Genomic DNA, 72,089 nt, shown 5'->3' on the forward strand with positions numbered 1-72,089 from the left:
TGCCAAATGGCTATTTCTAACAGCATCCTTAAGGTTATGTAAATATCCAGAGAACCACCATTCTTTAAGATAAACATATAAGAAAAAAACATAATTTACTAGGAAACATATAATAAAATATTTATAAAAAAACAACAGAGGAGACTGATTTAGTAAATTAACATAATTCTATGTGCAGATATTTCTCAACATAAATTTAAAGTTGAATGACAGTGCAAGCCACGAAAAATATACATTTGTTCAATAATAAAGTGTATTTTACTATGACCAATATTTCTTTCATACTAAATAGTAAATGAACAAAATTCTGAGTTTTAGACACAGTAGTGACAGGAATTGTAACTCAAAGAAACCATTGATTGAGCCTAGATAAACTCAGGAAGAAAGTTGCAGACATGTATTATCCTAATCTAATATACTCTAAAGTCATAGACAATCTGAGACACTGTTTAAAACCATTGTCTCAGCATCACTTCCTCAAATATCTTTTCTTTTTCTTTGCAAAATTTTTCTTATTTTTGTATACATGCCCCTAAAACACAGGGTATTAATTAGCTGTAATTGTCCCTAAATCATAAATAAATCTCAATTAAATGCCAAGAAAGACACTGTTCTCTGACAATTCCTACTTTCAACTAAGAATCAGGGTGGTGAAAATAACTAAGAGGGTAAAATGTAAATTATTAGCTTAGTTTATTATTCTAGGTTGACTACTTTTAATTTTGCTCTTTAAATCCGGGATCTATAAATTTAACTACTGTTATTGGTGAATTTATATTCTACTCTCTACAAAAGAAATTTTAATAGGATGCATTGTTTTCCTAAAACATAATCCTAAATTAAGCTGTGGTCTAGAATGTTTCATCATTTCTAACATTCAAAGCCAGGGAGGACCCAGGAGAATTTAACTTGGTGGGAGTGGAATTGAATGCTAAATTTGACCCACCACATCATAATTTTGTTAAATTATCTTCTTCCTCTACTAAAGTAGAAACAATAATTGGAATCAAGTCTTTATCAAAGAAAATATAAATATACTACAGAGAATATAAGATGAATAGTTTTATAGTGAAGTGAAAGCCTCATGACCTCCATTGATTTCTCAAATAGAGTGTGAAAATGGAAGCTTTTATTTTTTGGACTTTTTTATTGTATTTCCTTTTATTTACACTTCTAATGTTATCCCCTTTCCCCTACCGAACCACCCTGATATTTTTCCATTGTTTAATTACATCAATTATGGTTTTTTTGAGACTGGGTCGGCCTGTGTAACTATGGTTAACATGGAACTTACTATAGAGACCATGCTGGTCTCAAACTCATAGATATCTGTGTGCATCTACCTTCTAAGTCCTGTGCTTACAAACATAAAGCAACTGGCTAAATTAGTCACTCAGAAAATATCATTTTACTCAACAGTTCTTAAGGCCTGCTATTCATGACCCTCACACATAGTTTTGATACCAATAATAAGCATCAGTGAACCCATAAGCTGGGGAAGACCCTGTGTTTCTGTCTCTAGATATTGTCTTCTGCTTTCCTGTGATGAGCTGACCTATCCCAGACTTCATTATCATTCTTTTTGTATCCCTTTCTCTGTAAAACACAAACTCTCCATTAAAATTGTGTAGTATATAAGTGTAATATTTCATAACATTGGAAGAGACGCTCCCCCAGTTCCTCATACTAAAACACTGAGAGCTACACCTTGTTCACACTGCTAACCCCACCATCAGGTCTTCAGAGATAAGCATTATAAGGGCTCCTCTGGGATTTTAATATGTGCTTCTGTACCATAAAATAAGCCCTGCTGGCCTATATTTGGCTTGGATTTTGAGGAAAATCATACTGTGTGTAGCAATAAGAATTTAGTCATTCCTCTCAAAATGAAGCTTTCTTGAAGGTCAGATCTTCCTAACTGGTCCATAAAGCTATACTGGGAGAGTGAGACCACATGCCTTCCTGGTTAGTAATTCTAAGTAGCTAGATACGCATACGTCAGAGCTTTAAACTTATGTGAGTGGAATGCCTCTTGCAACAAAGGCATGAACATGTGTTCTTTATTATATATTCACCAAGTTTTGACGTTGAGAGGGATGAGTGGATCCTCAGTATGATTCATGGCAATATAGGCAAACATCCTATTACAAACACTGGGCATGACGTACATTTTATAATGTTTCACATTAAATTTCTGTTATTATAAATTACATCTTGACCTCTGTTCTCCCCAAACTCCTCTTCTCCCAGTCACTAGCCCCTTCTATCCTCCATTTTCTTTTAGAAAGAGCAGGACTTCCATAGATATTAATCAAATACAGAGTATATCTTGCTGCAGTAATATAAGAACGTCCCTCCATATTGATGTTGGGCAAGACAAACCATGAGAAAAGGGTCCTCAAATTAGGCAAAACAGTTAGAGACAGCCACTGTTAGAGTCCTGTAAGAAGACCAATATACACAACTGTAGCATAATCAGAGGGCCTAGGATCAACAATACAAGTATCCTAGTCGTTGGTTAGGTCTCTCTGAGCTGCTACAAGCCCTGGTTAGTTGATTCTATTGTTTTCTTGTGGTGGCCTTGATCCCTCTAGATTCTATAATCCTTCCTCCATCTCTTCTGCAGAATTCTCCAGATCAGCCTAATGTTTGGTTGTGGAGCCCTGCACCTGCTTCCTTCAGTTCTGGATGAAGCGCCGGTGATGGTAATTGAGCTAGGTAACACCGTGAGTATAGCAGAATATCAATAGAAATCAATTCCTCATTCTTTTAATTTTTTTGCCAATCATATTTGTTTCTTCAAAAGGTCTCTATGCTATTCAGCCTCTGAGTCCTGGTACTCAACTGCAGTGTCTCAATCCATGGTTTCAAGTTGGACCAGTCAGTTGTCCACTCCCAATGATTCTCCGCCAGCTTTGTGCTATCTCACCTTATAGGCAAGACAGATTATAGATTGAAGGTTTTGTGGTCAACTTACTTAGCCAGGGAAATATAAATAAAAATGATCTCTGAGATTCTATCTTGCATCTGTCAGAAAAGCTAGGATCAAAAACACTAGTCGCAGGTCATGCTGGCAAGCATCTGGAGCAAGGAGACCACTCCTCCATTGCTAATGGAAGTGCAAATGTGTGCATCAATATGGTGATGTCTCAGAGCAGAGCGAACTGGTTTATCTCAAAACCCAACTCTACCACTCGTGGGTATATGCTCAAAGAATGTTCCGTCCTACCCCAAGAACACTTGCTAATCTATGTTTATAGAACTTTATTTGTACGAGCTAGAGACTGGGAACAATCTTGATGTATCTCAACGGAGGAATGGATAAAGAAACGTACTGTAGTTACACAGTGGGTTATATTATTACTCAGCTGTTCAAAAATAACATTATAAGATGCAGACAAATTGAGGGAACTAGAAAAAAGACCATCCTGAATGAGGTAACCAAGATCCAGAAAGACAAAAGACTGGACATTAACTGTAATGTATCTGATAATCTTGCTATAGTAAACAGATGTAGAGAAGTTAAATATCAAGGAGGATAGGAATCTCCCTGGGAAGGCGAAATAGAACAGACTTTTCAGGTTGGCTGGGTAGAGATAAGAACTGGAGGAATCATGATGAAGAAGGACGGAGGTAGAGAGTCCTTGGGGAGAAAACTGAAATTGGGGACATCTGGGGGATGAGCTGGGAAACCAGCATAACGGAAATTCCCAGGAGTCTAAGAGGCTGACCTCTAGCTAACACTCCTACTAATTAGGGATAAGGAGGCTGAACTAAGCCATCTCCTGTAATTAGGCAAGCCAGTCAGATACAAAGTCTTCAACCTAAAATTCATATTGTTTTTAACTGATTATCCATGTCTTCAAAATGGCTCATATTTGCAGTAACTGTATTCTTTTACTCAATTTCATTTCTTTTTGATTTGTCTTAAATCTTCCCTGGGGTTGTAGATATTTATTTTTCCTTGTTTTTGATAAACTAATTTCAGGGAATGCTATAATTTTATTTTTGCTATTTTTCCTGTTATTTCAATGAATTTCAAGACTTTCTTATTCCTGCTGTTATTTGATAATATTAATAACTCACCCCGAAGAAAAACACAGCAATCAGGTATTCTAGGTGGCTGCGCTTATACTAGATCACTATACTATGTCTGATAAAAGCAGACATTGTCATGCTTTTATGAGTTCCAAATACTTCACTTTAGATTTCTTTCTTATGTATCGATTTTCTTCATACTGATTTTTTAGGAATGGATAATGTTAAATTTAATTATGTCAAATCTAAAACTTTTACATATATAAGTTTTATTTATTGTACGTATTATTTAAGGAAATATGCCTTAATGTGACTGAGTGTTTCTCCTAGTAAATTGCATATTTTTAGATATACATGCTGAGCTAGAGTACAAGGCTAATAATGTCTGCCTAGCAACGATTCAGCCATTTTACATCCCCACAACCTCTCCTACTAATGTATACATAAATTATACACTTTACACTTAATTCTGCACTATATCTGTGAGTTTTCGGGTTTGGGGGAGATTTAACTTCTCATGCATATTGAATCAGAATATTACTCTCCTTTCAAAGGAGGATGGAGGTACAGATGGATCTAAAGCTACATATGAGTGACTGTGGCCCAGGAACATGAATTGAGCTTAACTCAAATTTGATGTTTCAACAGGATAGTTAGTTTCATAGAGTTTTTTTCCTCAGTAATAGGACAAAGAAAATGAGAATCTATAAAGATTCTTTAAAAGGAAAGTAGAAAGTGCATAAGTAGGTGGACGAAAGCAAAGATGGGTTGCTGGAAATTTTTGCTATAGGCTTAAGATGCAATATGATGGTATCATTGGTTCTGTGGGCAGTGGAGAAATGGGATTTATGGTTTTACTAAGACAGAAGGTTTTGTCAGTTAGTCAAACACTGTTGTAACTGTCACAGAGGTAGGCAATCAATGAATATTCAGGTTGCTAAAATTAGCTCATGATAAATATAATAATGCTCCGGTTAAACCACTTAAAAGTAATCAGGCTCTGGACTGGCATTATTCTAACCCTCAACAATCATTAAAGTCCTGATCAGTGACTGAACCTTGAAGAAGTGTCATTGGAAGGTTCAGGGTCTTCTCTTTCCTGAAACTTTCTAAGTGGACCTTAAACAAATAATGCTCAGGTGAGGAACATTTAAAGTCTGAGAAATATCTAAAGAAATGTTCAACATTCCTAGTCCTTAGGAAAATGCAAATCAAAACAATACTGAGATTCCACCTCATACTAGTCAGAATGGCTAATCAAAAACTCAGGTGAAAACAGATGCTGGTGAGGATGTGGAGAAAGAGGAACACTCCTCCATTGTTGGTGGGATTGCAAGCTGGTATAACCACTCTAGAAATCAGTCTGGAGGTTCCTAGGAAATTAGATATTGAAACTGGGGTTGTAACCTGAGGACCCAGCTATACCAGTCATGGGCATATACCCAAATGATGCTCCAACATATAACAAAGACACATGTTCCACTATGTTCATAGCAGCCTTATTTATAAAAGCAAGAAGCTGGAAAGAGTCCAGATGCCCTTCAGCAGAGGAACAGATACAGAAGATGTGGTACATCTACACAATGGAGTACTACTCCGCTATCAGAAACAATGACTTCATGAAATTCGTAGGCAAACAGATGGTCTAGAAAATACCATCCTGAATGAGGTAACCCAATCACAAAAAAACACACATGGTATGCACTCGCTAATAAGTGAATATTAGCCCTAAAACTTGAATTACCCAAGATACAATCCACAGACCACATCAAGCTCAAAAGAAGGATGACCAAAGTGTGGATGCTTCAGTCCTTCTTAAAAGGGGGAACAAAAATATTCATAAGAGGAGATATGGAGACTAAATTAGGAGCAGAGCCTGAAGGAATGGCCATTCAGAGCCTGTCCCACCTGGGAATCCAGATCATATATATACAGCCAAACTTTGACAATATCAATGAAGCCAAGAAATGCACGCTGACAAGAGCCTGATATAGCTGTCTCCTGAGAGGCTCAGCCAGAGTGAGACAAATATAGGCGAATGCTAGCAGCAAACCATTGAACTGAGAATGGGATTCCCCATTAGAGGTACTAGAGAAAGGATTGAAGGATCTGAAGGGGCCTGTAAGCCCCTGAGAGCAACAATACCAACCAACCAGGGCTCCCAGGGACTAAACCACTATCCAGAGAGTACATAGACAGACCCATGGCTCCAGCTTCATATGTAGCAGAGAATGGTCTTTTTGGGCACCAATGGGAGGAAAAGCCCTTGGTCCTGCGAAGGCTGGACCCCCCCCCACCCAGTGTAGGGGAATGTCAGGGCAGGGAGGAGGGAAGGAGGGAGTGGTTTGGGAAGGGGAACACCCTAAGTGAAGAATGGGGAGAGAGAAGGGATGGGGGCTTATGAACAGGAAACCAAGAAACATTTAAAAGGTAAATAAAAAATATCCAATTAAAAATGACATTTATTAAAATACCATCATCTTTTAATTCATTAATATGAATGTGTAGCTTTGTGTTTTCATTTAAAGCTTTGCTTTTGTTTCTCTTGATATTTCATTTCATCTTGTCCCTGTACAGAAAACATCTCAGTTGCTGAAGAAAATTTATAAGTTTTGATGTTCAATGAGAGTTCCTCCAATGTCTGTCTCTTTTGACCATGCTGATAATTCTTGTAAGTTTGCACTTTTTAAGCTTTCAGTTCTTCTGTAGCATAGCAATTTTCATGTCTCCACCTTCTGTGGAATTTTCTTTGGATTCCTTACAATATTACAATTTGGATAGACTTGACATACACAAGCACAAACTAGTTAGGTGTTCCAATAAACATCTTTCTTGTTAGTCGACACTTGGATTCTCTCCCAAATCTGTTCATAGGTTCCCTAACATCCAAGGTGATAGTATTAGTAGGTGGGCTTCTGCTTGGTTATGGCTGTTTTCCCTTTCTTTAGAAGAAGAAAGCAGGACATCATTTAAAGGCACAACCAAAAAGTTGTGTATATGGAGTTGGAGACATCTGTAACTCCAGCTCCAGGCGATCTGCTGCTGTCCTTTGATGACATTGGCAGTGGTAATGAATAAGGGCAAACATTCACACATATAAGGTAAAATAATGTTTGAAAACTGTAAAAGACGTTTGTTTATAAATTAGTTTACCAAGCAGCAGGTCTACAGGCAGCATGATCTTGACATTTCCAGGATCAATAACTGTAAGTATTAAATTTGTTGGTTATAAGCTTCCCAGTTTAGTATTTTTGATATGATACACCAGTGATTTGAGCCATATAGTAGCTGAGTGTCGTTCATATTCTTAGTACCTATTTCTGTTGTCTTATTTATTAGCTAATCTTCTCAGGAGAAGACTAAACAAGTGCAGTTGTAATATTCATCTTGGTTTAGCACTCCATGTTAACACATAACAAATCTATCAGTACACATTAGCAGTGTGTTGCTTGCATTTATCATTCAATCATATTCTTTAATAGATCCACTTGTATTATTTCTTGTGGCATTTTTCTTACCGTTTCTACTGTTGGAAGCAATTGCTTAGTCTTGTCTTTTGTAAAGTTCATATGCATTGACATTCATTGTCTCGTTACTATCTTTACTCTTAACAAATGAAATAAAAGAGTCAGAATAGCTCATCTTTGCTAGTGATGATTGATGACAACTATATTTTGGGGAGGGAATAAAGCAACTACTAACTTATTTATGTGAATTTAAACCGCCCATCTTCGTATAGCATGACTTGTGTAGTTGATTTTCTCTTATTTTGTTTTTGTGTTTTGCTTGATTTAAATATTTGCTCTTAAATTTAATAAATTATTCTGTAATATTTAATTATCTAGTCTCTTTTTGCAGTTATTCTTCTGTTACTTTATTTTTGGTTGTGTATTGGCTTTATCTGTATGTGCAGTGTGTGCTGAGTATATTTTTAGTTTGAATATGTGTGTACACGTGCATTGGGTGAGTACATACATGGACCTGCACATGAGTATCGTGGTAGAATAAATGTATTTCCTCAATTGCTCTACACATTATTTTTAAGACATGGTCATTCAATGAACTTTATGCACATCCATATGAATATACTGATTGAAGGATAAGCTATATGGGCCCACTTCTTCCCTGTGCCAATGTTATAGGCATGTACCACTGAATCTTGTTTTATGTTTGTTCTGTTCTCTAATCGTAAATCCTCATGCTTGAAACTTTTCTTTCAGTGAAGATTACGCCACTGAATGGACGCATCAGTGTTATTTATTACCCTAGTGGTGGATACTGATGTGTTTAATTTTTATTTTGTAGTTTTAAATAAATTTTTCATTAACATTCATGTGTGGGTTTTTAGTATATTCATAACCTTCAATTCATTTCAGTAAACATCAATAATCATGATTGTGGATCACAGTTTGAACATGCTTTTACTGATTGAACCACATCCTCAAAACCTTGTATTGTGTAATTTTACTTTTAGCTTTTATTACTTATCTATCTTTTAACATTACTATTCCAATTCAACCAAAAAATGTAACTTCTAATATTGACTGATAAAACAAAGTAAGGTCAGGTACTTTAAAATTATTAGATATAAATAAAGACTCATTTGGAGATATTCAAGATCACTTCTATTAGGGAATTGAAAACGAAAACAATGCAGTGAGATTGTTCTCCCTACCCAATTTTATTGTCCAAACCCATACTATTGCCAACAGCAAGTGCACTGGAGAGAGTAACACAGCAGGAATCCTCTATTGCAGCTGTTGATGTACTATCTGGATTAGCCACATCAAAGAGCAGTTTGGCATTAACTCATACAGCTAAATGCTTTTATTCAGTGATCCACAATCATGATTCTTGGAGTTTACCAAAATGAATTGAAGGTTATGAATATGATAAAATCTCATACATGGAAGTTAATGAAAGCTTTATTACAAAATAAAACTTAAAGACATCCACATTCACCAAAAGAGTAATAGATAACACTGATATCAAAGCAGAGTGATACTCATTGAAAGAAAATAACCTTTCCATGCCACACAAAGGCATGGATGAAGTATAGACACAGATGAGTTATATTAAAGAAGCCAACCTCAAATTTACTCTCTAAAATTTGCAAAATTACTCTGCATGGTCGGGCAGCGAAGAGCTTGAAAAAGCAAAAGTAGCTGAGTGTTTGGTAACCCCATAAGAAGAACACAATATCAACCAACCAGACCCCCAGAGTTCCCAGGGACTAAACCGCCATCCCAAGTGTACACAGGGGTGGCCTTGGGCTCCATCTGCCTAAATACCAGGGGATGGCCTTGTTGAGCATCAGTGGGAGGAGGGTCCTTGAAGGCTTGATGCCCTAGGGTAGGGTAATGTCAGGGAGGAGAGGTGGGAGGGAGTGGGTGGCTGGTGAAGGAGGATCCTCATGCAAGCAGGGTGGGGAGAGTGGGATATCAGGTTTCTGGAGGGGAACCATGAAATAGGATAACATTTAAAATGCAAATAAGAAATGTAAAAAAAAGTATGTGTAATGAGGTCCAGATGCCCTGAACTAGACTGATAACTAATTGCAATGAACATTTGCAAGTAAAATGTTTGGGCAAAAGAATATATATACTGTGTGACATACTGGGACACACTGCAACTCTACGGCAAGATTATTTCTCTTCTGGTGAGGAGGTTGCAAGAGTGGAGGGTGGATATAGAAAGATGGGAAGATGAGTGGGGTTGGATGCATGATGTGAAATTAACAAAGAATTAAGAAAATTTAAAATAAAATCCAAAGTTCTTTAGAACTAGTGGTGAGGAAAGAAGAATTAATTAGCATTTTACAGGTCTTTCAGGACAGTGAAATGCCCTAAATTTGGGTATATGAAATTATACAATTACAGAAAATGAAAGTTTCATGATAGAGTCTAAACTATGGTGGAGCCTTCATGCTTTAGTATAAATGGGTCAATACTAATTAATCGATTATAGCTGGTTCTCAGGCCAGTGGAAGAAGGCAGTAAAAGGGAAAGCTGTGTCAATGTGAAATAGGGGAAACATTCTATTTTCTACACAATATTTCTAAACTGTAAAGCTGATCCAAAATAAAGAATATATAAACCACAAAAACCATCAATCAATCCCAGACTCTAGAGGATGAAGCAGAAGAACAGGCAACTTGATAACATTTTGAAGCCCCATAAGTAATAAAACTGTCTGAAAACATGAAAGAAAACAAAAGGTAAAGCAAAATAAGCATCATCATCAACAACAACAACAAAAACAAGAAAACACAGTAGCAACAAAGTAATTATTTAGCAAGGATAAGCCCATGGGAAGATTCTTTTCTAAAGGAAACTTGGAACCAGATTTAAGTTGACAATAGAGATAACATAGCCAGATCTAGTGTGCTCCTACCTTAGTGGACTGTTAGAGTTATATACATTTAATTGTACAGTTTGTTCTTTCCTTGGCCAAGGGATATGTCTCAAACATCTTCTCTTAAAGAGTGAAGAGCAATGGCCAGTTTCTCTTATCAGTCACCAAAACTAGACAGTGCCTGTTCCAAAGCCAGGTTGTTTCTGTGTCTATGTGTCCCCCATTAGAGGCAATATTTTGCCTACAGCTTGCGGTATTGTTCAGGACTTAAGTTGTAATTTTAAAAGTGTGCAGTTACACTTGATAGGAAATCTTTGTATCCTATAATTTCCATTAAGTTATACAATGTGTACATGCACATAACCACCATCACATATACAGTTCTACTATCTCACAGTTTCTTTCTGCCCTGTATTAACTATATATATTTCTATGAATTTAAATTTTAAATGGTTATTTCAAAGAGATAATGTGTTTTGTATGACTCTCATGCTCAGTATAGTGTTTATGATCTCTGCCACTAAAATTTTATACTATATCGAATCATCCTTCACACTTATTCATAAATTCAGATGCAACTTATTTTTTTATGCAACCACCTACTTCTGAATATTTGTTTTAAATTTATTATTAGGAATAAATATTGTTATGAACGTTTATTTAGAAGTCCTTGTCTGATACATTCTTACAAGTTTTCACAGGAATTCTTGAGATATATGATTCTGGTCTTAAGTTTATCTTCATTAAATATATGATTCATTCTTAATCTAAATTAAAATGTTCTTATTAAATTCCTGTTAATAAGGAGTGTTGAGATGGTTGAGAGCTGGTAAAAACACTTCCTTTAAGAGTAGGCTTACCTGACAAAAAATACAGGAACCCACATACTGTTCTCTGATCTCCACACATGTATACACATGTATGCAAATCCCAGCTTCTGGATCTCTCACATACATCATTAATAAAATTATTAGCTATACTAATGGTATAATAATTAATATTTTATTATCAATTATGTTAACAAACATTGTATTATAATATAAATTAACCAGTATGTTAATGATTATAATGTATTGATAATGATATTATATTGATAGTTATATTGTCATTATATAATTATGATTATAATAATAAATATTTTCAATAACTTCCAAACAATAATAAAAGGTCTAGATTCCCATACCTGGTGCATGCTTTTTCTTATGCAGTACAAGTAAGCATGGATAACTTTTCTTCAGAGTGACTCTACTTTAGAGAAGTCTTTTATATTTAAAAAAATTGAGCAGTAAGCACACAGTCTCTTTCTCGTGTCAGTTGAGTTTCTTGTATTAGTAGTACTCTCTTTCCTCAGTGTATTAGTTGTTGTTGATCAACGGATTTTGGTGAGACAGAAGATGTAGTGTATAATTTGCAGCACGGCTTGGTCCTTGTTAGAGACACACTCATTCCTTAGAGAGCTCTCACCTTTAATACCTTTTCATTTGTTTCCACACATTTTTCCAGTGTTCAAGTACATGTCTTTCTTTAAACAATGCTTTCAGTGTGATGTCTACAGTTCTAGAAAAGTCTTTGTTGTTATTTTTTTACCTCTTCCTTTGTGGATAATGCCTCTGTTCTGTCTGTGGTGCATCCTCAATTCTAACAATTCCTCTTGATGGATCTCAACCATGTTTCTCCTACAGTTTCACTGAATTTTTGCAGAGTACATCCTTTTGGATAAATTATGTAGTCCCAACTTTGGCTGCAAACTGTTATTCCAAACATATTTAATATATGACAAATACATTCACTGCGTTCATGTTTCTATATTTCAATATGACTTACCATTTCATTTATTTGCTCTTGCAATTTTTATGTGTATAACAGTGTTGACTTCATGTTGGTATGTGTAGCATATATATATATATATATATAATTATATATATATCTGTGTGTGTGTTTGTGTGTGTGTGTGTGTGTGTGTGTGTGTGTGTGTGTGTTTGGCACAGCAGAGGCCAGAAAAGGAAATTACTTACTCCTAAACGGAAGTCAGAGAAGCAGTGATCGAACCCTCTCCCAGAGCGTCAAATACTTTTAACCACTGAGGTATTTCTCCAGCACTTAGTCTAAATATTTGATATTTGACTTTTTTCTTTCCTCTTTCTTTTTTTTTTTCTCTTTTTAATTGAATTTTTTATTTACATTTCAAATGTTATCCCCTTTCCCCCACCCAACCACCCAGCCTGTCCAGGCTCCCTGCCCTGATACTCCCCTACAGTGGGATGTGGTGTGTTGGGGGGTCCAGCCTTGGCAGGACCAAGGGCTTCTCCTCCCTCTGGTGCACAAGGCCATCATCTGCTACATATGCAGCTGGAGCCAACAGGAACCCTGTTCTCTGTTCACCTCTATACTTGTCATGCTTTGGAGACAGCTATATCAACCTCTTGTTAGCATGCACTTCTTGGCATCAGCAATATTGTCTGGGTTTGGTGGCTGTATGTACATGGACTGGATTCCACAGAGGAGCAGGCTCTGAAAGGCCATTCCTTCCTTCAGACTCTGCTCCAAACTTTGTCTCCATATTTCCTCCTATGAATATTTTGTTCCCCCTTTTAAGAAGGAGTGAATCATCTGCACATTAGTTGTTATTCTTCTTGAGTTTCATGTGGTCTGTGGATGGTATCTTTGCTTTTGGCTTTTGCTTTTCACTTCAGTGCATACCATCCTTATTTTTTAACCTCACGCAGGATAATATTTTCTTTTTTTTTTTTTTTTTATTAACTTGAGTATTTCTTATATACATTTCGAGTGTTATTCCCTTTCCCGGTTTCCGGGCAAACATCCCCCTCCCCCCTCCCCTTCCTTATGGGTGTTCCCCTCCCAACCCTCCCCCCATTGCCGCCCTCCCCCCATAGACTAGTTCACTGTGGGTTCAGTCTTAGCAGGACCCAGGGCTTCCCCTTCCACTGGTGCTCTTACTAGGATATTCATTGCTACCTATGGGGTCAGAGTCCAGGGTCAGTCCATGTATAGTCTTTAGGTAGTGGCTTAGTCCCTGGAAGCTCTGGTTGCTTGGCATTGTTGTACTTTTGGGGTCTCGAGCCCCTTCATGCTCTTCCAGTTCTTTCTCTGATTCCTTCAATAGGGGACCTATTCTCAGTTCAGTGGTTTGCTGCTGGCATTCGCCTCTATATTTGCTGTATTCTGGCTGTGTCTCTCAGGAGCGATCTACATCCGGCTCCTGTCGGTCTGCACTTCTTTGCTTCATCCATCTTGTCTAATTGGGTGGCTGTATATGTATGGGCCACATGTGGGGCAGGCTCTGAATGGGTGTTCCTTCAGTCTCTGTTTTAATCTTTGCCTCTCCCTTCCCTGCCAAGGGTATTCTTTTTCCTCATTTAAAGAAGGAGTGAAGCATTCACATTTTGATCATCCGTCTTGAGTTTCGTTTGTTCTAGGGATCTAGGGTAATTCAAGCATTTGGGCTAATAGCCACTTATCAATGAGTGCATACCATGTATGTCTTTCTGTGATTGGGTTAGCTCACTCAGGATGATATTTTCCAGTTCCAACCATTTGCCTACGAATTTCATAAACTCGTTGTTTTTGATAGCTGAGTAATATTCCATTGTGTAGATGTACCACATTTTCTGTATCCATTCCTCTGTTGAAGGGCATCTGGGTTCTTTCCAGCTTCTGGCTATTATAAATAAGGCTGCGATGAACATAGTGGAGCACGTGTCTCTTTTATATGTTGAGGCATCTTTTGGGTATATGCCCAAGAGAGGTATAGCTGGATCATCAGGCAGTTCAATGTCCAATTTTCTGAGGAACCTCCAGACTGATTTCCAGAATGGTTTTACCAGTCTGCAATCCCACCAACAATGGAGGAGTGTTCCTCTTTCTCCACATCCTCGCCAGCATCTGCTGTCACCTGAGTTTTTGATCTTAGCCAATCGCACTGGTGTGAGGTGAAATCTCAGGGTTGTTTTGATTTGCATTTCCCTTATGACTAAAGATGTTGAACATTTCTTTAGGTGTTTCTCAGCCATTCGGCATTCCTCAGCTGTGAATTCTTTGTTTAGCTCTGAACCCCATTTTTTAATAGGGTTATTTGTTTCCCTGCGGTCTAACTTCTTGAGTTCTTTGTATATTTTGGAAATAAGGCCTCTATCTGTTGTAGGATTGGTAAAGATCTTTTCCCAATCTGTTGGTTGCCGTTTTGTCCTAACCACAGTGTCCTTTGCCTTACAGAAGCTTTGCAGTTTTATGAGATCCCATTTGTCGATTCTTGATCTTAGAGCATAAGCCATTGGTGTTTTGTTCAGGAAATTTTTTCCAGTGCCCATGTGTTCCAGATGCTTCCCTAGTTTTTCTTCTATTAGTTTGAGTGTGTCTGGTTTGATGTGGAGGTCCTTGATCCACTTGGACTTAAGCTTTGTACAGGGTGATAAGGATGGATCGATCTGCATTCTTCTACATGTTGCCCTCCAGTTGAACCAGCACCATTTGCTGAAAATGCTATCTTTTTTCCATTGGATGGTTTTGGCTCCTTTGTCAAAAATCAAGTGACCATAGGTGTGTGGGTTCATTTCTGGGTCTTCAATTCTATTCCATTGGTCTATCTGTCTGTCTCTGTACCAATACCATGCAGTTTTTATCACTATTGCTCTGTAATACTGCTTGAGTTCAGGGATAGTGATTCCCCCTGAAGTCCTTTTATTGTTGAGGATAGCTTTAGCTATCCTGGGTTTTTTGTTATTCCAGATGAATTTGCAAATTGTTCTGTCTAACTCTTTGAAGAATTGGATTGGTATTTTGATGGGGATTGCATTGAATCTGTAGATTGCTTTTGGTAAAATGGCCATTTTAACCATATTAATCCTGCCAATCCATGAGCATGGGAGATCTTTCCATCTTCTGAGGTCTTCTTCAATTTCTTTCCTCAGTGTCTTGAAGTTCTTATTGTACAGATCTTTTACTTGCTTGGTTAAAGTCACACCGAGGTACTTTATATTATTTGGGTCTATTATGAAGGGTGTCGTTTCCCTAATTTCTTTCTCGGCTTGTTTCTCTTTTGTATAGAGGAAGGCAACTGATTTATTTGAGTTAATTTTATACCCAGCCACTTTGCTGAAGTTGTTTATCAGCTTTAGTAGTTCTCTGGTGGAACTTTTGGGATCAATAAATATACTATCATGTCATCTGCAAATAGTGATATTTTGACCTCTTCTTTTCCGATCTGTATCCCTTTGATCTCCTTTTGTTGTCTGATTGCTCTGGCTAGAACTTCAAGAACTATATTGAATAAGTAGGGAGAGAGTGGGCAGCCTTGTCTAGTCCCTGATTTTAGTGGGATTGCTTCAAGTTTCTCTCCGTTTAGTTTAATGTTAGCAACTGGTTTGCTGTATATGGCTTTTACTATGTTTAGGTATGGGCCTTGAATTCCTATTCTTTCCAGGACTTTTATCATGAAGGGGTGTTGAATTTTGTCAAATGCTTTCTCAGCATCTAATGAAATGATCATGTGGTTCTGTTCTTTCAGTTTGTTTATATAATGGATCACGTTGATGGTTTTCCGTATATTAAACCATCCCTGCATGCCTGGGATGAAGCCTACTTGATCATGGTGGATGATTGTTTTGATGTGCTCTTGAATTCGGTTTGCCAGAATTTTATTGAGTATTTTTGCGTCGATATTCATAAGGGAAATTGGTCTGAAGTTCTCTTTCTTTGTTGTGTCTTTGTGTGGTTTAGGTATAAGAGTAATTGTGGCTTCGTAGAAGGAATTCGGTAGGGCTCCATCTGTTTCAATTTTGTGGAATAGTTTGGATAATATTGGTATGAGGTCTTCTATGAAGGTTTGATAGAATTCTGCACTAAACCCGTCTGGACCTGGGCTCTTTTTGGTTGGGAGACCTTTAATGACTGCTTCTATTTCCTTAGGAGTTATGGGGTTGTTTAACTGGTTTATCTGTTCCTGATTTAACTTCGATACCTGGTATCTGTCTAGGAAATTGTCCATTTCCTGAAGATTTTCAAATTTTGTTGAATATAGGTTTTTATAGTAAGATCTGATGATTTTTTGAATTTCCTCCGAATCTGTAGTTATGTCTCCCTTTTCATTTCTGATTTTGTTAATTTGTATACACTCTCTGTGTCCTCTCGTTAGTCTGGCTAAGGGTTTATCTATCTTGTTGATTTTCTCAAAGAACCAACTTTTGGTTCTGTTGATTCTTTCTATGGTCCTTTTTGTTTCTACTTGGTTGATTTCAGCTCTGAGTTTGATTATTTCCTGCCTTCTACTCCTCCTGGGTGTATTTGCTTCTTTTTGTTCTAGAGCTTTTAGGTGTGCTGTCAAGCTGCTGACATATGCTCTTTCCTGTTTCTTTCTGCAGGCACTCAGCGCTATGAGTTTTCCTCTTAGCACAGCTTTCATTGTGTCCCATAAGTTTGAGTATGTTGTATCTTCATTTTCATTAAATTCTAAAAAGTTTTTAATTTCTTTCTTTATTTCTTCCTTGACCAGGTTATCATTGAGTAGAGCATTGTTCAATTTCCACGTATATGTGGGCATTCTTCCCTTATTGTTATTGAAGACCAGTTTTAGGCCGTGGTGGTCCGATAGCACGCATGGGATTATTTCTATCTTTCTGTACCTGTTGAGGCCCGTTTTTGACCAATTATATGGTCAATTTTGGAGAAAGTACCATGAGGAGCTGAGAAGAAGGTATATCCTTTTGCTTTAGGATAGAATGTTCTATAAATATCCGTTAAGTCCATTTGGCTCATGACTTCTCTTAGTCTGTCTACATCACTGTTTAATTTCTGTTTCCATGATCTGTCCATTGATGAGAGTGGGGTGTTGAAATCTCCCACTATTATTGTGTGAGGTCCAATGTGTGTTTTGAGCTTTAGTAAGGTTTCTTTTACATATGTAGGTGCCCTTGTATTTGGGGCATAGATATTTAGGATTGAGAGTTCATCTTGGTTGATTTTTCCTTTGATGAATATGAAGTGTCCTTCCTTATCTTTTTTGATGACTTTTAGTTGGAAATTGATTTTATTTGATATTAGAATGGCTACTCCAGCTTGCTTCTTCTGACCATTTGCTTGGAAAGTTGTTTTCCAGCCTTTCACTCTGAGGTAGTGTCTGTCTTTGTCTCTGAGGTGTGTTTCCTGTAGGCAGCAGAATGCAGGGTCCTCGTTGCGTATCCAGTTTGTTAATCTATGTCTTTTTATTGGGGAGTTGAGGCCATTGATATTGAGAGAAATTAAGGAATAGTGATTATTGCTTCCCGTTATATTCATATTTGATGTGAGGTTATGTTTGTGTGCTTTCATTCTCTTTGTTTTGTTGCCAAGACGATTAGTTTCTTGCTTCTTCTAGGGTATAGCTTGCCTCCTTATGTTGGGCTTTACCATTTATTATCCTTTGTAGTGCTGGATTTGTAGAAAGATATTGTGTAAATTTGGTTTTGTCATGGAATATCTTGGTTTCTCCATCAATGTTAATTGAGAGTTTTGCTGGATACAGTAATCTGGGCTGGCATTTGTGTTCTCTTAGGGTCTGTATAACATCAGTCCAGGATCTTCTGGCCTTCATAGTTTCTGGCGAGAAGTCTGGTGTGATTCTGATAGGTCTCCCTTTATATGTTACTTGACCTTTTTCCCTTACTGCTTTTAATATTCTTTCTTTATTTTGTGCGTTTGGTGTTTTGACAATTATGTGACGGGAGGTGTTTCTTTTCTGGTCCAATCTATTTGGAGTTCTGTAGGCTTCCTGTATGTCTATGGGTATCTCTTTTTTTAGGTTAGGGAAGTTTTCTTCTATGATTTTGTTGAAGATATTTACTGGTCCTTTGAGCTGGGAGTCTTCACTCTCTTCTATACCTATTATCCTTAGGTTTGATCTTCTCATTGAGTCCTGGATTTCCTGTATGTTTTGGACCAGTAGCTTTTTCCGCTTTACATTATCTTTGACAGTTGAGTCAATGATTTCTATGGAATCTTCTGCTCCTGAGATTCTCTCTTCCATCTCTTGTATTCTGTTGGTGAAGCTTGTATCTACAGCTCCTTGTCTCTTCTTTTGGTTTTCTATATCCAGGGTTGTTTCCATGTGTTCTTTCTTGATTGCTTCTATTTCCATTTTTAATTCCTTCAACTGTTTGATTGTGTTTTCCTGGAATTCTTTCAGGGATTTTTGCGATTCCTCTCTGTAGGCTTTTACTTGTTTATTAATGTTTTCCTGTGCTTCCCTAAGTGTGTTCAGGTCTTTCCTGAAGTCCTCCAGCATCATGATCAAATATGATTTTGAAACTAGATCTTGCTTTTCTGGTGTGTTTGGATATTCCATGTTTGTTTTGGTGGGAGAATTGGGCTCCGATGATGGCATGTAGTCTTGGTTTCTGTTGCTTGGGTTCCTGTGCTTGCCTCTCGCCATCAGATTATCTCTAGTGTTACTTTGTTCTGCTATTTCTGACAGTGGCTAGACTGTCCTATAAGCCTGTGTGTCAGGAGTGCTGTATACCTGTTTTCCTCTCTTTCAGTCAGTTATGGGGACAGAGTGTTCTGCTTTCGGGCGTGTAGTTTTTCCTCTCTACAGGTCTTCAGCTGTTCCTGTGGGCCTGTGTCTTGAGTTCACCAGGCAGCTTTCTTGCAGCAGAAAATTTGGTCTTACCTGTGGTCCCGAGGCTCAGGTTTGCTCGTGGGGTGCTGTCCAGGGGCTCTCTGCAGCGGCAGCAACCAGGAAGACCTGTGCCGCCCCTTCCGGGAGCTTCAGTGCACCAGGGTTCCAGATGGTCTTTGGCTTTTTCCTCTGGCGTCCGAGATGTGTGTGCAGGGAGCAGTCTCTTCTGGTTTCCCAGGCTTGTCTGCCTCTCTGAAGGTTTAGCTCTCCCTCCCACGGGATATGGGTGCAGAGAACTGTTTATCCGGTCTGTTTCCTTCAGGGTCCGGCGGTGTCTCCGGCAGGGGTCCTGCCGCTCCTGGGCCCTCCCCCACGGGAGCCCAGAGGCCTTATACAGTTTCCTCTTGGGCCAGGGATGTGGGCAGGGGTGAGCAGTGTTGGTGGTCTCTTCCGCTCTGCAGCCTCAGGAGTGCCCACCTGACCAGGCGGTTGGGTCTCTCTCTCACCGGGTCTGGGAGCAGAGAGCTGCTGCGGGCCGGGATCCGCGGGTGTGGGACTTCCGGTAAACACAGAACGTGCCCGGTTCTAGAGAAATTCTGCTTCCGTGTGTCCCAAGCTCACCAGGCAGCTTTCTTGCAGCAGAAAATTTGGTCTTACCTGTGGTCCCGAGGCTCAAGTTCGCTCGTGGGGTGCTGCCCAGGGGCTCTCTGCAGCGGCAGCAACCAGGAAGACCTGTGCCGCCCCTTCCGGGAACTTCAGTGCACCAGGGTTCCAGATGGTCTTTGGCTTTTTCCTCTGGCGTCCGAGATGTGTGTGCAGGGAGCAGTCTCTTCTGGTTTCCCAGGCTTGTCTGCCTCTCTGAAGGTTTAGCTCTCCCTCGCACGGGATTTGGGTGCTGAGAACTGTTTATCCGGTCTGTTTCCTTCAGGGTCCGGCGGTGTCTCCGGCAGGGGTCCTGCCGCTCCTGGGCCCTCCCCCACGGGAGCCCAGAGGCCTTATACAGTTTCCTCTTGGGCCAGGGATGTGGGCAGGGGTGAGCAGTGTTGGTGGTCTCTTCCGCTCTGCAGCCTCAGGAGTGCCCACCTGACCAGGCGGTTGGGTCTCTCTCTCACCGGGTCTGGGAGCAGAGAGCTGCTGCGGGCCGGGATCCGCGGGTGTGGGACCTTCTTTCCTCTTTCTTATTTATATTTTTATTATTTTATTCCTTTATGGATTACATACTGAGTGCAGTATCCCCTCTCTCATCCATCCCGAGGTCTCTTGCCCCTTACCTAGAAACCCCTCCTACATTTCCCTTCAGAAAAGCGGCAAGAATTAAAAGCTTATCAACCAAAAACTGGAGGAGCAGAATCCAGGGGCTTAATGGCTCAGAGACCTAAGACAGAACCAAACACCCAGGGAAAAAAAGGTAAAGAAATGACTTTTAATTCTGATAGGTCTGCCTTTATATGTTACTTGACCTTTTTCCCTTACTGCTTTTAATATTCTTTCTTTGTTTTGTGCATTTGGTGTTTTAACTATTATGTGACAGGAGGAGTTTCTTTTCTGGTCCAATCTATGTGGAGTTCTGTAGGCTTCTTGTATGTTTATGTGCATCTCCTTTAGGTTAGGGAAGTTTTCTTCTATGATTTTGTTGAAGATATTTAATGGTCCTTTGAGTTGGGAGTCTTCACTCTCTTCTATACCTATTATCCTTAGGTTTGATCTTCTTGTTGTGTCCTGGATTTCCTGTATGTTTTGTGCCAGTATCTTTTTCTGTTTTACATTATCTTTGACAGTTGTGTTGATGATTTCTATGGAATCTTCTGCTCCTGAAATTCTCTCTTCTATCTCTTGCATTCTGTTGGTGATGCTTGTATCTACGGCTTCCTGTCTCTTCCTTTGGTTTTCTATATCCAGGGTTGTCTCTCTTTGTACTTTCCTTATTGTTTCTATTTCCATTTTTAATTCCTTCAACTGTTTGATTGTGTTTTCCTGTAATTCTCTCAGGGATTTTTGCATTTCCTCTTTTTAGGCTTCTGCTTGTTTATTTGTGTTTTCCTGCATTTCTCTAAGGGAGTTCTTTATGTCTTTCTTGAAGTTCTTCATCATCATGATCAAATGTGATTTTAAATCTAGATCTTGCTTTTCTGATGTGTTTGGATATTCAGTGTTTCCTTTGATGGGAGAATTGGGCTCCGGTGATGCCATGTAGTCTTGGTTTCTGTTGCTTGGGTTCCTGTGCTTGCCTCCCGCCATCAGGTTGTCTCTGGTGTTACCTTGTTCTGGTATTTCTGACAGTGGCTACACCGTCCTATAGGTCTGTGTGTCAGGAGTGCTGTAGACCTGTTTTCCTGTTTTCTTTCAGCCAGTTATGGGAACAGAGTGTTCTGCTTTCGGGCGTGTAGTCTTTCCTGTCTTCTGGTCTTCACATGTTCCTGCGGGCCTGTGTCCTGAGTCCACCAGGAAGGTCACATGGAGCAGAAAAGTTGGTCTTGCTCTGGTCTCGGGCCTGGGGAAAAAAAAAGAAATGATTTTTAAGTATATTCTGCTATACTGGTAGACAAGAACCTTGCACAAGCAGAAGTACTTGCCATGCAATGCTCAAAAAATCACACATATTGTTACTTTTATTTTGAGGATAATTCTTCAACTTGTATTTGTGTAGTGGCGCTCTATTTAAAAATGCGATTTAGCATGATATTTAGTGATGTTTTCCTCTATGATAGTTTTTTTCTGTCTCATCTCTGAATAGCAGTGATTATTACCTCAAATCTAGAGTTACTGACACACACACATGCTGCTTTCAAGAACATTTTAATTCTGTTTATTTTCCTCAAAAACAAGCCTTTGAGATTTTTAGCCTACAATAATGGAGAACACTAAAATTGTTCTCCCCAACAGATCCATAGCTCAAAAAAGCTGTTGATTGAACCAGTAGTCAGGCATTCTATTTATTCAGTAAGTTATGACCATAAATATTGGCCTAATGTTTTATTTCCCTTTTCCTTTGCACTACTGTGGAGGTTGATTTATGTTTTAAGATAGTGATTATTAATATGGGGCTACAAGCATGGATGCATTTATTATCCATCATATATAGGTTTAAAACCTATTTAGAAATGTAATTGTCACCAATCAGTTATGCATACATATATATTTATATACGTATGAATATATATTACTGATACATACACATATATTTGTATTAAACAAAAAGTTTTATATATGCTATCAATAAATACATTTGCTACTTAAAAAACTGAAAAAAAAAGAACCTGAAAGGATTGTGGTGAATACTGAGGAATACTGAGTAATCATGCTAGATTTTTAAGAACAAGAAGCAGATATTTTACCATCTTATATAGCTGTCTCTCATTCAATAAGATATTACTTAGAATTTTCTTTTAGTTTGTATGGGAAAAATCATAAAGTGAAACACTTTTGTGTTCTCATTCATATTACATAACACTGTGTTTATATCAATGTGTAACGATAATTCATTCATTTTTCTTATATGATGTTTCATTGCATGAATGTACAACATAGTCCTGCTTGTTCAATTATTGGTAGTGAAGTTATTCCCAGTTCTATCACTACACATACATATATGTGTAGTAATATTTATTTTCATATTTTATGCAAAAGCTTATTTATATAGGAGCAAATTACTCTTAAAATATTTTCTGTTAGTATAGGCTGTCAGATGGCTTCAGAGTATTTATAATAATTTATAAAGCTGTCAGCAATGTTTTAGATTCCCTGCTACTTCGTATCCATGACAACATTATGTATTGTCAGTTTATTTTAGCATTTGCAAACCTATCCCTTAATAGGATCTCATCACACAATTAGTTTTCATTTTGTGTAAAGAAATAAGATGAAAAGTATTTCCAAGTTTTCTTTTTGTTTAAATTGTGATGCTGTAATCTATTTTTCTATGCTATGGAGACATCTTCCTCATTGGTCTGCCAAAATTGCTTATGTAATTTGATAAAGGTTATTTTTAGGTATGGTATGTGATGTATGTGATAACTATCACTTGTGTGTTTTTTCATTATATTTTATCTTTATATTGATGTTTTATTTTTGTTGAAGTAAATCATTAGGTTATACTTGGAAATTCATGGTTTCCATTTTTTTTAATTCAATAATTATTGTTATGTTTTCCCTTAGGTTCTGCTCACTGAGCCCCTCCTGTTCATCCCTTCACAAAGTCCATTCCCCAGTCCCCTGTCACTTCTCCTCTGATTGGCTTGGATTCCTCGTGTATCCCTGGACTCTGGCTATTAGCATATCTTCAAGGCTAGTCATCTTCTATCACACTTAGGCCAGATAAGGTATCCTATATAGGAAAAACATATCCCAGAGACACACAAAAGTTTTTGGAATAGCTACCTCCACATTTGTTCATGTCCAACATGAAAACTAAGCTTCATATCTGCTACAAATGTATGTGGAGGCCCAGGTCCAGGTCATGTATGTTCATTAGTTTGTAGCTCAAAGAGTGCAATATCCAAAGGTCCAGGTTAACTAATTGGTTTTCCTGAGGAGTTTCTATTCCTTCCCGGGCCAACAATCCTTCCCCCTAGTCTTCCATAAATGGAAGAACACCTCAAAAGATGGAACGATCTCTGATGCTTATGGATTAGCAGGATTAATCTGTAAAAGTGGCCATCTTGCTGAAAGCAATATACAGATTCAATGCAATCCCCATCAAATTTCCAACTAAATCTTTCAAAGAGATACAAACAGCAATTCTCAAAATCGTTTGGAATAACAGAAAACCCAGGATAACAAAAACTATACTCAACAATAAAAGAAAATCTGGAGGAATCACCATCCCTAACCTCAAGCTGTACTATAGAGCAATAGTGACAAAAGTGCATGGTATTGGTACAGAGAATGACAAGACCCAGAAATGAACCCACACAACTATGGTCACTTGATCTTTGACAAAGAAGTTAAAATGAACCTGTGGAAAAAAGCATTTTTAATAAATGAGGCTGGCTCAACTGGTGGTCCACATGAAGAAGAATGCAAATTGAACCCTTCTTATCTCTCTACACAAAGCTCACATGTAAGGTTATCAAGGCTTTCTACATGCCAGATACACTGAATCTAACAGAAGAGAAAGTGTGGGAAAGCCTTGAACACATGCACACAGAAGTAAATTTCATAAACAAAGCACCAATCACTTATGCTCTAAGATCAACAATAGACAAATGGGACCTCATAAAATTGCAAAGCTTCTGTAAGGCAAAGGACACTGTCATTAGGAGAAAACGGCAACCAACAGATTAGGAAAGGATCTTTACCAATCTTACGTCTGAGAGAGGGATAATATCCAATATGCACAAAGAACTCAAGAAATTAGACTCCAGAGAACAAAATAACCTGTTTAAAAAAATGAGGAGAGTTCTCCATCTGCGCCCCGAGCTAGAGGTTATTCCCATTGCCCTGGGACACAAACTTACCTGCAGAGAGCTGGTCTGCCAGGAGCACTCTCCCTCCTAAGCCCACAGCCCACAGGTGGAACCCAACTTCTTCCTCATCGACTGTCCAAAGAGAGACCACCTAGAAAGCGCATGGCTCAGGAGTCTCAGAAGGTTCTGAGACAGGGTCCTTCAGATCTCCATCAGCACCCAGACTCAAGACTGTTGCACAGCCCTCGGACACAAACCCTGCCTGCAGAAAGCTGATCTGCCAGGAGCACTCTTCTTCATAAGCTCTCAGCCCATAGGTAAGATCACACATTCTCCCCATTGAATGTCCAAGGAGAAACACCTTGGGAGAACATGGGGCATGGGAGTTGCAGGGCAGCCTAGGACAATACTCTTCCAGTCTCCATCTCAAACCAGAGCAGACGCTGTTCCACAGGAGCACTCTCACTTCAAAGATCACACCTCACAGGCTCGCAGGCTCACAGGAGAGACAAGCTCCAGGCAGAGACAGCAAGACAACTAACATCAGAGATAAACAGATGGTGAGAGGCAAGCACAAGAACCGAAGCAAAAGAAACCAAGACTACTTGGCATAATCAGAAACCAGTTCTCCCACCACAGCAAATACTAGATATCTCAACACATGGAAAAAGCAAGATTTGGATTTAAAATCACATTTCATGGTGCTGATAATGGACTTTAAGAAGAACATAAATAACTCCCTTGAAGAAAAGCAGGACAACACAGGTAAATAAGTAGAAGCCCTAAAAGGGGAAACACAGAAAATCCCTTAAAGAATTTCAGGGAAAAAAATCTAAACAGGTGAATGAATTGAACAAAACCATCCAAGATCTAACTATGGAAATAGAAACAATAAAGTAATCATAAAGAGAGACAACCCTGGAGTTAGAAAAACCTAGGAAATAGATCAGGAGTCAAAGACGCAAGCATAACCAACAGAATATAAATGATTGAAGAGAGAATATCAGGGGCAGAAGATTACATAAAAAGCATTTAAACAGTAATCAAAGAAAATGCAAAAAGCAAATATCTCCTAACCCAAACATCCAGGAAATCTAGGACACAATGAGAAGACCAGGCTACTATATCCATGAAAACTCTCAAATACCATAGATGGATAAACCAAGATATTCCGTGTCAAAACCAAATTTATACAACACATTTCCACAAATACAGCCCAACAAAGGATAATGGAAGGAAAACTCCAACACAGGGAAGGAAACTTCACCCTAGAAAAAGCAAGAAAGTAATCTTCTTGTATCAAACCCAAAAAAGAGAGCCACGTGAATATAATTCCACCAGGAACAATAAAAACAGCGGAAAACAATCACTATTGCTTAATATCTCTTAACATCAACTGACTCAATTCACCAATAAAAAAGACATAGACTAATAAACTAGATACCTAATCAGGACCCAACATTTTGCTGCATACAGGAAATGCACCTCAGTGACAAAGAAGAAGCTACCTAAAAGTAAAAGACTAGAAAAAAAATTCCAAGCAAATGGTCCCATGAAACAAGCTAGAGTAGTCATTCTAATATTGAATAAAATCGACTTTCAACCAAAAGTTATCAAAAAGATAAGAAAGGACACTTTATACTCATTCAAGGAAAAAGCTACCAAGATGAACACTCAATTCTGATCATCTATGCTCCAAATGCAAGGGCACCCACATTCATAAGAGAAACTCTACTAAAGCTCAAATCATACATTGCATCATACACAATAATAGTAGGAGACCACCCAATTAGACAACATGGATGAAGCAAAGAAGTGCAGACTAACAGGAGCCGGATGTAGATCGCTCCTGAGAGACACAGCCAGAATACAGCAAATACAGAGGCGAATGCCAGCAGCAAACCACTGAACTGAGAATAGGACCCCCGTTGAAGGAATCAGAGAAAGAACTGGAAGAGCTTGAAGGGGCTCGAGACCCCATATGTACAACAATGCCAAGCACCAGAGCTTCCAGGGACTAAGCCACTACCTAAAGACTATACATGGACTGACCCTGGACTCTGACCTCATAGGTAGCAATGAATATCCTAGTAAGAGCACCAGTGGAAGGGGAAGCCCTGGGTCCTGCTAAGACTGAACCCCCAGTGAACTAGACTGGTGCGGGGAGGGCAGCAATGGGGGGAGGGTTGGGAGGGGAACACCCATAAGGAAGGGGAGGGGGGAGGGGGATGTTTGCCCGGATACCGGGAAAGGGAATAACACTCGAAATGTATATAAGAAATACTCAAATTAATAAAAAAAATAGTAGGAGACTTAAATATACCAGTGTCATGAATGGACAGATCATGGAAACAGAAACTAAATGGAGACACGGTGAAACAAACAGAAGTTATGAACAAAGTGGATTTAACAGATTTCTTTAAAACCTTTCACCGTAAAACAAAATAATATATTTTCTTCTCAACACCTCATGGTACCTCCTCACAAAACATGCCCCAATAGATACAAGAAGAGGGAAATAATCAATGCATCCTATCAGATCACTATGGACTAAGAGTGGTCTTCAGTAACAACAAAAAATGACAGAAAGCACAACTATGCATGGAAGCTAAACAATGTTCTCTACTCAATGATAATTTGGTCAACGGAGAAATAAAGGAATTAAAGACATTTTGAAATTTAATGAAAATGAAGGCACAACATACCCAAACGTATGGGACACAATGAAAGCAGTGCTAAGAGGAAAACACATAGATCTGAATGCCTTCAAAAAGAAATTAGATAGAGCATACACTATCAGCTTGATAGCACACCTAAAACTCTAGAACAAAGAGAAATAAATTCAGCCAAGAGGAGTAGAAGGCAGGAAGTAATCAAACTCAGAGCTGAAATCAGCAAAAGTAGAAACAAAAAGAACTATACAAAACAATCAAGAATACCAGGAGTTGCAAATTGATTCATTCTTAAGGCCCTGTACAAAGCTCAAGTCCAAGTGGACCAAGGACCTCCACATAAAAACCAATACCCTGAAACTAATAGAAGAGAAAATGGGAAAGGGCCTCGAACTCATAGGCACAGGGAAAATTTTCATGAAGAGAATACCAATGTCTTATGCTCTAAGATCAAGAATCTACAAATGGGGCTTCATAAAATTGCAAAGCTTCTGTAAGGCAAATGACATTGTCAATGGGACAAAACAGCAACCAACAGATTGGGAAAATGTCTTTAAAAGTTAACCTCCAGAGAATCAAATAATCCTATAAAAAATGTGGTATAGAGCTAAACAAAGAATTCTTATCTGAGAAATAGCGAATGGCTGAGAAACACCTAAAGAAATGTTCAACATCTTTAGTCATAAGGGAAATGCAAATCAAAACAACACTGAGATTTCACCTCACACCAGTGAGAATGGCTAAGATCAAAAACTCAGGTGACAACAGATGCTGGTGAAGATGCAGAGAAAGAGGAGCACTCCTCCATTGTTAGTGAGATAGCAAACTGGTACAACCACTCTAGAAATTAGTCTGGCAGTTGCTCAAGAAATTGGATATAGTACTACCTGAGGACTCTGCTATACCAATCCTGGATATATACCCAAAATATGCTCCAAATTATAACATAGAAATATGCTCCACTATGTTCATAGCAGCCTTATTTATAATAGCCAGAAGCTGTTAGGAACCCAGATGTCTTTCAACAGAGGAATGGATACAGAAAATGTGGTACATGTATACAATGGAATACTACTCAGCTATTAAATCAATGACTTCATGTAATTCTTTGGGAAGTAGATGGATGTAGAAAATATCATCCTGATTGAAATAACTCAGTCAAAATTAACACACACAGTATGTACTCACTAAAAAGTAGATAATAGGCAAAGAGTTCAGGATACCCATGATTCAACACATGGACCACATGGAGCTCAAAAGGAAGGAAGACAATAGTGTAAATGGTGACTTTGAAAGAGAACAAAATAATCAAGGGAAGTTGAGAGTGAGAGAGAGACATAGAAAGAAGAGAGAAGGAAGAGGGGAAAAAGAGAAACACAATCAGGTATGGGATGAGTTGGAATATACTGATGGTCAGGAAATTGAACAGAGGTGTATAGCAATGGGAAATCGTGGGTAGCAACCATCAAGTCCCAGATGCCAGGAAATAAAGAGCCTCCTAGGACCGCACAGGGATGGCATTAGCTGAAATATCCCACAAAGTGGAGGTAGAACCTGTGGAAACACTATCTAGAAAATACGCATGGACACCTGTTGAGGGATGGGATTAACCTGCCATCTCCAAAATTTTATCCTATAATTGCTCCTGTCTAAAGTAACTACAGGAACAAAGAGTAGAGCAGAGACTAAAGAAAGGCCATCCTGAGACTGACCCACTTGGACACCCATCCCAAATGCAAACACCAAACCCAGACACTATTGCTGATGCCAAGAAGAGCTTGCTGACTGAAGCCTGATATAGTTGTCTCCTGAGAGGCTCTGTCAGATTCTGACCAATACAGATGCGGATGCTAAAGCCAACTATACAACTAGTCAAAGGGTCGCCAATGGAGGAGATAGGAGGACTGCATGAGCTGAAGGGGCCTCATCTGGCACCAGTGGGAGTGTGGGCCCGTGATCTTGTGAAGATTTGAAGCCACAGCTTAGAAGAATGCTAGGGTGGTGAGGCAGGAGTGAGTGGGTGACACACTCACAGAAGCAGAGTAAGGGGCAATAGTATAGGATTCCAGAAGAGAAACCAGCAAAGGGGATAACATTTGAAATGTAAGTAAATAAAATATCCAGTTAAAAAAATGAGTCCTAAAGCTTCATACAGGGTTTAGATGTGGGTGTCTGTATCTGCCTGAATCAGCTGCTGGGGTGGAGTCTCTCAGATGAAAATATGTTCCTGTCTACAAGCATAACAGTGTCATCAATAGTGTTAGGTGATAGCCCATAGCATGTGCCTCAATTTAGGCTGATTATTGGTTGGCCATTCTCTCTTTCTCTGCTCCCTTCCCCATGTCTGCATTTCTTACAGACAGGATACATTTTGGGTTAAAAGTTTTGTGGTTGTCTCTATAGCTCTAGTGGGGTACCTGTCTGGCTACAGATAATGGCCTATTCTGGTTACATTATCTCCAGTGTAGTGAGTCACAGCTCAGGTCATTGACATTGATTCTTGGGCACTTTCCTTATCCCAGGTCTTTGTTTTATCCCATAGATGCCCCCCACCTCCACTTCCACATCAGTTGAAGATTTCTGTTCATTTTCATGGTCATTGTGTCATCTCTTCTGTCCTTCCAACACCTGATTACAAACCATGCGTTCTACTCCCCATCCCCTCTCTCTCCTAGTTCCCTACCTCCATCTGCTTCTTATGACTGTTTTCTTTCCCCTTCTAAGCAAGAATCAAGCTTCCCTCCTTGAACCTTTCTTTTGTTTAGCTTCTTTGGGACTATAAAATGTAACAGGGTATCTATATTTTAGGGGTAATATCCACTTATAGGTGAGTACATACCACACATGCCCTTTTGATACTTGGCTTCCTCAGTCAGGATGATATTTTCAAATTCTATTTCCCTAACAAAATTCATGATGTCTATGTATATAGTAGTTGAGTAGTATTCCATTGTGTAAATGAACCACATTTTTTAAAAAAATCCATTCTTCATTAGAGGGACATCTAGCTTGTTTCCACTTTCTGGCTATTATGGATACAGCTGTTATGAGCATAGATGAGCATGTGCCCTTCTGGCATGTTTGAGCATCTTTTGGATATAAGCTCAGGAGTGATATAGCTGGGTCTTCAGGTAGGACCATTGCATTTTCCTGACAACTTAAAAACTTTGAACATTACTTTAAGTGTGTCTCGGCCATTCAAGAATCCTCTGTTGAGGATCCTCTGTTTAGTTGCATACCCCATCTTTAACTGGGTTATTTGGAGTGTTGGTGTCTAAATTCTTGAGTTCTTTGTAAATTTTAGGTATTAACCCTCTCTCAGATTGAGAGTCATTGGTATTCTGCTCAGGAACTATTTCCTGAACCAATGGGTTCAAGAGTATTTCCCTCTTTGTCTTATATAAGATTGTGTGTATCAAGTTTTCGGTTGCGCTCCTTGATTCACTTGGACTTGAGTTTTGTGCAGGATGCTAAATGTATATCTGTTTCCATTCTTCTATATGTATACATCCAGTATCATTTGTTGAAGATTCTTCCTTTTTTCCAGCATATGATTTTGGATTCTTTGTCAAATGTCACTTGTCCACAGGTCTATGAATTTATTTCTGAGTCTTTCATTTGATTCCATCAATCAACACTCAATGTATCTCTTCCTATGCCAATACCATGGAGTTCTCATTATTATGGATGTGTAGTACAGGTTGAGGTCAGGGAAGTTGATTCCTCTTGAATTTCTTTTATAGTACAGGATAGTTTGGCTGTCCTAGTTTTTTGTTTGTTTGTTTTGTTTTGTTTCTACGCATGAAGTCGAGAACTGCTCTTTCATGTTCTATAAAAAGTTGTATGGGAACTTTGATGGAAATTGGAACTTTGATGGAAATTGCATTGAATCTGTAGACTACTTTTGATAAGATGAAAATTTTTACTATGTTAATCCTACATATCCATGAGTATGTGGATCTTTCTGTCTTCTGTGGTTTTCCTCAAATTATTTCTTCAAAGATTTACTTGACGTTTTTGTTATACAGGTCTTATACTTCCTTGGCTAGAGTTACACCAAGATATTTTATACTTTTGATTGGATTGTAAAGGGAGATGTCTCTCTAATTTCCTTCTCAGCCCATTTTTCATTTGTTTAAAGGAGGGCTACAGATTTCTTTGAGGATATTTTGTATCCAACCACTTTGCTGAAGGTGGTTATCAGCAGTAGGAATTTTCTATACTTATACATACTATCATATTGTCTGTAAATATTGATACTTTGACTTCTTCCCTTCTAATTTGTATCTCTTTGATCTCATTTATTTGTGTAATTGCTCTGGCAGGAACACAAATGCTATATTGAGTAGATAGGGAGAGAGTAGGCAGACTTGTCTTGTCAATGGTTTTAGTGAAATGTGAGTTTCTCTGCATTTTGTTTAATGTTGGCTCTTGTCTAGCTGTATTTTGCTTTGATTATGTTTAGGTATCTTCTCTATATTCATGAATACTCTCATATCTTTAGCATGAAGGTGTGTTGGATTTTATCAATAGCTTTTTCAGTATCTAATGAGATAATGTGTCATGTGATTGTTTTCTCTTTCATTTGTTTATATAGTAGAATTCATATATTGAACCATTCATGAATCTCTGGTATGAAGTCCTATTTATCTTGATGACTGATGTCTTTGATGTGTTCTTGGATTTGGTTTGCCAGTATTATATAGAGTACTTTTGCATCAATGTATAAAATAGAAATGAATCTGGTATTCTCTTTTCTTGTGGAGTTGCTGTGTGGTTTAGGTTTCAGGGTGACTGTGATCTCATAGAATGAATTTGGCCTTAAGGACACATGCTCCAATATATTCATAGCAGACTTTTTTAGTATATCTAGAATCTGAAAGGAACCCAGATGTCTCTCAACAGAGGAATGGATACAGAAAATGTGGTACATTTACACAATGGAGTACTACTCCGCTATTAAAAACAATGACTTCATGAAATTCAAAGGCAAATGGACGGAGCTAGAAAATATCATCCTGAGTGAGGAAACACAATTACAAAAAAAAACACAAAAAACAAAAACAAAACAGTACAAAAAACAAACAAACAAACAAAAACACACAGGATATGGACTCACTGATAAGTGGTTATTAGCACCAAAGCTCAGATTACACAAGATACAACTCACAGACAACAAGAAGAAGGACAAAGTATGAATACTTCTGTCCTTAAAATGGGGAAAAATAATCATATGAGGAGATTTTCAGGAAATTTTCCCCAGGGCCAATATGTTTGAGGCTCTTTCACACTTTCTCTTCTATTAGTTTCAGTGTATCTGATTTGATGTGGGGTTCCTTTATTCACTTGTACTTAAGCTTTGTACAGGGTGATAAGCATGGATCGATCTGCATTCTTCTACATGCTGACCTCCAGTCGAACCAGCAGCACTTATTGAAAATCTTTTTTTCCCACTGGATGGTTTTAGCTCTGTTGTCAAAAATCAAGTTGTGTGGGCTCATTTCTGGGTCTTCTAGTCTATTCCAATGATCTACCTGCCTGTCTCTGAACCAGTACAATGCACTTTTTAATCACTATTTATACATAATACAGCTTGAGGTAAGAGATTGTGATTCCCCCAGAAGTTCTTGTATTGTTGAGATAGTTTTAATAATCCTAGGGGTTTTGGTTATCCCAAAAGAATTTACAAATTTCTCTTTCTAACTCTATGAAAAATTGAGTTGGAATTTTGATGGAGATTGCATGGTATCTGTTGATTGCTTTAGCCAGATGGTCTTTTGACAGTATTAATCCTTCCAGTCCCTGAGCATTGAAGGTCTTTCCATCTTCTGAGATCTTCTTCAATTTATTTTTTCAGAGACTTGAAGTTCTTGTCCTAATAATCTTTCACTTGCTTAGTTAGAGTCACAACCAAGGTATTTTATATTATTTGTGATTACTGTGATGCGTGTTGTTTTCCTAATTTCTTTCTCAGCCTGTTTATCCTTTGAGTAAAGGAAGGCTACTGATTTGTTTGGCTGAAATTGTTCATCAGGCTTAAGACTTCTCTGTTGTAACTTTCAGATTCACTAAATTATACTATCATATCATATTCAAGCAGTGATATTTTTACTTTTTCCTTTCTAATTTGTACAACTTTGACCTCTATTTGTTGCCTGATAGCTCTAGCTAGGAATTTGAGTACTATATTGAATATGTAGGCAGAAAGTGGGCAGCCTTGTCTACTCCCAGATTTTCATGAGATAGCCTCACATTTCCTCTTCATTTAGTTTGATGTTAGCTGTTTTGCGGTATGCTGCTTTTACTATGTTTAGATATAGGCCTTGAATTCCTGATCTTTCCAAGACTTTTACCATGAAGAGGTGTTGAATTTTGTCAAATGCTTTCTCAACATCTACTAAGATGATCATGTGGTTTTCTTTTTTCCCTTTGAGTTTGTTTACCTAGTGGATGACATTGATGCATTTCCATATATTGAACCATCCCTGCATCCCTGGGATGGAGCCTACTTGATCATGATGGATGATCATTTTGATGTGTTCTTGAATTCAGTTTAGGAGGACTTTATTGAGTATTTTTGCATCAATATTCATGAGGGAAATTGGTCAGAAGTTGTAGGGTCTTTCTGTGGTTTAGGTATAAGAGTAATTGTGGCTTCTTAGAAGGAATTGTGTAGGGTTCCTTCTGTTTCTATTTTGTGGAATAGTTTGGACACTATTGGTATTAGGGCTTCTTTGAATGTTCATAGAATTCTGCAACAAACCCATCTGGTGCTGGACTTTTTTTGGTTGGGAGACTTTTAATAACTGCTTCTATTTCTTTAGGAGTTATGGGGCTGTTTAGATGGTTTATCTGATCCTGATTTAACTTTGATCCCTGGTATCTGTCTAGAAAATTGTCCATTTCCTCCAGATCTTCCAGCTTTATTGAGTATAGGCTTTTCTAGTAGGATCTGATGATTTTTTGAAAACCCTCAGATTCTATTGTTATGTCTCCTTTTTCGTTTCTGATTTTGTTTATTCAAATACTCTCTCTCTCTGTGCCCTCTGGTTTGTCTGGTTAAGCGTTTATATATCTTGTTGATTTTCTCAAAGAACCAGCTCCTGGTTTTCTTCTTTCTTTGTATAGTTCTTTTTGTGTGTACTTTGTTGACCTCAGCTCTGACTTTGATTACTTCCTGCTCTCTGTTCCTCTTGAGTGAATTTGCTAGAGCTTTTAGGTTTGCTGTCAAGATGCTACTTCATGCTCTCTCTAGTTTCTTGTTGCACGCACTCAGAGCTATGAATGTTCCTCTTGGCACTGCTTTTATTGTGTACCGTAAGTTTGGGTATGTTGTCTCTTCATTTTCATTAAATTCTAAAAGGTATTTGATTTCTTTATTTCTTCCTTGAGCAAGTTATCATTGAGAAGAGTGTTCAACTTCCACGTTTTTGTGAGCTTTCTCTCGTTTTTGTTGTTATTGAAGACCAGCATTCGTCTGTGGTGATCTGAGAGGATGCCTCAGATTATTTGAATCTTCTTGTGTTTGTTGAAGTTTGTTTTGTGACTGATTCTTTGGTCAATTTTGGAGAAGATATCCTGGGGTGCTTAGAAGAAGGTATATTCCTTTGTTTTAGGATGAAATGTTCTGTAGATATCTGTTAAATCTATCTGATTCATAACGTCTGTTAGTTTCTCTGTATCTCTGTTTAGTTTCTGTTTCCATGATCTGTCCATTGCAGAGAATGGGGTGTTGAAGTCTGCTACTAATATTCTGTGAGATTCAAATTGTGATTTGAGCTTTAGTAAGGTTTCTTTTATAAATTTATGTGCCCTTGTGTTTGGAGAATAGATATTCAGAATTGAGATTTATCTGGGTAGATTTTTCTTTGGTGAATATGAATTCTCCTTTCTTATTTTTTTTTTTTTAGATAATTTTGTTTGAAAGTCGATTGTACTCAATATTGGAATGGCTACTCCATCTTGTTACTTAGGACCTTTCAGAAAATTGTTTTTCAGCCTTTTACTCCGATGTAGTATCTGTCTTTGTAACTGAGGTGTGTTTCCTGTGTACACCAAAATGTTGGGTCCAGTCTGTTAGTCTATGTCTTTTCATTGGTGAATTGAGTCCTTTGATATTAATAGGTATTAAGAAATAGTGATTGTTGTATCCTGTTATTATTGTTGTTAGAGGTAGAATTATGTTTGTGTGGATCTCTTCTTTTGGGTACTTTGCAAGATTACATTATTGCTTTTTCTATGATATAGTTTCTCTCTGTGTCAGAGCTTTCCCTCCGTTATCCTTTGTAGAGCTATATTTTTGTCAAAATATTGTAGAAATTTGATTGTGTTATGAAATATCATATCTCCATCTATGATAGTTGAGAGTTTTGCTGGAAATAGCAGTCTTGGTTGGCATTTTTGTTCTCTTAGGGTCTGCATGACATCTGCCCAGGATCTTCTGGCTTTCGTAGTCTCTAGTGAGAAGCCTGGTGTAATTCTGATAGGTCTGCCATTATATGTTATTTAACCTTTTTCCCTTACTGCTTTTAATATTCATCCTTTGTTTTGTGCATTTGGTGTTTTAACTACTATGTGATGGGAAGAATTTCTTTTCTGGTCCAATCTCTGCTGTTTGTAGGCTTCTTTTATGTTTATGGGTATCTATTTCTTTAGGTTAGGGAAGTTTTCTTCTATAATTTTATTGAAGATATTTACTGGCCCTTTAAGTTGGGTATCTTCGATCTCTTTTATACCTATTTTACTTAGGTTTGATTTTCTCAGTGTGTCCCGGAATTCCTCGATATTTTATTTTATTTTTTGCTTTTTGCATATTCTTTGCCTATGATCTCAATGCATTCTACATTATCTTATCCCCCTGAGATTCTCTCTTCAATCTCTTGTATTCTGTTGGTGATGTTTCATCTATGATTCCTTATCTCTTTCCTAGGTTTTCTATTTCCAGCGTTGTCTCCCTTTGTGATTTCTTTATTGTTTTTCTTTCCATTTTTATATCCTGGTTGGTTTTATTCAGTTCCTTCACCAGTTTTGTTGTATTTTCTTGTAATTCGTTAAGAGATTTTTGTGTAACTTCTTTAAGGGCTTCTACTTGTTTACTGTATTTCTCTAAGGGAGTTACGTATGTCCTTCTTAAAGCCTCTATCATCGTCATGAAATGTGATTTTAAATTCATTTCTTTCTTTTCTAGTGTGTAGGGATATCCAGTATTTGCTTGGTGGAAGAAGTGGACTCTGATGATGCCAACTAGTTTTGGTTTCTGTACCTTAGGTTCCTTGGCTTGCTTCCTGCAATCTGGTTATCTATGGTGTTAGCTTGTCATGCTGTATCTGACAGTGACTTGACCTCTTGTAAACCTATGTATCAGCACTCCTGGAGACAGGTTTTCTCCCAGTCATATCTAGGTACAGAGAGCTGTGTAACAATATCAGGTCAAGTTGCAGCTGGAAACAGAAAGGATCCTTCCCAGACTGATCCTCAGTTTCTGTGTCCAGAGGGCTCCAGGCGGGTTTCTCTTGGGCCAGCAATGTGAGCAGAAGTGGTCTTCTTCCCTGTGCTCTCAGGACTGTCCACATTTCTGAGAGTCTTGCTCTCTCCCCAAGGTATCTGGCTACAGAGAGCTGTGGGAAAGTGTGAGCTCTGGGCACAGGCAGAACCCACAAGGGTCCTTTCCCAGAGTAATCCTGGATTTCTGTGTCCTGAGGGCTCAAGGCATGTCCCTCGGAGCAGAGGTAGTGGTCTTAACTCTGTTCTCAGGTCTGTCCACCCTGCTGGAGCCTGGCTTCTAGTTCTGGACTTAGGCATAGACCAGAGAGATCCTGTCCCTCACTGCTCCCAGGTTCCTGTATCCAGAGGGCTCTCAGAGGGTTCCTCTTTGCTCAGGAATGTGAGCAGAATTGGTGGTCTCCCCTGAGTTCCCAGGGTTGTCCACACTTCTGCGAGTCCAGGTCTCTCCCCCTTAATTTTTTCTTTATTTTTTCCCTGACCAGAGATCATTGAGTAGAGAGTTGTTCAATTTTCATGTGTATATAGGCTTTCTGGTGTTTCAGTTATTATTGAAGTCCAGCTTTGACACATGGTGGTCTGATAAGATACAAGGTCTTATTTCAATTCTTGTCTGTCTGTTGAGTCTTGTTTTGTGACTGACTCTATGATTTATTTTGGCAAAGGACCCATGTGGTGCTGAGAAGACAATACATTATTTTGTCTTTGGGTGAAATATTTTACAGATGCCTCTTAAGACCATGTCATTCATAATGTCTGTTACTTGTATTATATGTCTGTTTAGTTTTTGTCTTGATGGCCTGTCAATAGGTGAGAGTGGGTTGTGAAGTCTCCCACTATTAATGCATGAGGTTTAATGTGTTATTTAAGTTTTAACAATGTTTCTTTTATATATCTGTGTGCCCTTGTCTTTTGGATCATATGTGTTCAAAATTGAGAGATCTTCTTAGATTGTTTCTTTGATGAGCATGAAATGTTCTTCCCTATAATGTGTAATTAATTTAGATGGAAATTCTATTTTATTGGATAATAGAATGGTTCCTTCAGCTTGCTTCTTGGGTCCCTTTGCTTGGAAAACTTTTCTCTCCAGCCCTTTCCTCTGAAGTAATGTCTATGTTTATTGTTAAGGTGTTTTTCTGGTATATAACTTTATGATGTGTTTTAGTTTTGGGTCCATAATATTAGTTTCTGTCTTTTTATTGGGAAATCAAATCTGCTGATGGTGAGACATATTAATGACCAGGGATTATCATTTCCTCCCCACCTATGCTAAATAGACGTTGTGTCACAGGGCGTCAATGAATGTTTGTAATTATTTTAAATTTTTGAGAGACTTACTTTCAAATTGTTGCAAGTTTTATATGTCTTTCTGTCCTCAAAAATCCCTAATGTGTGTCAGAAATAAGTCTTTTCCTTTCTAATTTATGGCGTTATTGTACATTTTAGTATTTCTCATTCAATGATAGACTATCAAACAATCCCTCTTTAGTAACATTTTATCTAATAAACATGTAAATGGTAGTTAAATGCAATTGAATATAGGACATTAGTGGGTACCAAATATTTTATCCCATTTTGAGTGCACATATGGACTTTTTTCATGAACCAAACATAGAAAATGATCACACAAAAGCAATCAAAATCTAATAAGCTAGAAGCACAAGATTGATGTTTCTTAGTCAACAATACTTGACTAAATTAAAATCTTATCTTCTTGAAATAAATGTTTTATAATTCATGATTTGACATTCAGTAACATATTGAATAAAACATGACAAATTTTAGGTTTTATTCTTTTCTGAATTACTACAACATCATTTCTCATTGTTTTTAAAGATTTATTATTTAATTTTTATTTTTGTGTTTATGTGCTTGTGTGTGCCTGTTTGTGCACTATATGAGGATGTGGCTAAAGAGGACAGAGGAGGGTATCACATAATCTGAAGCTAGAGTTATAAGTGGTTGTGAGTGAAGGTGAATTCTGGGAACTAAAGGTCAATCCTCTAGAGCAATAAGTGCTCTTAATCACGAAACCATTTCTCCACACCTCTCATTCTTTTCCTATAATCAACAATATTCATTAAAAGATTTTCCTTTCATAGTTTCTTTTAATACTTAATATAATTTTAATACTTAATATAATTATGTAGCAAAAGAGAAAGAAACAGAGGAGACCTTTATTAATAAGTTGCTTCATCATTGTAAAAGAAACTTTCTATATGATTAACTTCTGTACTCTGACCTGTCCTTTCAAGAAAGCTAAGGAATGAAGTCTCTCCCTTTTTGTATTCCTTTAAGATAAATTTGCTATCCCTTGAATATCCTGGTTGTTGTGACACACTAAGCAAAGAAATGTATGTAATATGAAAAGGGTGTTAGTAGATCGCTCCTGAGAGACACAGCCAGAATACAGCAAATACAGAGGCGAATACCAGCAGCATACCACTGAACTGAGAATAGAACCCCCGTTGAAGGAATCAGAGAAAGAACTGAAAGAGCTTGAAGGGGCTCAAGACCCCATATGTACAACAATGCCAAGCAACCAGAGTTTCCAGGGACTAAGCCACTACCCAAAGACTATACATGGACTGACCCTGGACTCTGACCTCATAGGTAGCAATGAATATCCTAGTAAGAGCACCAGTATAAGGGGAAGCCCTGGGTCCTGCTAAGACTGAACCCCCAGTGAACTAGTCTATGGGGGGAGGGCGGCAATGGGGAGAGGATTGGGAGGGGAACACCCATAAGGAAGGGGAGGGGGGAGGGGGATGTTTGCCCGGATACCGGGAAAGGGAATAACACTCGAAATGTATATAAAAAATACTCAAGTTAATAAAAAAAAAAAAAAGAAATACCCAAGTTAATAAAGATGAAAAAAAAAAAGAAAAGGGTGTTAGTTTCTCTTCTATTTGTTAAAATCACTGGGATTTCCCTCTTTTTGAAGTAATTGTCCTACTGTTATCAGTAGTAATTTTGGAAGAGATTAAAATGTTCTGTGTTTACACCATTCATAGTGGTAGTCACTGGCTATTCTTATTCCTGGATATTTTCAGAATGGTTTATTTGCCTAGAAAAACAAACTTGATTTCACTTATTTTATTTTAAATACATTGAGTTCAAATTTAAACAACTGCAGATGGTCAGAACCCACAATAAGAGAAAAAAAACAGGATAGACCAGCATTCATTAGGATTTTGAGTGTGAGTGAGAGAGAGAGAGAGAGTGTGTGTATTATTTGATTTATTTATATATTTATTCATTTTTTGTGTTCAAATTGAAATTGGAATAAAGATAAAGTTTGAGTTTTCTTGTTCAATATAGTAATCAGAGTAGTTGTAAAATGACCACATGCTATTTTACCTGTCTTATAATAATTTGAAAATAAGTAAATCTAAATCTTTATAAAATCAACTTGTCTTTGAAAGCAATGGTGAAAAATTTTAAGATTGCTTTTCTTTAAAATAATTATACTTTATAACAAATTGTCTTACTAAAAACCCGAATGTCTTATGATAATTATATCAGATATTATTCATCTTTATCTCTCACTTACATGTCATAAATATGAAAAATTTTATATCAACATTGGTCAGCTCTGTGAAGAAAGACAGGTATATAAAATGACATCATTTTAATGTCTGGATTGAACTTCAAATCAAGAATTTAATAGATAATGAAATATCAGGTGAAGATCTGGCAAACTGTAAAACTCAAAAATAAACAAAATTTCAAAAGGTGAGCAGAAAAGACTTGAGAGTAATTCCTCCAAAGCATATTAATAAGGAAGGAAGATAAGACTATAGCTGTTCATAATAATTAAATATTGCCTTACGTTTTGCAGCAAAGTTCAGAATTGTGTTGCAAAGTTCTGAAAGAATACAGATATTTTCTTGTTCTCATGATTTTTTTTTCTCTCAGAAATGTAAGCAGGTTTCAGTCAAGTTGTTCTTCCCTTGTCTTCAGAAATATGTCTCTAAATGACATGGCAAGAGTGAACTCAGGCAAAAAGATCTTTCTCTCCCTCTCCCTCTCCTGCTCTCTTTCTCTCTCAGTCTCTGTCTCTTCCTCTCTTCCTCTCTCTTTTCCTCTCTTATCCCCCCACCTTGTGTGTGTGTGTGTGTGTGTGTGTGTGTGTGTGTGTGTGTGCGCGCGCGCAGGATTTAGGGCAGTGAAGTAGAAGGAGAAAGTGGAAAAGGAAGAACATGCTAAGGAGGAAATTAAAGAAGAAGAGAAAAGAATGAGAAGAGGAAGGGAGAAAAAGGATAAATGGGAGAAATTAAAGGAATAGAAACTTATTCTTGTACTTGACAGTTTTAAGGTAACAGGCAGAAATGGGTATTAGAAATTAGCCATTGGATATCCATATCATACGTGTATGTGTGTGTGCACTCATAAACACACATGAGATAAATGGAAGAGTATTAAAAGTGAGCATAAGTATGTCTAAATAGACAGCCATATAAATTATTGCATACAAAGTAGATTGCCTAAATGACAAAGATGAAATTTCTAGGAGGAAAGTCAATTGATAAAAATTGCAATGTTTCTGTGTTTCTGTATTTGTTATAGATTATTTTAAGACCATTAAATATGTTTTTAACACATAAAAACTTTTTAAAAATAAATTTTGCAAATATTGTAAATGTCATACAACTTTTATAATAAGCAAAACAATGACTGTCATATACACGAATATATATTCTTATATAAATATTTATAAAAGGGGAAATTGGTAGTGGAAGTGCACACAGGAGGCTATTACTATCAGTTACGTAAATGAGAGAGGAAAATAAAAAAAAGGCAATTAGCATGTGTTTATACAATTCCTAATATGCTGTTTCACTTGTTTCAAGAAAACTACATAATTACAGTAATGTAAAAATGTACCACACCAGCAGAGTCATGGGAAATAATGTTAGGGCACAATGAATGTTAAAATAGGAGGCAGGGAATTTATATAGTACATAACACTGGCACTATCTTTTAATATATATATTAATATACTATATATATATATTGTATATTTGTGTGTGAACAGCTGTGAGAAACTAAAACTATGTAAAAGGCACAGAGCCGTGACTAAGTGTTTCTCGGGAGCACCTATTCTAAGTTCAGATAACCAAAGGCTAAAGGTTGAGGAGCAAAATTTTTTTAAAAAGTTAGAAATTATTCTGTGTAAGGCTTATGGGCTTTCTCATCTATTCTAGAGAAATGATGTCACTAGTTTGCTCATGTCAAAAGATAGAGACCAAAACACTGAATAAATTTTGAGCTTAACTAGTAGTCATTTAGTCATCCCAGTGTGGTGACTAAGGTTACCTGTGAAGTCTACATCACCCACAGATGTCAATGGTGGGACTGCTGCCCATAGAGAAAAGAGTATGTGAATCAGAAATATACAAGCAAAGTAAAGCCAGAGTTGTTTTAAATGATCTAACAATGGCCATTAGGGTAAAAAGTAAAGCAGTTAAGGAATATGAGCCTAACAATTTGAAGTTATTACTAAATATACTTACAAAGAAGACAAAAAATGCACACTCCTGATATCATAAGGGATTTATGAGGTTGATGAAATCATGGAAGATTCCTAGTTTTGTTTAAAGGAATTCTCTAAATTTGCAACTAAAAACCTTTTTAGTGCAAAAATACTTTGAACATTTTACATGTAATATGAATGTTGCTAATTTATTCCCTAATGTAATATAGCTTAATTATATTAATATAATATAATTAATTAATAATATTAGTCTTCACCTTTATTATGAAAGTTCCATGTTATTATTGGCAGTACTTATTTATAAGACCAACTGCTGTCTTAGCAGACATATATAATTGTAGATCTCTAAACTATGGTGCAAAATCTGTAGAGTGCTTTTTGGTAGATGGCTGACCAGATGCAGAAGAGAACGGATGAAGGGCCAGACAGCATTAGCTGTATATTTAACTTTTAAACTCAAATGAATGCAAGTGTTCCTCACCTTATTTTAATTCTCCAGGCCGAGAGTTGGTCTTCAATCTTCTGTTATTTCCCCCCGCTAGATTTCATGAATTTCCTTGCGAAGAATTAAATAATAAGGTATGAGTTTGTGTGGTGTAACTTTTCTAAAGTAAGGAAGTATAAGGATATATCTGTGACCTCCCAAATTGAGAGCTAAGGCTAGTGATCATATAGAATCCTGGCACACTTAATGGTGCAAGTCTCGACTTCAGCTTGAGGAATGTATGACATGCATGTTCAATTTTATGCCTTTAGCTAGTTTTGCCTCATCAGTCCAGCACATGAACAGGTGTTAGCCTCTTGCAGACACTGATGAAGATGCACATATTATAATTGACATCTTACTCGTTTTATACTTTATTCTTAAAACAAAGGGTATTGTGAGAAAAAGTTTTATTGGTAACATTTAATTATGTCAGAATAGGGAAAAATTATGTGCCTTTAAAGGGCTCTAAAGGTTTTAAAGCAGATGTGATCTATACAGAGACATCTGCCCATGACTGTCTCTTTAACAAAATTCCGCATTTGGCTGTACCCAGATATATACTGTTTACCCAGATATAAGTTAAGAGGCCCTTTTGTATAAGTAAGGCATGACATATTCATAGTATGCCACATAGCAATGTTGGAAAAGGCGAGCTTCTCCTGCATTGATTGCTATGTCATGGAATTGCACATAATGTATCTGAAGTAGTAAAATAACCGGTAGGTAGAGTGGAGCTCAATAGAAAAGTGCTTGCTTATCTCATATGAGGGGCCTCTTAGCTTACACTTCTCATTTCACCCCCAAAAGTAAGTAAACAGAAAAGCAAGACGTTTAAAGGTACTCAGCCTACTACAGTGCTATATGTGTTTTACAATAACTGAGATCTGGAAAGGTTAGTTATTCCTATGTTATTTTGGATTCCAAAAACTGCTCACACTGGTGTCTACACAGAAGACACAGAGAAACTCAGCCTCCTGTTGGTTCTGACTGGTAAATACAGAGGTCGACAGCCCATGACTGAACAGGGCAGACAGAGGTGAGACTTTTAGTATTCTGGGTATAGGGACTGAGAGGAAGGAACGGAAAGAAGAAGATTTGGCATACCAGGAGAAGAAAAGGAGAGCTGCCATGCCTGAGGAGAGTGGCTGACAGGGAGGCATAGTAGACATGTGAAGGAGCCTGTAGAGGGCAGCCCTGCTGGGTTTAACTCTAAGTCCAGAACAACTAAGTTAGAATGTGAGATTTAATAAGTAATAATTCAGGACTGTTGGTGGCGGTTGATTAGCCACATGGAGGTTAAAAAGTGGCCCAGCCTTTAAGCTGATTAAGTCATAACAAAATATGAAGGCTGTGTGTGTGTGTGTGTGTGTGTGTGTGTTTCATTTGAGAACTCCGAAAATTTGGGCATGTAGCAAGGAACACGCATCCACTAAGATTTATTGAATTATTTTACTGTTACAGTTAGTTGTTTCCTAAGTATGTCTGTTCTTGTTCGAAGGTGCTTTACCTGTTTGTCCTGTCTATGATGTGAATTAGGGCTGTGGGGTAATTCGAAGTTATTTGACTTCTTAGAAGAAGAGAAACTTAGTAGAAGGGAAAGAGCCTCAAACACATGGGCACTGGGGAAAATTTCCTGAACACAACACCAATGGTTTATGTTCTAAGATCAAGAATCAAAAATGGGACATCATAAAATTGTAAAGTTTCTGTAAGGCAAAGGACACTGTCAGTAGGAAAAATGGCAACCAACAGAATAGGAAAAGATCTTTACTAATCCTACATTTGATAGGGGGTTAATATCCAATGTATACAAAGCACTCAAGAACTCAGACTCCAGAGAGTCAAATAACCCGATTAAAAATGGGGTACAGAGCTAAACAAAGAATTCTCAGTGGAAGATTATCGAATGGCTGAAAAGCACCTAAAGAAATGTTCAACATCCTTAGTCATCAGGGAAATGCAAATCAAAACAACCCTGGTATTCCATCTCACATCAGTCAAAATGACTAAGAACAAATAATCAGGTAGCAGCAGATGCTGGCAAGGATATGGTGAAAAAGGAACACTCCTCCATTGTTGGTGGGATTACAAGCTGGTAAAACCACTCTAGAAATCATTCTGGAGATTCCTCAGAAAATTGGACATAGTACAACCTGAGGACCTAGCTATATCTCTCCTGAGCATATACCCAAAAGATGCTCCAACCTATAACAAGGACACATGTTCCACTATGTTCATAGCAGCCTTATTTATAATAGCTAGAGGTTGGAAAGAACCCAGATGTCCTTCAACAGAGGAATGGATAGAGAAATTGTGATACATTTACACAATGGAGTACTACTCAGCTATTAAAATCAATGACTTCATGAAACTCTTAGCCAAATGAATGGAACTAGAAAATATTATCCTGAGTGAGGTAACCCAGTCACAAAAGAACACACATTGTATGCACTCACTGATAAGTGGATATTAGCTCAAAAGCTTGCAATGCCCAAGGTACAATCCACAGACCACCTGAAGATCAAGAAGAAGGAAGACTGAAGTGTGAATGCTTCAGTACTTTTTAGAGGGGGAACAAAATACTCAAGGGGGGAAATGTGGAGACAAATTATGGAGCAGAGGTAGAAGGAAAGGCCATATAGAGACTGCCCCCCTTGGGAATCCATCCCATATATAGAGACCAAACCCAGACACTATTTCAGATGATAGAAATGCTTGCTGACAGGAGCCTCATAAAGTGTCTCCCAAGAGATTCTGCCAGAGTCTGACAAATAATACAGAGGGGGATGCTCGGAGCCAACCATTGGACTGAGCTCAGGATCCCACTGGAGGAATAAGAGAAAGGACTGAAGGAGCTGAAGGGGTTTGCAACCCTATAAGAAGAACAACCTCAAACAACCAGACTCCCCAGAGCTCCCAGGGACTAAACTACCAACCAAAGAGTACACATGTAGCGATCCATGGCTCCATTTGCATACGTAGCAGAGTATGGTATTGTCAGACATCAATGGGAGGAGAGGCTCCTGGTCCTGTGAAGGCTCAAAGTACCAATGTAGAGACCACCATGTTGGGGAGGTAAGAGTGGATGGGTGGGAGCACCCTCATAGCATAATCAAGAAAAAAAGGAAGAAGATTCAAAGAATCTGGTATTATCCTTTGGAAAGGCCAGGATAAATTAGTAACCACTTTCCATCACCACAAGATGCATCATAATTTTGAAGTAGACTTTCAACAGAGCATGCGTCTCTGCTCAGCGATTCAGTACTAGAGATTTTAATTTAGCATGTCTTGAAGAAGATATCTTTCATTTCTAGAAAAGGTTCTTATGGCAAGAAAGGTAGTGTAAACGCAGTGTGATTGCTCTATGTGTCGAACAAACAAACAAACAAACAGAAAACAAAAACAGCCTTATTTGAAAACCCCGATATCACGATGTATGTTTCCTATTTCAAGTAGAAAAGCTGATAAATGCTAATATACTGATAATAATTGATCTACCCCTGAATTACTGTTTTTATTAAGAAATAAGCAATTAGTAATTGTATTTTTGCAGATGAAACCTGTTCAGTATACCCACACATGATTTAATCTGTGGTACTAGGACGAATAAAATTAGTAGATCTGATGATTCTTTTACAGCAGATAATTTTTAATATCTGCTGGTTGAGTTAATTTATGGCAAACAGTTTGACATCGCAGATTCATTTCTGGACTTGCACCTCTACGACATGGTGCTATATAACCATATTGATTTGGGGTTTTGTAAAACCACTTCCCCGTTTATCTAGATTAGAAAAAAAGAAATACTGCCCTTCTTTTAAAATAGACTGCTCGCCCGAATTTCCCTCTATCGATTATCAAACAGGTTTCTGTTTGGGGGGAGATAAAAGTTTTAAGCTAGTGTGGCACTAATGGGTACTTATATATGGTTTGGCTGAATAAAACGTATAAGAAAACCATCAGTCACATGGAGCTTTCTAAGCAGAGAAATTATCTTAAATTTAATACAAATATTTTCCTTTCTGTTGCGGATGAAAGAAGCCAGGAGCAGGGCAATAAAAATCGATTCAGTTTCTGCTCAGTGACTCCAGAGCAGGCAAACTGTGTGACAGCTGTGTGGGTCTTAATTGTTTTTATTTTACTGAATTTTTCAACTTTCATTGATAACTTGATTTCATCGCCTTAGGTATTAATTCTTTAAAATCTGCAATATGGTTTCACTAACTATGACGTGAGAAAATCATCTAAATCTTGTTTCCTGTAATGGTTCTGCCCTTTCCTCTGCTTGGAGGGCATGTTTTTCTGCAAGATAGGGAATGATGTCATTTTGTGCAGAGAATAATTTACCACCTGCTGGAAGGAGGAGGCATATTGTGGCAGCTGCATTACTGATGTGAAGAAGCAGCAAAATATAAATGTATAGATGAGAATGTCAGCGTAATGGGTGGGGAAGTATAACACGCTTTCCCCCACAACAGCTGGAAAATTATACCAAGCCCAAAATAGTATCTGTTGGCTTCAAACCAAATGTTTCTGTCACTAGTACTACACAGAGCAAAAACATCGCTCACAAAGGAAATTCCCATTATGTTTACAGAAGTAGCTTTTTTTCCTGGAAGGCATGGAAGATATCTGGGAGGCAACTTTAAGAAGAGGAAGTGATCGGCTTTATTAACCCATTCATTATTAGATACACTTCGGAGTTGTCAGATAAACAAAGAAGAAATCAACCCCTACTTATTTATTTATTTATTTATTTATTTATTTATTTATTTATACTGTTTAAGATTGATTTTACATAAGGATTCATACATATTCTAAAATTATATCTACAATTTTATCTGAAAATAATCTGTCTGTAAGTGACAAATTTAATCAGTTATGAATGCGATGAATGCATTTTGTATTTACAAGGGTGTTAATAAATGAATGAGACCGTGCAACAAATAAGAATTGCATCTGTAAACAAGCTTTGCGTTACGTAGATTACAAACTATGACTAGAACAGAGATTGTCACTTATGATCAGCTCTGTGGTGTATATTTATATTTAGACTCACGGGAAGAAGAGTACTCAAGGACACGCTCTCTTCTTATATAACACATGGGTCAAGAGATTCCCCTGGTCACCTTCAGGGACACCAGACGTTAAAAATACCCTTGCTAATTCAACCAATGAAATCATGAATGTCATATTTAGAGATTTTGGTTTCTTTTACTTATGTACACGTATGTTTGTTTATATGTAGGTACATGGACATGAGTACTGGAGGGGAGAATATTTCAATTCAATTTCAAGATGCCAAGCTCCCTTTCTTAGTGTTAAACTTACAAAGTAATATATACCAATATTTCAACCAGTTACAATATTTTCTCCACTTCCCAATGTTTTCCTTACCTTTATATATGAATATTATTTCATACTTAGTATAAGTTAAGGCTATTGTAAAAGTAATTGATTTTTATATACTTGCTATATTTTTATTTGGATATCACTACTCTTTACATAAGTCAACTGCTAGACAGAGTTAAATGTACATACCCCAAAATTATATAATACCTTTATATCAATGTTTAAATTTAGTATTTTGGACAGATAATAGCAAAAAAATTAATGTTCCATATTTCCTAGTGTTTTATGTTTCTAATTTTAAAAAATTCCCTAAGATTCAATTCTATTTTACAGTGTAACAAAAATGTATTTAAAAGTAAATGTATCCTCTAGCTATTGGAAATTTACATTTTAATAGTGGCTAACACGGTTGTATTAAATCTCTATTGCCTTACTCATATTTATTAATTTCTTTAAGCTATTACAGCCTGATGAGATAGAAGTCAGTTCTAAAGCTTTAAGAATTATCGACAAACTAAACATACGTCTACCTCCTCTCGTAAAAAGTATAGGGTATTTTCCCCTTTCTTTAGTATCTGCGAGGGCGTAAACAAAAACCGGCCGCGGAATGACGCGATGTGATAAACTTGTTGTCAAAGCTGGTGAAGCAGCCACTCTGCTGTCTCTGACATTAATTTCTGCTGAAGCAACATGTTATAAACAAAACAAAACAACAAAACAAAACTTTATCATTCAGTGACAGCAAGACCGGAAAGGCTACAGGAAATAACATACAGACACACTGGGTAAAAGTCTCAGTCAATAATGAGGCTCAACCATTGTCTTAATGGTTGGAACTGGAAAATATCATCCTGAGTGAGCTAACCCAATCACAGAAAAACACACATGGTATGCACTCATTGATAAGTGGATATTAGCCCAAATGCTTGAATTACCCTAGATGCACAGAACACATGAAACTCAAGAAGGATGATCAAAATGCGAATGCTTCACTCCTTCTTTAAAAGGGGAACAAGAATACTCTTGGCAGGGAAGAGAGAGGCAAAGTTTAGAACAGAGGCAGAAGGAACACCCACTCAGAGCCTGCCCCACATGTGGCCCATACATATATAGCCACCCAATTAGACAAGATGGATGAAGCAAAGAAGTGCAGGCCGACAGGAACCGGATGTAGATCTCTCCTGAGAGACACAGCCAGAATACTGCAAATACATAGGCGAATGCCAGCAGCAAACCACTGAGCTGAGAACAGGACCCCTGTTGAAGGAATCAGAGAAAGGACTGGAAGAGCTTGAAGGGGCTCGAGACCCCATATGAACAACAATGCCAGAGCTTCCAAGGACTGAGCCACTACCCAAAGACTATACATGGACTGACCCTGGGCTCCAACCTCATAGGTAGCAATGAATATCCTAGTAAGAGCACCAGTGGAAGGGGAAGTCCTTGGTCCTGCCAAGACTGAACCCCCAGTGAACGGGATTGTTGTGGGGAGGGTGGTAATGGGGGGAGGATGGGGAGGGGAACACCCATATAAAAGGGAGGGGGAGGGGTTAGGAGGGTGTTGGCCTGGAAACCGGGAAAGGGAATAACCATCGAAATGTAAATAAGAAATACTCAAGTTAATAAAGATAAAAAAAAAAAAGAGTAAATCTACGGATACATTCAACCCATATGAGTCTTCAGAGGACACCAACTGACATCAGGCAGAAACTCTCAGAAAAAGAACAAGTGGAAAACTGCTTAATGAGGCTGTTTCTGTTCTTGAATAAATTGAACCACGTTTTAAATTACTAATTTGGGGGTATTATCTGGCTATAATAAATTGACATATTTATAATATCAGAAGTTAACAAAGCTCTTTAAAAATAAATGTCATCAATCTTAATCTCCGTCTTTCTTCTGTTGGATCATGGTGACGATCTTTCAACTGAAAGTCTTTCTTTCCTGTATACCTAGAGGTTGGAACCATTGTTTGCAAGTACGAAGACAAATACTTTCACCAAAATGATACTGCAGATCCTTCCTTACCATTTATGTCCTTTTGATCACTTCCTTGCTAATTCTTTTCAAAGCACTGGGTCCTACATCTACCAAGTGGAAATCAGTGTTCCATAACTTTCACCGAACGTGATTGTGTTGAGCCATCACTGAGAAATATTATAATCTCCGATAAATGCAGAGGGGAACAGATTTAACTCTTCAAATTTGATGGGTTATTCTCTCTTGGTTTCTACAATGCATCCCCAAGGAATTTTGTTCCTAATAGAATCACAATCCAGAACATTTTAGAAGTTCACTTTTTGAGATTGTCACTGGCTATGAGTCCTAGTCCTTCTTTGGAAGCTGTCCGTGTGCTCAGATTTCATTTTTAGCCTAGTCTCCCTGAATTGATTTGTTTCTTTCCTTTTGCCATCCTGGGGATTGAATATGGCCTTATGCATGTGGCACAAGTGCTCTTCCACTGTGTCTTCTCCAGAGTATCTTGACCTAATGTCTGAACAGATCTTTTATATTGTTCACCTAATGGAAGCATTTCACTCTAAGTAACAACCCATCCAGTGTCATGGGTACCATACTTACATGGTACCACTTCATTGTTTAGTTCCCATTCTAGCCTCTTCTCCTCCATCCAGATTCTATTGACATTCCTTCTGCCAAAGCCTTGCACCCAGTTACTTTTAGTGTATACAGTGATATGCTTTCAGTTACTGGGTAGAAAAGATTCTAGAAATAATTTCTTGTTTAATATTTGAGTTCATGTATGCCATCTAAAATGTACTTTTTTAAAGAAGTTTATTATCTGGAAATTGTTAATGGTCCATTGGGGAACTAGGAAAGAATATTAGCTTGCAACTGTTTTAAAGAAATGTGGGTTCTGGAATTCAAATGGCTTTGCACATTCCGTGAAGGTTTTTATTTCTGTACTCATACCTGTGATTTCTACAGAACTGGATGCATCTATTTCTTTATTTGTTCCTGGTGTCTTTCTCCATGCCTAACTTAAGTTTTAATATTGTCACCCTTGTAGTAATAGGAATTGATTCCTGTTCCCAATGCCAGTGTGGAAATTAGCTTTATATAAAAAATTTTGAATTGAAAATATATTCTATATGATAGTTTATATATTTCTTCCTAGCATTTCTTTGTTATTGCATATGTGATAGAAAGTTCTTTATTTAAATTTCTGACCTTTTATCTGCATCAATTGTTTAAATATAATTTGATGAAAATATATTGCTGATATGTCACAAGAAGTATTAGAAATATCTTCGTATGTTTTACTGAATTTCACCTATCTTATGTTATACTGATTAGCTACATATTAAAGCATATCTCTCCTAATTAAATGCTTTTACAGCATCCTTTTTATCACAAATTTCTTCTTTTCTAACCTCTATTCATGGTCAATTATTCTGCTGTTAATTTATGTTAGTATATCTTTTCTATAATCCTCATTATTACCGTGATCTATGTTGTACTTAATCCTGATTAGTTAACAACATGTTTTATTTTAATATACATGCACACCATTGTTTTTGACAAAATTCCATGCATTCTTTTCATTTAACATTCCAATATACATGACATGATCAGATGATTAGATATTTTATTTCCAAAGTGTTTCTGATGAATTTAAGGTGATATTACTTAGTCATTATTGGCTTTTGTGAAGCTTAAGCAATGTAAGACATAGAGAAATCCATCTACACATTTGCAGAGATTAAAAATAATAGAACTACAATCATCATCATGAATAATTTTCATATTCTCTTTATTAGATAGTTACACGATAATGATAGCATGTTCAGTATTTTTTTATTGGAGTCAATATTTTCATTGTACTTTATTATTGTGTTTTCTTATGCCTAACTGGTGCAATGAAGTTCATTAATTATAAAAGTTCATTGCAATGAGTTATCAATCTGATTTACAGCCTCTGTCTTCTGTAATATTGTCAATGACGGATTCTTACTGGTACTCCTCTTGGATGTCCTGTTGTTCTGTACAATGGAGACCCAACAGCACTGGATTTGCAGGAATGGCCCTTTTCTATGTTCCAGTATTTTATAAATGGGGATGATGTGGTGGTGAGCCTATTTAAAGCCCTGGGTCTGAGCCTGGGTAGTAGCTGACTTGGTCAGCATGCTACTTTTCTCACACTGACACTACCAAGCTGAGTTCAAAATACATATTTTTCTGTTGTTTTTCTCCTCAGATATTTGAAAAATATTTCCTTGTTTTAGATTCATCTAAGGTTTTTGTATTTTCCACCTTTCAGATTTAAACAATATTTTGTTTAGTATTTTTAGATATTTACAATTGATGAGTCATTATAACTCCACTTTTATTATATTTTTATACACTGTACATGTATATGCTTGTGTGTTTCCTGCGTATTAAAATTCAAGTCATCAGGCTTTGCCACAAGTGTATTTCCCCTCTGATCCATCTTGACAGCTTCATTGTGCAGAAAATTTTCAGTGGGTATTTATGTGAATATTCCTTAACTTACATTTCATTTTCCTCCCCCATTATGTTAGTTCTCTGATACTTTTTTTCACTGTATTTTAGTTACGTTAACTCTCTCCTACATCCCACAGGTCCATCCCCAACTCTCCTGCATCCCCAAACTTGTGCCTTTGTAAAAACTGTATTCCCATTAATTTCAGTGTATGCTGCCCATATACACATGGATGTGTTGCCTTCAATGAAGTCTGCTTAGCTTAACAATGTCTACAATCTGAGAATGTATAATGCCAAATGTATAGTTCACATTAAATTGTACAGCAATCAAGAACAGCTTTACGTCTTGAAGCAAGAAGAAGAATAGTATTGAGAAATGAGAAGAATTTTCTAAGTGATTATTGAAAGGCAATAATGGAACACAACCCAGTGTGGCCTCGCTTTGGACACACTCTTAAACTCATTCCTCAGTAGTTCCCTCCCTACACAGGGCTCTCAATAATACTGAGGTGCCTTGGCTGATGTTCTTCTTTGTCAGTTTGATTGTAATCTGGCAAATTTCATTCTGAAATGCTGTGTAATTATTTGTAGATAACTCCAAACTTTGCTCCTCCTAATTATTGGCTTCTGTTTTTCAGATGATACTCACAATAACATTTGACTTTAAGGTAAATGAAAAATTCAAGTTGTTTAAAAATAGTAAATGTAGTTTGAAAATAAGTGTTATGATTTCTGGAATTTTTTAAGTTAAAAAACATCCCCTTTCTAAAAAGAGAGAATTCATATTGTAAATGCATATTATTTTTAATAAGCAAAATCTCATTGAAATGAATGAGACCTTTGTACCGTTTTACCCAAAGCAATTTTGTGTAATAAGAAAAATTCCTTAGAGGTAGTCTGTTATGGAACTTAACATCAGCTCAGTAAATTGTTTCTCTCTTCCTTCTGAAATGAGAATTTAAAAGAAGTGAATACAAATGAAGGCATAATGAATACAGAATGTGGAGCTGCTGTTAATGACGAGTCATTTTTAAAAGTAAGAAAAAATGTAGTTATATGTTCACACCAAGTCATTTATAAAAGATGCTGGGTAGAATTCTTCAGTACTAAATTATTTGAAAGCTATTGTTAATGATGCATTCATTTAGAACAATAGAAATTTTAATAGCTAAAGGAGAAGATGTGTGTTGGGTAAAGTCACAATCCATCCTCCCACCTTACATCTATCTGACTGTCTTCACTTCTGCTTAGTGCAGGTGTATGTGGTACTCATACGAATTGTGTACATTCTAAAAGCAGCCACCTCTCAATATCTGTGTCCCCATTCTTTCCATTTCTCATGGTATTTTCTCTCATTATGTACATGGTTAAATTTCTAACATCCTTCTAGAGCCTGGATGGAAACTTTGAAGGGTCTCAATTTGAGGCATTATTCTTCTCTGTCATGGACTTTTCTCTTACCCATTTAGTGGTATATTATATTACATTAGCATGTATTAATTACTTGGCAAATTAACAAGGAAGGTCTTCAATTTTAAAATAATTTCTTGGTTCAAAGTTATAGAATAACCTTACAGGCATATGTATCCTTCTAATAGTTATCATAGGACTAAGAATAGAATGAGTGTTTGAAAATTTCCCCATCAATTAAACACTACATTTGAGCGGGTAGTGAAAACTTTCTCACCTTTTTTCAGAACAGTGGTGCTAATTTTCTTCAAATTAGCCTACAATTTCATCATGAAATATATTATTCTATTATGGGCTAATTTTACAAGATCTTCAGATATAATTTGTGTCCATATATCTGAGATGCATGCTACTCTGTTTCCATGTACAGTTGATGTTTCTGTTTTGCTTACATCACTTGAGAATATTTGTGGATAATCAACTAATAAAATGCATAGATATGGCTCCTGTCCCTATTCAGGTACTATTAGAGGAGGGAAACATGATATAGTGTGCTAAGAACATACTTGAATTATTAATTTCTGTTTTACACTGAGAAACAAAGTAAATCATCACATAAGAAGGTCTCTGCTTCAAGTGGCTGAGTGATATGTTACTTCTCTAGACCCTCCCAGGGAGCTGTGTAGATGGCTCATGAGAAAGCAAAATTATTCCTTGTCTTATAAAATATATCATAGAAAGCTCACTCCTGGCTTTAACAATATGTAGAAGAGTCTTGCTGAAAGGAACTGGAGGAGAATAGATTTGATACCCTCCTAAGTTTTCTACTCGACACAATGTTTGAGGTATTTGTTGTTTAGTATTAGATAAATAATAAACAAGAAGACAACTGCCCCACCACTAGTGAATAATGTGAACCGTGATGTTTGATGAAGATAGTTTTAATCTTCATTGCATGTAGGAAAAAACTGGTATGATGGAATTTCTTATAAAACCAGGACAAGCATATTAGAAGAGGCAGCTTCAAAGACAAAAATATCAAAAGCTTAATTTTTAACTGTTCTCCACTTGTTTACATCCCCAATTTCTTTCCACATTTCTACACTGGCCACTGGGGATATTTCTTACTTCCCAGCATAGTTATTGTTATTTAAAGTCACTTTCCTTATTCCTTTCAACATACCATTTAAGGTTTAAGGAAAAATAACTGTGCTCCTTTTATCCTTCTGCAGGATAATTTACATTTTCCCGTGGAATTTTGTTCTTGAAATACATTTCAGTCATTTCTGAGAGATCTGAAGAATATTGCAGGTGTTACTGTTTTATTCTCTGCATTGTATGTAATAGCCTGGTAGACATTTTGTTTGTTTCATATCTGAATAGAGTTTTATTACTTCAGGTTTATCTACTATATGCATTTACAGCAGGTTTTTATTTGAAACCAATCATTTGGCTGTTATAGCATCATCAGCTGTATTCAAATGTTTGCTATTTTCTCTTATATTTAAGTAAGTATAACTACAGATGTCTTCCTGCTTATACCTATAGGTTTTGGAACATTTAAATATAAGTAGTCAGCATCAGATCATAAAATATTTGAGAAGTTAAGTTATTCTAGACATGTACTATGAATGAAGGCTTATCATAAATGTATATGCACTGGGCCTATATGCACTGGTGTGACTTGCTCCATAGTTGTTTAATTTTTCTTGTGATTGTTTCCTCAGTAGTTATGACATGAAGTTACCTACATGACACAGTGTTGTACATTCTAATTAATCACTAGGTCATTATGAGCATCCTAAAGGATGTGATCATGCAACATGCAAAAATTCCACCACATTACATACTGGGGTTGCTTATCCATCCCAATTAGCATATGGGATGATGCGACCAGTATCTTTGTACGTGAAGAAGGATGTCATAGGGACAGCATGCTATACTAAAGCCGTGCTGTTTCTTCTCTTTCCACTATCTTTTATGCAAGTAGCTGGTTATATTAACAGGTCTGACCCAAACTCTTATCAAAATTTTAGGTCTAATTGGGGACAGGTCAATCCTTGATGTCCTGAAAGTTCAGAGTAAAGATTCAAGTCACAGTGTGTGGCTGCTAAGCCCTCCCTAGGTGATCTCTCAACTGGAATATTCCAGATATTTAGGAAAGGGCCATATGTCTTTTCACAGACACATAGACTGACAGACAATATGCACATTTGCACTACTGAAAAAAATCTGTTCGTAATGAGAATTTTATTCACTAATGTCTTGGTAGATTTCTTAAAAGAACCAATTTTACTTGCATCATATTTACATGACTAACAAAGCAATGTCTTCTTTAGATTTACTTTTTCCTATTACTCAGAAGTGCCTTATATATATATATATATATATATATATATATATATTAATTCTCTGTATCACAAGCTTCATTTAATATGCTGATGTTTGTAGGTGGATTCTTTGTAAGATCATATCAAAAGAGGCTTTAGCTTCTTCCCAAATAATTTTTTGACTTGCCATCTTCTTGTCCTATTTATTTTTCTCTCAAAAGGTTACTTGGCAAGACTAATTGGTTTTAAATCCTGTACCTCGAATCTTAGAAAATGAAAGCTAAATTATATTTTCTTAATAGTTATTGTGCTCTATTCATATTGGTGTTGGAAAAAATAGACTAATCTACATATGTTTCCATTAAAGTCATTGATAGCTCTTAGAAAATACATGTTATTGAATTTCCTTACTTCCATAAATTTTAATCTTTTACCTACCTACCCGCACATTTGACTCTCACAGATATTGCATAGTTTTCCTGGAAATATATTTGAATTATGTCATCTTGCTATAGATAAGGTAGCAATAACAATATTTTGCCTGTCAACTGGAGAACTATTGAAATAGATATGTTTTACTCTTCATAAGGGATTGACTAGATACAAGGAACGTAATATTTTTCCTCTCACCTTTTCTTTGATCCAGGACTTCTACATCTTTTATTCATCAATTTTTGGTTTAAAACACTGACTAGTGTATTGTCAAGAAAATCATTAATATTGCCATTTTTAGTTGATAGATGTAATTAGGGCTCAAAGAACTAAGATATTGCCACTTGCAATTCAGAAATGTTAAGTTTCATCAGTAATGGGAAAAGATTATACAGGCAGATGGTAAAATGTCTGGATCATTTTGTACATGTTCTTAGAAAAGCGCCTTGACTTTTGACAAAGATGCTATATGCAAAAATTCACCTCATTTTAAGTTACTGGTTTTTTTTTTGTGGGTTAATTTGAATGTCAAGAGTCTCCCACACCTACCAGCTCATGTGGAACTCTTGGTACTGACCTTGTGGCATGGGTTTTAGGAAGTTGTGGGGATCTGGGGGAAATTGGATTGACTAGCTGATATAGGGTCAAAGAAGCCAGGTTTGCAAGTTTATCCTGGCTCTGCCTGCATAGGAAAGCTCCAACCACTTCCTATGTATGAAACCCTAGCCCCTATGCCATTCAGCTGTAAAACTCTTAGCCAAAACAAATTCTGCCTTCCTCCCTCCTACTGGTTATTCACAGGTATTCTGTTGCAGCCACAAGTAAAGTGATTAACAGATTTGTGTGGCAGGATTTTTTCTTTCAAATACAGATGGGTTATTAAAAAGTTTAATTTTTAATAGATAAATTATTACATACTCACATTTTATTAGCACAATATAATGCACTTTGATCTGAAATTTTCTTAAGACTTGGTAGCTTGCATAATAGGTTGAATGTTTGGTAACTGAAGAAAATGGGGACCCATCTTATGTTAAAGGCAGTTTAACCTGTGAAGTAAAGATGTTTTACACATGATTGTAACATTAACAACAGATGTCACATTAACATTCCTTACGTCCTCACTATTTTCTATGAAGGATCCTGCCTTCAGTGAGAAGAAGGGTAATCAAAAGGTTATGATTTTCAACTTTGTAGCTAGTATATTAATAAACTCGCAGGATACAATTGATCACCTAATACAATTTTCTCATGATCAAAAGTTCCATATTATGAAAGGTACTGTTTTATAATGTTCTGAAATCTCACCTCTATATGTTTTATAGACACACACTTTTCGTAAACCTCTTAGCAAATTCTTTTTTCATGATGACAATTGTAATAACTTTATTCATTTCCAGATAATGTACTACTAAAGAAAGAAGGAAACATAATGTCTTTTATTTATTTATTTATTTATTTATTTATTTATTTATTTATTTATTTATTTTATTAACTTGAGTATTTCTTATTTACATTTCGAGTGTTATTCCCTTTCCCGGTTTCCGGGCAAACATCCCCCTAACCCCTCCCCCTCCCCTTCTATATGGGTGTTCCCCTCCCCATCCTCCCCCCATTGCTGCCCTCCCCCCAACAATCACGTTCACTGGGGGTTCAGTCTTAGCAGGACCCAGGGCTTCCCCTTACACTGGTGATCTTACTAGGATATTCAATGCAACCTATGAGGTCAGAGTCCAGGGTCAGTCCATGTATAGTCTTTAGGTAGTGGCTTAGTCCCTGGAAGCTCTGGTTGCTTGGCATTGTTGTACATATGGGGTCTCGAGCCCCTTCAAGCTTTCCATTTCTTTCTCTGATTCCTTCAACGGGGGTCCTGTTCTCAGTTCAGTGGTTTGCTGCTGATATTCGCCTCTGTATTTGCTGTATTCTGGCTGTGTGTCTCATTAGACAAGATGGATGAAACATAATGTCTTTTAAAGCTCAATCTTAATTTAACCTTCTTGCTGATTTTACTATTGTGAATTTTATGCACACCATTTCACCTAAACAATACTGAATCCATAAGTACCTTGTAATTCAATGTTAACAAAAGTAATTTAACATCACATAAAAACAAATACCAACTACAAAGTTAAGTCTATAATGCTTTATTAACAAACAAAAAGAATACAATATTTGTGTAAGCCACATATCTTTCTTATGGTTGTTTCTTTGTTGTTTGGTTGTTTTAAGCCAGGCTCTCTCTATGCTGTTCTGGCTGTTTTGGAACGTTTTGTAGACTAAAATGGCTTTGAATTCACAGAGATTTCCCTACTTCTGCATACCTTACACGTTCTGGGATCAAATGCATGTGCCACTACTCCAAGACAGCATTAACCATTGTATTGACATCAATTTCATTGTATGGATTATTTTCAGAATTGCAAATTAGTATATAATTCAACATTTTAAGTAGTACAATGAACATTAATATTATATTCAGAAAATTTACAGTTTGCCGCTAATGCTATTGAGTTTCATTTCATCTCTGTGAATATAGAATTTAGAATGACTTAAAAGTTAATATAATCTAAAAATACTGCAAAATTTTGCAAACAATGTTATTGTGAAGTTCTAGAAATTTTGAAATAAGTTTTGTTAAATTTTAATAATTCAATTCCTGGTATGCCTGTACTCAATTAGTTTTTAGGTCAGACAGATGATTCAACATTTAACAATTATATATATATATATATATACATATATATTATATATATACATATGGATTTTTGAAGAAATATTTTATATGCTTTTGATATATATATATATATATATATTATTTGATAGCCCATATATCAAAAGAAAAAATTACCTATACATTTTAGAGAATTATCACAAACTGACAATACATATATTCATTATTTTATTTTAACAATACTGAGTACTGCTGCTCCCTTGAATATACAATAGCCTGGAGTCATCCCAGGGAGTGGGGAGGTCTGGAGGGGTGAGAGTGGGGATGGAAACATTCTCTTGAAGACTCAGGGGTGGGGGTATGGGATGTGGAACAGTTGGATGGTGGACTAAGAGTGGGATAAAGTCTGTACTGTAAAAAATGATTAAAGAACAATAAAAACATAATAATGAGTACCATTCCCGTGGACTAATTTTAAGTTATATGTCTCTGCTTCCAACTAGAAATGATCGATATTAAGTTGTAATTTTAATTTATTCCTTCTTCTGATGGTTTCATCTGAACAGTATCCATTGCTAAATTGTAGTTTTTCTTATTTCTGATTTTCATATTTATATAATCTCATATTTTATAATTCCCTTTGAAACACATCAGACTCAAAACATTTCTCTATTCATAGATTGATACTTGATGTAGTTGCTTATTTACTGTATTGTTGTTTAGTATTTTAATCATAGTATACTATGATGCCATCTTGGTCTATCTATAAATCTTACAAGGCTGTATGTTTCAGTTGCTGTCTGTTTTTCCTGTCCCCTTTGGTTATTTTTAACTTTGTTGTTAATATTGTTTCTCTTTAGAATTACATACAGTAAAAGCACCGATTTGGATATGCTTTATTACTTCTAAACAAAAGGTTTCTGATATGTGTGAACTAATTCACAATTCTATATAATCAGGCTCTATCCTTGACAATATATTTTCAATACCTTGGGGTACTAATTATTATATGATCTCCACACTATTTTCTTTCAATTGGTATTTCTTTGTTTTTTTAGATAATATAATTGTAAAATATGTCTGTCACTGAAGCCTACTTCTTTCTTTATAATATAATGATAGAATTAAGAAACTGTTGTATTGGAACATTTATTACATGTATGAGATTCTGAATTTACTCTAAAGTAAAGTACACTGAAAGTAGACTATTATTTCTAACAGAATAGAATAGGCTACATGTGTTACTAAGTGTTCAAAAGGATGGGAAGATGGAAAACGAATGAGAAAAAATGAATACAAAATTTAAACATTATAGATAAAGAAACTAAATAGTATGAATTCAATATCACTGAAGTTTTTTATTTTCTCAATGTTGATAGTATCAGATTATTTTAAAATATATTTTATTCTTTGTTGATTCATTATGTTTATGAATGCAATATATTTAAAAGATAGTCTCTCCAAATATTTTATTTGAATTCACTCTAAAGTTAATTTTTTCTTAGATGATACATGGATAATTGTAACTTTCAGTTCAGGAAAGCTAATTTTCCAGTGATAAACACAATATTTATGTGGAATTAATCAGAGACTATTTAAGTCTATTACCTTGATTTGGACAAAAAAAATCTTTCTGGGGAGAATAATAAGAATTTTATTAAAACATAAGTCCTGAGAGAAAACATTAACAATAGCTTTTTGCCTAAGACTCACAGTCTTATTTCCATATTATTTGCCATCTTGATGTAGTTCTATTTGTCAATAGTGGCCAATTTATACCATGGAGGAGGTCACATGCAAAATTACAACCCAATGACCACAATACAAAGATGAGAATGTATCTTTGACCTATCAATGTTCACAGAATTTTAATTGGGTATCACAGAAAAATATTGTTATCTCCTAAAAACACTGTTGCTTAAGATTTATTTTAATTTTAATATTCATGTGATGGAGGTTTATTTGGGTACACTGAAATAGCAATGAATATGAGATATTAAGCCTGCAAAAAGACACTATGTTAGATTCTAATATTAGAAGAGATAAATGAGTTCTTTGTGTATTTTGGATATTAGCCCTCTATTGGATGTAGGGTTGGTAAATATCTTTTCCTAATCTGTTGGTTGCCATTTTGTCATAATGGCAATGTCCTTTGCTTTACAGAAACTTTTCAATTTTATGAGGTCCCGTTTGTCGATTGTTGCTCTTAGAGCATAAGCCATTGGTGTTCTGTTCAGGAAGTTTTCCCATGTGCACAAGTATTTAAGGATCTTCCCAACTTTCCCTTCTATTAGATTCAACAGATATGGTTTTATGTGAAGGTCCTTGATTCACTTGGACTTGAGTTTTCTACAGGAAGATAAGAATGGATTAATTTGCATTCTTCAATATACAAAATATACAAACATCACAAGAAGGTAGACTTCAGAGAACCAAATTACCCTATTAAAAAGTGGAGTACAGAGCTAAATAGAGAATTCTCAGCTGAGGAATCTTGAATAGCGAAGAAGCACTTAAACACATGCTCAATATCCTTAGTCATTGGGGAAATGCACATCAAAGTGACCCCGAGATTCCATCTCATACCAGTCAGAATGGCTAAGATCAAAAATGCAGGTGATAGCAGATGTTGGCGAGGATGTGGAGAAAGAACACTCCTCCATTGCTGGTGAGACTGCAAGCTTGTAAATCCACTTTGGAAATCAATTTGGTGTTTTGTGAGAAATTTGGAAATAGTTCTACTTGAGGACACAGCTATACCACTCATAGGCATATACCAAAAAGATGTTCCAACATATAACAAGGACACATGCTCCATTATGACCATAGAGGACTTATTTATAATAGTCAGAAGCTAGAAACAACCCAGATCTCCCTCAAAAGAAGAATGGATACAGAAAATGTGGTACATATACACAATGGAGTACTATGCAGCAATTAAAAAGGATGACTTCTTGAAATTCTTAGGCAAATGGATGGAACTAGAAAATATCCTGTGTGAGGTAACTCAGACACAAAAGAATACACATGGTATATACTGACTAATAAGTGAATATTAGCCCAAAAGTTCACAATGCCCATAATACAACCCACAGACCATAGAAGGACAGAAAACCAGGGGGTGGATGCTTCTGTCCTGCATTGATTGAGGAAAAGGAAGACTGTGGGAGGGAGAGGGAGAGGGGAACTGGGGAGGGGGAAAAAGGGAAGGAAATAAGGGTGGCAACATCAGGAACTAGAGGAGATGTGAGAGTGGTGTAGAGGGTTGGGAAATCAAATAAAAATATGTAGCAGTATAAGGAACTGTGGATAGCCACCGGAGGGTCCCATACACCAGGGAAACCTGAGGCTTCCAGGACCCAATCAGGGTGACTTTAACCAAAATGCACAGAGAAGGGGGAAGATGGAAACTGTTGAGACCACCTCAAGTATTTAGGCACGGCCCCTGATAGAGGGATGATGACACCTACCCATCCCAAAGTTTTCAACCCAGAAATGTTTCTGTCCAAAGAATGACAACAGCAACAACAACAACAACAACAACAACAACAACAACAACAACAAAAAGAACAGAAGCTGAAGGAAGGGCCAACCAGGGACTGCCCAACCTGGGAACCCATCATGTCTGCAGACACCAAACCTAACACTAATGTCCTGGTCAAGAGGCGCTTGCTGACAAGAACCTAGTGTGGCGGTTCCTGTGAAAGTCCAGCCAGCAATTGACCAATGCAGATATGGATGCTTGTAGCCAACCATCAGCCTGAGCCAAGGAAACCTAATGGGGGAGCTGGCAGAAGGACTAGAGGAATGGAGGGGGATTTCAACCCCATTGGATTATCAACATAGGCTAGCCTGAGCACCCAGTTCTCCCAGAGTATAGACCACCAACCAAGGAGTGTACTTGGAAAGATCCAGATACTTACTAGCAGAGAATGGCCTTGCCTGACAGCAACGGGAGAGGAGGCCCTTGGTCCCAAGGAAGCTTGATACCCCAGCAGAATGGAGGGAGAGTGTGGGTAGGTGGGGGAGCACTATCATACAGGCAAAGGGGAGGGTGAGGGCGGTTGGGGGATGGGGATTGGTGGAGGGTAACCTGGAAGTGGGATATCATGGGATAGGAGGTTGATGTAATTGAAACTGGGATATCATTTGACATGTGAATGAATGGAATAATTATATAGAAAAAAGAATAAAAAGAAAAAAGGAAGGGTTAAATGAGTTCTACAAACTTTGGATTATAAACTTCTTTGTTGAAACTGATTTCGTATTCTATATATTTGCCAATACTGTATTTTTTATTACATTTTCCTTCTACTCTAGGCACTTTTAGAACTCTTGATTAATACACTGATCCACTTATTACTGAGCAGTGTGTTGTGAGATTTGTTGATTCTGTGTATATCCTGTACATTATCTTGTTACTTTTTCAATTGCGATCATGCACTTATTAGGATTTGCTTATGTCTTAGCATAACCTACAAGTGCTCTGAGAATATATACTCTTCTGTGCTTGAATGGGATATTTGTACATGCCTGTTAAATCCAAGTGATTTATGGCTTGATTCAAATCAAAAATTGTTCCGTATTTGTCGAAGCTGTTATGACTGTAAAGGAAGGGAGAATAGGGATATGACAGCATAAGCATAAATAAGCAATGAGAGATGGATAGGAATAGGAATAGGATGCCTCAACACACACACACACACACACACACACACACAAATAGCTCCAGCTGCATATGTAGCAGAGGATTACCTTATCTGGCCTCAAAGGGAGGGGAGCCACTTGGTCCTGTGGAGTCTCCATGACCTAGTATAAGGGAATGCTAGCACGCTGAGGCAGGAAGGGGCAGGTGGGTGGGGGAGCACTCTCATAAAAGAAGAGGGGGATGGGGAAAGGATGGAGGCTTAATTGGGATGGGAGATAACATTTGAAATGTAAATAAATAAAATAACAATTTTTTTTAAAAAAATACATGACTATGCCATAGAGAAACCTGCTACTTTAAAATCTAAGTTTAAAATAACAGAATCTAAATATTGAAAGACTAGACATCATACTGCTTTATGTTCATTTCTTTTGTCCTTTATAATGAAATTATTAAATCAACTTGATAACCACTGAAGTGTAAAATGAAGAAACTACATCTCATAAGAAAACTGTCAGAGTGTGAATGGATCCTATTCTTCTTGTAAGATTACGTATAACCAAGGACTTCAGAATGAATTCATGATCTCCTAGAAACTGGAAATATGTATTATCTGTTTTATGAAATTCAGGAAAACTGATTGATAGCTTCATACTATTGATTACTAATATGTGGAAATCTATACTAATGTGTCTAATTATGGAGAAAGAAGATATATGTAAATGAAGTCTTCATGACTGCTTTGAAATCTTCAATCTTGCAACATTGGGATATAAGACCATTGAAGACAGTTTTCCATCAGTCTTGTTCATTATCATCTTTGCAGATCCAGGAAAAGTACTGCAAACATTGCTGATACCCCACGTTAGTTGTCAGAGCTCTACTGTTCCATCTCTGCACTCAATTCAGAAGGCCTAGGACCTGTGCATTCAGTCAGGAATACCCGCCACATTGTGTTCTGTAGATGAGTCAACATTGAGGAACCAATTTGACTTTATATTTAGTAATAAATCATCTTGGTTCTCTAAAATATATGACAAATATCCATTATAAGTATTACTTTTTCTTGAGAGAATGTTCTAAATGAAGGCTATCATGACACCCTTTCTCTAAAATATAGTAAATGGAATGCTATTGTTTCTATTAATTTCTGGTATTGAGTAGGTCAGGAACAACTACTTATTAAAGATATTAACTGATATGAGCTGTTTGGGATTAATTTTAATTGGCATTATTCCTTATGTAATGAAAGATATTATTAATTATATATTAAATAATATAATTAATAAAATATAATTCAGTCTATACTTTTGTTTTAATTTGCATTATTATTTTTATTTCTTCTTTCTTTCCATCAATACAGAGACTCATTATGTAGCTGAAGATGTTCAGGAACTCATTATGCTACCCTTAGACTCTGAGAGCCCACATGCCTTTGCCTGCTGAATGCCGAGACTAAAGGAATGTGTCTCTTATTTAGGACTTATTAATCCATTTTCAATTCCAGAGCTTGTAGCTATTTTTTCCCTTAATAAAACTGCATAAAACTCAGGACCATGTGATGCCAATGAGAGTAAGACATTCAGAGGCCCACCTGCTACCCTGTCATTCAGATTGTAAACAGTACCATGTACAAGTCAGAAACAAGACAGAAAAAGAAGCAAAACTCTTTGAACACTGTGTAGAGAGTCTGAAGTACATATTCAGTGGTGGAGAATAGCATGATGTGAGTAGCCTACACTGCCACCTGAGGCCATGATAAAATGCTGGCTCATGAGTCACCTGAGAGGCATGTCTAGGTCCATGGCCATACAGTAGTAGGGATCTGTACCCTGTGGCTCATACTACCACCAAAGTCCAAGGATATGTACCTGATCTGGGTTGCCTCCTGGGACCATGCCTTGATCCAATGGCTTAGGAGAGCTTCCCACAATCCTCATTGACAACAATGATCTGGTCTTGTGTCTTGCCTGAGCAGCACAATAGAGCTTGGCCTGGTGGCAATAGAAATAGTGAGATATTGCAGAGGGACTGAGCACAGGAGAGCAGGACTCATCTGCCCTGTTGTAGCCCATTGTTGCCTCCATCAGGTGGGAAAGCTTACCCAAAGGTCATGAGAGCACTCTCAGCAGTAGGAGTGACAGTGAGACCTGCACCACACCTGAGCAGCGCAGTAGAGCTGGCCTTGGTGGGTGACATGTCATGGGTGACAGTGAGCCACCCTTGAGGGTGTGAAAGCCAGAGAACTGACCCAACCCCTTACAGGCTGTGGTTCTGGGTAAGCTATCTAGGGATGTTCTGGAGAGCTCAGTCTGTTAGTGTTGGTGTGAGAAAACTGGCGTGCTAAACAATTCAGGTACTATCCAGGCTCAGGTCCAGGACTTTTGATAGGCCCACCACAACATCAGCCTCAATTATGAAATGTCAGAGGATGGGAAAGGGCTGGTCCAACAGATTCAATGCTGCTGTGTCTCTATGATACAGAGCAACAATAGGACATTCTAGAGGAATACCAGTAATCAACCATCATTGATAGCATAGCAGAAGTCAGAGGCTGTAAATCAGACCGATAACTCATTGCAATGAACATTTGCAGTTAATGAACTGTCAACAAAGTTGTATACTGTGGGACACACTTTGACACACTATAGCTTCTGTGATAAGATTCTTGTTTTGTTTGGTTTTGTTTGTTTGTTTGGAGGGGAGGTTGCAAGGGTAGTAGGTAGATATGAAGGGACTCGAGACCCCTTGTGAACAACAATGCCAAGCAACCAGAGCTTCCAGGGACTAAGCCACTACCTAAAGACTATACATACTGACCCTGGACTCTGACCTCATAGGAAGCAATGAATATCCTAGTAAGAGCACCAGTGGAAGAGGAAGCCCTGGGTCCTGCTAAGACTGAACCCCAGTGAACTATATTGTTGGGGGGAGGGCAGCAATGGGGGGAGGATGGGGAGGGGAACATCAATAAAGAAGGGGAGGGGGAGGGATTAGGGGGATGTTTGCCCAAAAACTGGGAAAGGGAATAACACTCGAAATGTAAATAAGAAATACTCACGTTAATAAAAAAAAAAGAAGCAATAGTGAGATGATTGGGATCAGAGAGAATTATGTAAAATTCACAAATAAATAAAACTTTAAAAAATTTAAATAAAATCCAACAATGTAGTTTTTATAATCACATTAAAATATCATATTCATAGTACAACATGAACACAAATAACAATATAGAGACTTGACAGGTTACATAGGCATATTTATTAGTATTTCTATGCAGCAATGTAAATATTAAAAGCTAATAAAACGGTTATGAATTTAAAAGAGAACATGAAGAGGTGTATGGAAAAATTAGAAGGAGAAAAGAGAAGGAAAACGACATAACTATATTATGATTTCAAACATAAAATAATAAGGAAAATAATTCTGAATGATAATTTGTTTTGTTAGTGTTACAAGTGTCACTACATATGTTTATGCTAAGAGAAACTCGGCTACATGACATGAAATCATGAGCTCTCTTCTATGTCTGAACTAAAACATGTCATTTCAACCTAGTATGAGGTGGCTTTACATGTGGAGAAAAGCCCAATGGGGTCACTATATTAACTGTAACAAAGGAAACAATTGACACAGTAAGAAGGATCCTGTGGTAATTCTTACTCCAAGTACTCTTTACTTTTGCATGCCTTACAGTGGCAAGAAAGACTGAGGCTGAGGCCTGGCTCTCTCTGCTAGGTCGTGCCACCACTTCTGATTCATGTTTGCTATCCTAACTCTACCAAACTGTATCGCCCGTGTTTCGGTGAAATATTTGCAAGTGGATTGAGCCGCTACCGATGACCTGTGATCTGAACAGCTGATTTCCAGGCAAAACAGGCAGGAGTTTCGCCAATGAACCTTTGTGATCATGTCCACTTCCCTGAACGTTTTCTTTCCCACTACCTCTGATGGGTGGCAGCCAAGATGGAGCTTAAAGTATTTAAGAAACATCATTAAAAATAAGCTTTGAAGAAATTAAAAGTTACAAACATAGGAAAGGGTGAATGGAGTGCTGTATTACAATAAACAACTAAATGAGATTCCTGAAATCAAAATAAAACAAAGCATTGGCTTTAAAATCTTGTCAGTAGATTCTGCAAAAATCGGAGAGGACTCATTGAACTTGAAGTTAACTTATTAAAGAGAGTTACAAGTAAATATGAATGGAAAAGGATTTTGGAAAAGGGGAAGTTGAAGAATAAGAGTTATAGGACAATATTTTATATATATTCAAACATATAACATATATGAATACTATTAGGCTTTCCCGTAAGGTCCACGTCCTGTCTAGTTTCATATGTTCTTGGCCATTTTAACAATGCTAGGTATGGGAGCTTGTTCCCCTTTTAAATTACACAAATTCATTTTCCAGTGTTGATAACTGCCTGTAACACAAGCCCTGGGCTATCAAATACCATCTTCTAATATCTGAAAGCATTTGTATGTACTCCTACATACAAATACACACACACACATACAACACACACACACACACACACACATATATGTTTTTCAGCAGTATAAAATGCCATTAATATTAAGAACAAAATTTTATAATTTAAATTATTGTTATATAAAATAAACCCCAGAACAGGTAACACCATGTCTGCTCTTACATCTCTACTATGCTTTCTACAAATCCTAACTCTCAAACTGGTCTGAGACTAGATCAATCAAATATATCATTAAAATTAAAGTATATTTAGTGTAATAGCTGTGACAATCTGAAAAATAATACTGGACTGATAAAACATAATGAAAAAAATTTGTCACAAATTAGAGAAGATAAGCCGAGCATGACAGTAAATGCAATGTGACATCCTAGACTTGACTAGAAAAAAAATTGAAAAATATTTAAGTAAAAAAACTGGGATATTTGAAATAATGCCTGTAGTTTAATTAACATGATTGCCTGTTTCTTAGATTCCGTTATTGTTACCATGGTTATATCTAAGGTGTTAGTATCAGGGAAAGCCTAGAGATTCCTGCCTCATGTGCAATGAACAACACTACCTTTGTCGTGTTTTCAACTTCTTTAAATTTTATTTCATATCAGCTTGTATTTAAAACTTCCTACTTATTACACTATTAAAAATGTGACTTGGACTTCTGGAGAATAAATATTTTCAGCACAACTATCTAATATTTCAAAGTGTCATGTAGTTTAGAAATAACAGCAGAATCATTCTAAATGTGTCACGCACACACACACCTTTTCGATCTTTTTTTATCCTAATGAAAATCATTAGAATGAGCAGATTAAGAATGGAAGAAAAATGAAGTAAAGAAATGAGTCGAGAAATGTAGTGATCTTCAAATTTTCACTTTCAAAACATTAAAAATGCATTTTGACAATCACACATAAATATATAAGGTATTTTGACCATATTTACCCCCATCTACCTTCCCCTTTGCCCTCTTTCACTTCTAATGAACCAGCCATCTTTCCCAAAACATCTTTATTCCTCCTCTCTCTCTCTCTCTCTCTCTCTCTCTCTCTCTCTCTCTGTGTGTGTGTGTAAGACATATAGAAATGACAGAGACCAATAAACAGAGACAATGAGACAGAAGAAATAGAGAGACAAAGAAACAGAAAGGAGAGAAAGACGGAGGGGAAAAGAGTGGGACAAGAGAAAGAGAGATGGAGAGAGACTCACACAGAGAGAGACAGAGACAGAGACAGAGAGAGACAGAGACAGAGAGAGACAGAGAGACAGAGAATTCTCATGAAGCTTAATTAGAATTAATAATTCTAATTAAAGTTGGAGTTATTTAACAGAACATGAACAACTTCACAGTAGAAAAAACAACAGATAAATGACTGTCTGTACCCCTAGTAACCCTTAAGGGCAACTTGTCCCTAAAACGGGAATCGTAAAATATCACAGCCTCTCTGTCTATGACTATATATCGATTGGCCAACTCTTGTGTAGTTGTCAGTAGCTCCTGTATATGTATGGATGCAAAAGCCACACGATGTGTAGAAGACCACTTTATGCAGCATTTCTCCCTCTACTCCGGCTCTTCTGCTTTCTCAACACTCTCTTCTGTGATGTTCCTGAGCCTTGGAGTAGGTGATATGTATCTCCTGCTTGAGGCTGAGCGCACAAAGGTCCATATACTCTTAGCGCCTTGCAACCTTAGGGTCTCATTATTAACATTATCCATAACAAAGTGAAGCTACTCTAATCAAGGCTGTGGGCATCAATCGTCACAGGAAATAAATATAAATATTTATCCAGCAGTTTAGGAAATTGATAATTCAACAAAGCAACAGTGTCAGTCTCACACTAGAGTTTTCCTTCCCTCACAGACATAAGAATGTGTGAACGTTATGGTTCTAAGATTGTGTCAACTCCTACAGTGCAGTCTCAAGTCCAGTCATAAATAAGCTCCCTTCACTCATTAAATTTTCATTGCTCAAGTAAAACAATATTGGGGAAGCCAAAACACTAATATTTTGGGGCTTATTTTTTTGAAGGAAAACAATTTATTTCCTTTATCCTGTTTCCAGTTGTCAAGCATGAGGCTATAATAGTAAGCAGAATAAAAGAATGATATTTTCCTCCAAAAGTTCAGCTGCACTGTAGTGTGAGCAGAAAGATAACATTGTCCAAAGAATACAAATGGGTAAACTTGCTGCTGAAAAATATATAAGTTTTATTTGATTTGGGGTTGAAGAGTATAAAAGGTCAGGTAAAGCATGGATGTATTTTTCTGTTTTGAATGTCAATTTCTATTGCATATGTGTGTATATATATATATATATATATATATATATATATATATATATATATATATATATCTTAGTCAAGTGCTGGTACCGCCTCTCAGAGGACACCAGGTTAGCTAGGGTCCTGTCTGGAAGCACAACACGGAATCAGTAATAGTGTCAGGGTTTGGTGCCTGCACACAAGATGGATCCCTCGTTGGGCCAGTCATCGGTCAGCCTTTCCTTCAGTCTCTGCTCCATTTTTGTACTTAGATTTCTTTTAGACAGGAACAATTCTGAGTCAAATTTTTTGAAAGTGTTTTGTTGATACCATCCATGTACTGGGGACCCTGACTATTTACTGGAGTTTGTCTCTTCAGGTTGAATCATACCACCGTTGAACATTTTGGTTAAGCTCATCACCATTGAGTCCTGGTGGCCTTTCACATCCCAGATCTCTGGGACTTTCTAGAGGTTCCTCCCCACCCCCATCACTGGCAGCTGCTTATTTCTACTCATTCTCACTCTGGGCTTCCTTCGTGACTCCCCCATAACTGACCCACCCCTCATTTTCCTCCACATATCATACCCAGGTCCATCACTCCTTCTGACTCGTGTGATTTTGTTCTCCCTTCTAAGTGGGATTGAAGCATCCTCACTTGGGACTTCATTGTTCAACTTCTTGTGGTCTGTGAATTGTGTCATGACTATTCTGTACTTTCTGGCTAATATTAACTTACCACTGACTACATACCATGCACATATTTTGGGTCTGGGTTACTTCACTCAGGGTGATATTTTCTAGTTTCACCAAATTCCCTGTTAAATTCATGTTGTCCTTATCATTAATAGCAGATCATGCAATAACATACAATATCCCATTGTACAAATGAACCAAATTTTCAATGATTTTTTTAAAGAAAAATCAAAATCAAGTAGGTAACAATATACATATTGTGTGTCCATACTTTCAAATTTAAGAAAATACTTAACTTTTGGCAGCATTTATTATAGTCTGAAATCCATAATTCATGAGGATTTTATGGACATGAAATTTATTTTCTGCATTGCTATAAATTATTCATTTAAAATTTAAATTTTAACAAATGTAATTTTTAAATACTTTCCCCCTCATTTTGGTAGGATTTTGATTAGTGCATACTGTCTGCTTCTGTTATTGTCACCCTGTCACTGTTCCTGATGCGATGCCCTCTTCTTTCTACATAGCCAACTCTGTGTCCTTTTTTGTATTTCTTTTTTTAATAGTTTATGTATTTACATTTCAAATGTTATTCCCTTTCCTGGTTACTCCCTCTCCCATCCCCCTTCCTCTGTTACTATAAAGATGCTTCCCTCCCACACACCCACTCCCACCTCAACACCCTGGCATTTCCCTACACAGGAGAGACAACCATTCACAGGACCAAGGATTTCCCCTCATTTTAATGTCAGACGATACTCTGCTA

Source organism: Rattus norvegicus, chromosome 1 (assembly GCF_021556685.1).
Source record: "Rattus norvegicus strain SHRSP/BbbUtx chromosome 1, alternate assembly SHRSP_T2T, whole genome shotgun sequence".
NCBI lineage: Eukaryota > Metazoa > Chordata > Mammalia > Rodentia > Muridae > Rattus > Rattus norvegicus.